The sequence below is a fragment of the Arachis stenosperma genome, chromosome 4, assembly GCF_014773155.1.
Source record: "Arachis stenosperma cultivar V10309 chromosome 4, arast.V10309.gnm1.PFL2, whole genome shotgun sequence".
Lineage (NCBI taxonomy): Eukaryota > Viridiplantae > Streptophyta > Magnoliopsida > Fabales > Fabaceae > Arachis > Arachis stenosperma.
Genome location: NC_080380.1, coordinates 8,744,136 through 8,816,224, shown reverse-complemented (window position 1 = coordinate 8,816,224; position 72,089 = coordinate 8,744,136). Strand labels below are relative to the sequence as shown.

General features: G+C 33.9%; 1 protein-coding gene, 2 long non-coding RNA genes and 1 pseudogene across 3 annotated transcripts; 2 read left to right on the top strand and 2 right to left on the bottom strand.

Moving 5' to 3' along the window:
- Positions 1–1,742: 1,742 nt before the first annotated feature.
- Positions 1,743–2,135, top strand: LOC130974548 (14 kDa proline-rich protein DC2.15-like). Its single transcript, XM_057899422.1, has one exon. The coding sequence runs from the start codon at positions 1,743–1,745 to the stop codon at positions 2,133–2,135; it is 393 nt and encodes a 130-aa protein (XP_057755405.1).
- Positions 2,136–6,319: 4,184 nt separating this feature from the next.
- LOC130976620 (uncharacterized) lies at positions 6,320–8,949 on the bottom strand. The gene is made up of 3 exons (XR_009084720.1): positions 8,289–8,949; positions 8,057–8,186; positions 6,320–6,501 (listed from the first exon to the last, which is right to left on the bottom strand). It is a non-coding gene; the product is annotated as an uncharacterized LOC130976620 (long non-coding RNA).
- A 27,543-nt stretch (positions 8,950–36,492) lies between these two features.
- Positions 36,493–68,811, top strand: LOC130974547 (uncharacterized; annotated as a pseudogene).
- On the bottom strand, positions 39,830–44,126 carry LOC130973706 (uncharacterized). Its single transcript, XR_009084243.1, has 4 exons — positions 43,641–44,126; positions 43,274–43,338; positions 41,166–41,434; positions 39,830–40,215 (listed from the first exon to the last, which is right to left on the bottom strand). It is a non-coding gene; the product is annotated as an uncharacterized LOC130973706 (long non-coding RNA).
- Positions 68,812–72,089: the final 3,278 nt, after the last annotated feature.

Genomic DNA, 72,089 nt, shown 5'->3' with positions numbered 1-72,089 from the left:
GATTCACAAGTGTGGATCGGGTCGAATCGGATATAAGGTATATTCGGATGATTTAAAAAAATATATATTTTAAGGTTTTTTTAACTCTAAAAAAATCTATTTTTTCACTTATTTGCCTATTTATTTATTCTTAAAATATTATCAATAAAAATTTTCTTGAATAATAAAAGAAAAATAATAACACATACAAGATCTAAGTTTAATTATTCTAAGTTAAAGTACAACATAAAAAATTAAAAACAAAGATATCATAAAATTTATAAAACAACACACTAAAATTCATATCACATTAAGGTTTACTTTCTTAAACTATGCTATTTATATGAGACGTGCAGATATGCGAATCTGCATATCGGATCCGCAGATATCACTGTCAAATCCGCAATCCGATCTTATCATAGTGTGGATTGGATTTAATCTGATCCGATGGCTCTGCGGATTGATTAATATCCGTAAAATTCGGATCAGATGCAGTTAACTACTGCGAATATGCGGATATTATCCGATTCATGTGCAACCTTATTAATTATATAGTATGTGTTCAATTCGGGATAAAAATGAGGTTAATATTTTTATGAATGAATTTCATGTAGTCTTATATATACAATTTTGTTTATAAAATCTTTTACATTATTTTTTATTTCCAAGTAAATAATTCAGCATAAAAATGAAATTTAGAAAATGTGAAAAGATAAAAATGAGACGCAGAAACAACTTTTCGCTCTGCTAGTAGCTCTCCTCTTGTACTATATGTTTTGATCATATAGCACTTGTAAATTCTATCATATATGTTTATTAGAATGCTACCTTGCCTATATGTGTATTAGATTACTAGAAATGCTATTTGACAAGTAATATTTATTTTTTTATTAATATTCAGTTAATAAAAATATTTGTATATTAAATTTTAAATTCTAACATATATTATGAAAATAAAATAATAGTTCAAAGTATTGGCTAAAATAAAATTAAATATATTGGTCTCCTAATATTTTTTATGAATTATTAGATTAATTATATTAGATGTATATATATTAAAATCAGTAGTCACTAATATAAAATATATGTCAAAATATAACACAAAATATATAATGACATATTTTGATAAATAATTTTAATATAAATAATATTTTCATTATTAGATATACCATGTGCATAATTAAACTAAAATTTTTTAAATTATTTTATTTATTTTAAATTCTAAATTCTACATAATAATAACCCTTAACTCTAGGTTATAAATTATGAACCCTAAAAAAATTTAGCTAATATTAACTAACTAAAATTTGGTTTCGTCCATTTTCTTTTAAACTTAGTCCATTAAAACAACTTTCAACTATTTCAGAGATGATAAGTAGTGTTTAATAATTTTAAAATATCAGAGTACATATATTATTTAAAATGTTTATTTCATTATATAAAAAGATTTAATTAAAGAGTTAATTTTTTACCCATGTTAACCAATTTTTTTAATTATGTATTTTGGTCTTAATTTTAAATTCTAAATCTTAAATTAAAAAAAAAGTTAAAAAATAATTTTACAATAAAAAATTTAGTTAATATAACTAGTTTGCTATACTTATACTTAAAATTGAAAGCTTAGAGTTAGGGTTTAATTTAAATACATGATTAATTAAGAAAGAAAGGGCGCACACAGCATGCACAAATGGTTGGGCTATAAATAGAGTTGCAATGAGGAATCCATCAGAATAGAAATCAAATAATAATATATAATTAATTAAATGGGTTCCAAGAAGGCTGCTATGGCATCAACCGCCGCTCTTCTCCTCTCCCTCAACCTCCTCTTTTCCACCATGGTTACCTCCCAACAAGAACCACCGCCTCCCATGGCAACTCCTCCTCCACCACCACCCTCTACTTGTACCATCGACACCACCAATTTAGTTGGTTGTGTGACCCAGCTATTGATGAACACCACTACAGTGCTTGGTGAGGCCTCCCCAATCAGCGACGGCTGCTGCAACGGCGTCCGCAACCTCGTCCGCTCTGTTGGCGAAAGGGAGGCAGCTCTTTGCCTTCTCATCGACATTCAACCATTTGTTGCACTCAACCTAACTTTACTTACAGCCGTTGTAGACAACACACTCAGCGTCTGCGGCAATGCCCCTCTCTAGGGATTATTCCAATGCCTAAACTAATTAATTAATTATGAGAAATTGAGCAAAACATGGATATAATATTAATAATGTGCATGCTGAATGTATGCATATGTATTTATATTATGGTGAAAATTCATGTACAGCCAACTTTACGTAAAGTTGATAGTTGACCGTCGTTAAATGAAAATTGAGTTAAATTACTCAAATCATTTAACAGTTCTCATCGACTTCACGTGAATTTAACTGCATCTGAATTTTTATCTTTTCCTATATGTTTTAGCTTAATTCTAGTAATTAATTAATATTATATCATGATGTGTTGTCTTCTGCATATATATATAGTCTTGGACGTAGTAATCTCCTAATATATATGCGCATGCATATATATTTATAACTTATCTATAGTAGTATGCCAAAGGAGACTACATATTACCAATAAACGTCCACATGAATTATGATTTATGAAGAATTATAATAAAATAATACAGCTTTATATCTGTGTGTGTGCGCTTTGAATGTGTATGGAGTTGTGTTTGATGGTGTTCTTTTTTTTTATCCCTATAATAAGTTGTAATCCCTTATATTTTTCTCTCTCTGAAAATTGATTTACAAAGTTTATATTCCTAGACATATAACAACAACCATGCATTTTATTTTATTTTTTTCCATTAACAAAAGGGTAACACTAAATATACATCAACTATTTTAAAGGGACGGTAGTGTGTAAAGGTTGGCTTGAGGTTGTTATTAGTATTACTGCTGTTAGTTATAGCAGTAGAGTAAATAAGTAACTTCTATTATTTTAGGCAAGGTTTGGTTAGTTAGTATGGCAGTATGTAAGTTTAGCTGATAGGGTTAGGTATAAACTTAAATTAGCCACCAAATAAAACTAGTTATTAATAAAAAATATATATTAAAATATAAAATAAACATTAAAAATAAATTAATACTAGTGACTAATTTAATATATAAATAATATTTTTGCTTCAATAATATTCATGCATTCCAAAACTCCTTAGCCTTGTTTTTTCTATTATTCTTTCATATATGATATCGGAATTTATTTGCTCTAATATTCTTGGGCGATTTGGGTCATCTTGTAAATGTTTGCACTCCAAATCATTATTTCAGAGCGTAAAAAAAGTGTATTACAAATTTTACTTTTCTCAAAAATAAGCTCTATAGAGCTAGCTTTTTGGTGCAACAACCTGAGGGTTTTATTGATTATAATGCTGGCCTGGTATGTAAATTGCATAAAACGATAAATGGTTTAAGGCAAGAACCGAGAGCTTGGTTTCAAACTTCGATCACTACCACATTAAAGAGGTTTGGTTTTCAAAATAATATTCATTTTGATGTCTTCCTATTTGCTAGACGTACCAACTCTTCTATTTTATATCTTTTAGCTTATCTAGATGACATTATTCTTGCTGGCAATAGTAGTGCAGAAATTGATTTGTTAATTAAACATCTTAATATAATGTATTTCCTTTGAAAGACTTGCACACTTTCAATTATTTTCTTGGTTTGGCTGAACAATGACAGTGTCATGCCGAATCAATAGAATTATGCGATGAATTGTTAAAGAAATTGGGCATGCTATCCACCAATCCGATGCCTACATACACACTCATCATGCATGAAAAAATTGTTGATATTTTGACAAAACCTATCAATAAAGATGTTGCAAAAATGCAGAGACAAACTTAGGATGTGATTAAATTTTAACTGTACATAGTGATTCAATATTATATAGTCGAAATAAAATACAGCTCACATACAGTTAATTAATTGAATAAATTAAAATTATACTGGTCACTTCTAGAACTAACGTACTCTGACTTTAGAAGGGACCTTGATATAGGTCAGTCACACGTTGTCGTGCATAGACCTGATGATCTCCGTAATTTTCTGCGTGCAAGCATTATTGTTTGGGGTGAATTTATCGATGAAAAAACTTAAATTAGCAAACACATATAATCTTAACAATTTCAAAATAGATTGCGGATTGAAAGTTTTAAAATAGACGAGTATTCACGCTTGTTTGCCATCCTACCAAATCCTTATCCAGATCACGGACAGTGGTGGGAGCATCCTCTTGGGGGGCACTAGAGGAATCAACCACTACGATGTTTGTTGCTGATGGATCTATCTGTAGGGATGTAATAGTAGGAGGCATGCAGTTCAGGTTTAGAACTATGATGAACTGCTAGTTCGCTGAAGTCGCCTGTGACGTCACAGGGATCAAATAAGTAGTTGGGCTAGAGGGCGATAACTGGGCAGTCCTTGGGAATTCGGTGGAACTCCGCCCTCGGCCACGACCACGTGACCTATTCGATCTAATTCTGCTACCTGTCATCATGTCTGCAAAATGAATATATTACTAACACTAATGGAAACACAATTAATTTCACCAACCCTAAACATATATAATTTTAATTTTTCAATTTCACTCAAAATCTTATAAAAATTTCGACAGAATCTCACCTAAAATTCAAATTTTTTCACCCTTCAAGGGGTCCATCTAAACGCAAATATCTATCCATCCACCAAAAAGCTTCAATCATTTACTAAACTTTCAGATCATTCTAACAATTTTTCAAAGCAGTCTAATTTTACAAAGTATTCAAACTTTCAAAACATTCTAACTTTATTCTATTTTATTTTTTGGCCAAAGTATTCTAACTTTGTTAACAATTTTTTAAAATATTCTAACTTTTAAAGCATTCTAAGTTTTTAAACCATTCTAACAATCCAAAAGAATTTGAAATGCAAAATAAAAAAAGCATAAAATAACATGATGAAACATCACTACCAATACATAAGACAAAACACTACAATTAATCAGCATAAACCAACAATACCAACAAAAATATGAATCAGCAAAATAAGCATTAAAATAGTAATTTTCTAACAAAATAATAGTAACCAACAAATCATCAAAACAGTCAAGCATTGCTCAAATAAATTTAGTAACAATTTCTCAGCGAAATAAATAGTAAAACACATAGTGAATAATTTAGACCAATTCAAATAATCCTAGCAACAAGAATCGACAATCCCAGAAAATAATTCCAAACACATTGAATAGATATCAGAACCTATCAATCTAACTAAATTATCCTAACCTAACCACTTAAAATCAACTACAATGAAAATTAATCTACCTAAATTAATTACTAAAAATCAACTGACTAAATAAAATTAAGATTAACTAAGCAGAAATTAAACAGCGTAAAAAGCAGATTCAATCAAAATTCCAAACCACTTAAAATCAACTAAAATAGAAATTAATCTACCTAAACTAATTACTAAAAATCAACTAACTAAATAAAATTAAGATTGACTAAGTAGAAATTAAACAGAATGAAAAACAGATTCAATGAAAACCTGAAAATTTGGAATGCAAAGCAATTAAAAGAGAAAAGAGAGAAGTGGATGGTTCGAGCAGTGGCATCGGCGCTCTAACCAATGGCGGCAGGGCAGCATCGGCGGAAATAAAGAAGAGAGAGTGGGGGCATTTTGCGCAGCTGCGGCGCCCTTTCTAGCGATGGCAGGGCAGGGCAGTGGCAGCGGCAGAGACAGTGGCCTTTGTAGCAGCGGTAGGGGCTGAGGTTTTAGAGAGAGAGAGAGAGAGAGAGAGAGAGAGAGAGAGAGAGAGAGAGAGAGAGAGAGAGAGAGAGAGAGAGAGAGAGAGAATATAAATTCGAAATGAAGGGGAAGAAGGTTCGTGATTCGATTTTAGGGCACGATTACTGCCGGATTTATCAGCGAATTATCTTAGGGTAACATGGTGCGGGTAACCAAAACACAGTGTTCCTTTAATCGTGTCTACCGTTAAAATAATCCGATGGTAACTCCGAGGCTACAATTGGCGTCTATTTGCCTGGTGTTCCCGCCAAATATATACCAACGACTTTATCATCGGAAAAGGTTATCCGCATGTAACTATTTCGTACGACGAATCTCACAATAAAACTATTGCTGAATTTGACGATAAATCTGTCCCTATTTTATGATACTTGTAACATCCTCACTATCAAAAGTCACGCTTCCGGCTGCGCCACTCTGATAGTAAGAAGTATTACGACTACTTTACATACTAAGTACTAAAATAGGAGCCTGTGACTCGCCACTGTATCGCTGATTTCTTATCAAACCGGAAATAAACACTTTATCTTAAAAAAAATGCAAGCAGGCATAGATTCATATACAAGACTCCTTACATATTATCCCATAATATAGTATACATATAGAACATACAATTCCTATCCCTCTTACAAATTTGTAATAACAAAGACGAGGGAAGAAAATAATCTAATTAACACAGCAGCATATAAACCAAACTCAGTATAACTCTTAATGCCTCTTCATCTGGTTCCTGAAAAAAGTAAAACTGTAGGGGGTGAGAACTTAACCACACGGTCTCACCTCGGAGTTTCAAAGTTGTCATATGAAGATATCTAATAAGAAATTTGTTTTCAAGCTCAGTGATTATCATTGCCTTATGAATCTTTTAAAAATCAATAGGTAATCGTTTAAAACCTTTTTAAAGAAACAATATTTAATCTTTCAGAAATCCAAAACCTTTCTTTTCTTATAAGAAAACCTCATTCAGAAACCAACCACGCAATCAAACAACACAATCATTAATTCAACACTAAAGTTCATTCTCAAATATAGCACGCCAGGACAAACACAAGCAAGACAGACAAGGAAAGCACAAGAAGGTAGCAGTTACAGCAAATAGTTCAAGTAGCATTTAAGAATAGTTTAACAATTAGGCAAACCAAAACAAGTTCAAACCCAAGCAAAGCAAATAAATGCATATGATGCATGCCTGTCCTATGGCTAATGAGGCTCATCTGTCGGTTATCCAGCCAACCCGACAAGTCTGAATTGTCCTTAGACTGTCCCCCGACGTGCATCCCCAAGAGTCTATGCATAGCTTTTTCTTAAATAATCAATATTGCTCAATGGGGGTAACATTCCCGGGAATTTATATAGTGCCCGGTCACACTTACGTCGTAGGGTCAACAGAGTATCGAGTTTTCAACCTGGTACACGTGGTGGCAAGCCACGGCACTTAATCCAGGGAACCTCGTATCTCAGATAATTCAATTTCATAAGCCACACGAATAAATCAGAGTTCATAACTCAACATTCTCAATCAATATCTCAACATTCTCAACATTCTCAACTTCACAATCATTCATCAGTCCAAATCTCATTTCCAAATTCATTCAAGAACCATATTTCAAAGAAAATTATCATCATCCTCCTTTCCATTTCATCCATTAACAATCCCAAATCAAAACATAATTCTTTCTCTGATAAATAATTAAATCTTTAAACATATAATGTTTAAAAACAAACCTTTTTAATTAATTACTCTAAATAAAACTTTCAGTTTTATAAAATTTCGGCAACATCTCCTCTAAAACTCGGACACTGCCACCCTTTTCGGGTCCCATCCAAACATTTCTCAAACCTATTCTCAACCATTTCCAAATCTCATTCATTTCCAAAATTCAACCAACTCCAATATCAAATTATTTTCAAAGCGAGTCAATACCAATAATAAATCTCTTTTTAAAATCAAACAAGCTCAAATACTAAATCATCTACAAAGTCAGATTAACTCAAAATTAAACCATTTTCAAAATTAACTCAGTTTCATATTCCAAATCATTTCTAAAGCCGGTTCGTTTACATTGTAAAAAATAGCTTCAAAACCAAGAAGACCATTTTTCATAATAATTAACTAAATAACCTTTCAAACTAATTTCTTTTCGGCAATCACAAACCACACAAGCAATCAGCCCAGCAAACAACCACATTTATAAAACAATCATAATCACAGACATATAATTCTCACATTAATATCTATTTATAACAACTCTGTAAGATAAAATGAATTTTAAGAAAACCCCTACCTCAATTCAAGGCTCAACTACGTGACAAAATTCCGTTTCTATTCTTATTTCGCAGCAATGGCATCAAAATCGACTATCCCCGCGACAGCTACAACTTCTAAACACATCATCCCAGAATTGTAGCTCAATCCTAAAACATTAATGTCGCATGAAACTCAATAATGTATAACAAAACAATGACAAAGAGGGGTAACAATGACAAAGAGGGGTTTTTGGAGCAAAAGCAACTTACTACATAACAAGGAACCAAAATCAGTGCAATCGCAGTCGCAGCTCCGGCGGCCCTCACCGGCAAGAGCAGAACCAACGTGAACTCGGAACCACTTAGGACAGATCTGGCACAAGGGATTCCCACTGAATCAGAACCAATTGGCAGGAGCAGCTTATAGCGGCGCCGGCGGCATCTGCGGCGGAAATGGAGGCAACAACAACGGCATCTCAGTGACGGTGGCACGGGCGTGGCTTGACAGCGACAACCAGGTTGAGACGGAGCGGCAACGGCGAAGGCTTCTCCTTCCTCGTGCATCTTCCCACTGTTCACGGACCTCCATCAACGGCGACGATGAAGATGCTTCCAGCGGCGGCGTGCAGTTCTGACGGCGGTAGAGGCGCAAGTGGCGACGACGGGCTTCATCACCGACAGCGGCAACGACTGGCGCAAGGATGGAGGCGCTACGACGGCGACGTGAACGCGAACCGCAGTGGCGGCGGCTTCTTCCTCTTCTCCCTCTACGCTTCTCTCTCTCTTCACTTCCTTTCCTTTTCTTCCTTTATCAGTTCCCCACTTCTCGAGCTTCCCCATGTCTTCCTTATTTCCCTTTCTTTCCTTATTTCCCCTTCCTTCCCCCTGTTTTCCTTATTTTCCCTTTCTTTCTTTATTTCCCTTTCTTCCGTAGGTTAGATTAAGAGATAAGAAAATGAATGACGGTGGGGTTAAGTTAGGGGGCTTAGGGTTTGATTTAATTAAAATTAGGATTTGGATTTAATTTGGGGATATTTGGCTTTAGTAATTTTAATCAAATTTAGATATGTATTAACTTAAAACTTAATTTAATCTAATCCTTAAAATTATTTTTTAAAAAAATATTATTTAATTATCAATTTACTAATTAATTCTCAATCAAGTATTCTAATTTAAAATATGAGATAATGTAACTAATTTTCTTTATTTATAAAATTAAGGTATTGAATTTCGAACTATCATTTATTTAAATTAAATCATATAAAATTCTTATTATTTCATAACTACCAATTTTATAATTTAAATATAGAAAATAATTCAATAACTAAAATTAGACAAAATTCTAATTTAAATAGTCAATTCTCATTATTTCTCGAATCTCTAGAGCTTTAATCATGAATAGAAAAAATATCCATAAATATAGAGATTGGATAAAAATCTTAATTTAGTTCAAATCCAATGAATTGCCTTTAATTATTTTCAATAAAAAAATCATTTCTGAAATTAAAACCATAAATAAATATATAATTTGAGATTAATTCAAAATAGGACTTTTCAAAGTCTTGGGTCTTACAATACTAAATTCGACGGTATTCGACATTTTTTTTGTAATGTATTTTTACTTATAAAAATTAAATAGAGGATATATTAATGATTAACATGCCATAAAAGTATAGCATATTTTGAAAAATAAAATCATTAATAAAAGAATCACTCAATCTCACAAAATTAAATATTAAAGATTAAAATAAATATTTTTTTTTATCAGAAGTCTTGTAGTCTTTTAAAAAATTATTAGTGGTCGAAATGGATATTCACTCTTAATTTTACCAATTGCTGAATATTGAATGAAATACATCATTTTTTACAATGACCAAGGACGCATCGTTTACAAGTGGGTCATTGCACACTAACGGAAGTAGATTCTTTCAAAAAAAATTTTAATTGTTTAATAAAGTATAATTTTTAACCATTTAATATTTTTTTATATTTTTTTGTCCCATTTAAAAAATATACGGAGAGATATCATATTTTACAAAATAATATAATTAAAAAAAATTTGAGAAAATTCATTTCCCACGCTAATGACTCCAATGTATATACATATGCTGCTATGTTAAAGATGGTATTTTAATTTTTATAATTCTTGCCTTTAATTTCATATTAATAATCTCTTTATCTTAAACGCTTTCTTAAATAAACTCTTTTGAGTATGGTTTTTGATAAAAAAAAAAATTTGTTATATTAATGTTATCTTAGTATAGTAGGTTTAAATTAAAAAAAAAATGAAATTCAATATTACCAGGGATCAGGCAATGGATAAAATTTAAATATTAAATTTGTTTTTCAATTATTACAAACGACTTTGACGTTAATATTATAACAATAAAAATATTTTTTTATTATTTACCAACAACAAGGACGTCACTAATAATTAATAAAAATAAAATCATTTAAGAAATCGTTTTATCGACAATGAGTCGTTGGTAAAAGCGATAAAAAATTACCAATCGGACATAATCGACAAACATTTACCAATGTTTTGGCTGTTGGAAAAATAGAGTACCAATGCATGTGGTTGGTAATTACGAATTTTTTGATGGCATAGAATTTAAATTTTTTAGTCAATATCAACTAATTTTTCTAAAATTATTTGTTTATTTAAATTTTAAATAATAAATTTTAAATTTAAGATTCTAAATTCTAATTTAATTAATTAAATCATAAATCCTTTAAAAAAGAAAATTAAAAATAATTTTATGATAAAAATTTGACTAATGATAATTAATTAAAAGTTTGTTTTTCATATTTAGCGTATTATTTTTTTTTTAAAAGTAAAATATCGTTTTTGTCCCCAACAATTTGGGGTAAGTCTTATTTGTGTCTCTAATATTTAAATCGTCCTATTTGTATTCCTAACGTTTATAAAAGTGATTCAATGTTATCCTACTATCAATTATAATAACAAATCAGATTAAATTTTTCAATTATTCTCACTTGGATGTATTCATTCTCAATTAGGTCTCACTTGGATGTGTTCGATTTTAATATTATACCCACTATTTGTGTTTAGATTCAATTATGTCCCTAAAAAAGTGAATGATGTAAATGTTATAGGAATTAGTTTCAACTTTTAATGAGCTATTTTTCGGAGTGGATCATCGATTATATTCTAGACATTTATATTCTAACTTCAAGAAGAGATTTTTAAAACGCAAATTAAAGCGTTCACGATGTGAAATTAACGACAGGATAACATTAAATCACTTTTACAAACGTTAGAGATACAAATAGGACATTTTAAATATTAGGGACACAAATAAAATTTATCCCAAACATTGGGACAAAAACGATACTTTACTCTTTTCTTTAATTACAAATCTAAGATTTGAGTCTTTTGGGAAGAGAAATTTTTTCATATAGGGATATCCTTACCTTTTTCGTAAAACCTTATTAGTCTAGTCTAATCGTATTTGAGATTAAAAGAAAAAGGTAATTTTAACTTAGATTTTAGGTTTTTTGGTGGGGTTTCCTTAGATTTTAGTTAACAATACTAAATGATGAGTCGGTATTTAATTAATTAGTTAATTAAGTTTGAATATTCAGTTCTACTGCTGTAGATGTACTCATGAATCATGAGGGAGGCTATAGATGGGAATGCCTTTCAAATTTTCTGGCATCAAGTTAATGAAAGCACTAATTAATATTGGCCAATATTAATATAATTGAAAATATATTGGTCTCCTAATATTTTTTAGATTATTAAATAAATTATGTTAGATATATATCAAAATAAATTATTAGTATAAAATAAATATTAAAATATAAAATATATATTAAAAATGAGTTAAAAAATATATGTATTTATATAAAAAATACATAATGACAAATTTTAATACATAATTTTAGTATAGAAATAATATTTTTATTATTACTTTATTAGATATACCATGTGCATAATTAAGCCAACATCAACCAACATTTTTTAAATTATTTTATTTATTTTAAATTTAAATTCTAAATAATAATAATAATAACTCTTAACTCTAGGTCATAAATTATAAAACCTAAAAAAATTAGCTAATATTAACTAACTAAAATAATTTGGTTTCCTCTATTTTCTCTTAAACTTATTCTATTAAAACAACTTTCAATACAGAGATGATAAGTAGTAGTGTTTAGTAATTTCAAAATATCAGAGTATATATGTACATATATTATTTAAAGTGTTTATTTCATTATATTAAAAAATTCAATTTTTTACCCATATTAACCATTTTTTTGAATTATTTCTTTTACTCTAAATTTAAATTTTGAATCTTAAATTAAAAAAATGAGTTAAAAATCAACTTTATAATAAAAAAAATAGTTAATATATATATTGGCCAAAATTAATTAAAAACTAATTTTCTATACTTAAAATTGAAAGCTTAGAGTTAGGTTTAAATACATGAAGAATTAAAAAACAAAGCATGCACTTGGCCTATAAATATAGTTGCAATGCTCTCATAACTTGACCAATCCACCACAAAGCAAAAGATATAAAGAAGAGAGAAGAAATCAAATAATAATATATAATTAATTAAATGGGTTCCAAGAAGGCTGCTATGGCATCAACCGCCGCCCTTCTCCTCTCCCTCAACCTCCTCTTTTCCACCATCGTTACCTCCCAACAAGAACCACCGCCTCCACCACCACCCTCTTGTTCCCCGAACACCATCAGCTCAAGTGGTTGTCTTACTGCATTGAACGACACTATAGGGATTGGTGGTGAAGGATTACAATGTGTTCATAACACGCAGCGGAAGAAAAGAAAGTAATCCTTAAAGATCTATTTTGTGCGTAAACTTTATTCCTATAATATAATATAATAGTAGATCAGATCTAAATACCTGAGTACGCTAGTAAAAATCTTTTTCTCCTTCGATGGTACGAAGGCGCTATGCGTATCCACACCGAGACCAACATTTGCTGTCAACCTCTTGACCAATGGACATCTGATCTAAATTGAGAAAACCTCTTGCAACTCTTTGCACACCATAAAATTCTTCTCTAAGAATTAGGCTCACATACATTTATGTGCGTAGAGGTAAAGGAATAACAACCCTTGTTATTCTCTCTGTCTTTCTCATGTTTTCCTCTACTCTTGGCATACCAATATATAGTATGAGATTTGTTGTTGATTTTAAATTTGAATCTCAATTCAAATTTGAATCATATCTTACTATTTTAATTTGAATCTTTTAAATTTATGAATCATATCATAACTCAATTTGAAACAGAATCAGTTAGGATCTCATCCAACTTTATAATTCAAATTTAGAAATAGAATAACTAATTATTCTCAAATCTCATTTAATATTCTCAATTATCATACTATTATTATATTCTTGGTGCTAGCAAAGAATATAATAATATCCCATTTGAATTAATATAATTATTTATTTGATCAAATCAAAATAATAATTAAATAATTCTATAGTAAATATTAGAACACTCGTTAGTGTGTGACCCCATAGGTTCAATACTAAGCGGGTAGTAAATTAGTCATATTAAATTTACTAATCAAGGTTGGCGTCTAGCAACACTCCTCAACGACCCGATAGTATGAAGTAATATATTTTTACTAAGAACCTCAGAAGAACAAAATATAATTCCTTCCATCTTTCTAGCTCTTGGTTAACCCTTAGAGTATGGTTTAATTGTCAAACTCTAACTTGTTACCATTATTATAATGAACTGTGAATGGCCTAAGAAACTCATTTCTTCATTCATTCAATCCCCTTGGCCAAGGTTTTATTCATCTCATTTATTATAATCATAGAGCTCAAACTCTTTACCGAGAGTTGACGGATTCCTTATTGACTGATCATTAATTCTACAAGTATTTAAATTATACCCAATATCCATTCAACTAGCACCCCAGGGTATTAGTTATCCGGAATCAAAGTATAATAAATACATTGTTAATTACTATGACAGTCGCATGTCAAAGGAAATTCTATTACTATGTTCATCTTGAGAATATCCTATTGACAAATATCCGGTAATTATAACCATTAGGAATTCTCAAAGTGAGTCAGTTCAATGGTCATATCTCTATATGCACCATCTATATATATAATTTAATAAATGAGATCTATTAATCTTCATCCAATGAAGACCATTATATATATATTGGTCTTTCCGGATTATTAATGCCCTTTTTAATAATTCTATGACCAAGAACAATTTAGATTAAATTATAAAAGATTTATTTCTCAATATTATGATCACTATCATAATAATAAATCTCTAAATTTAATATAGGACGTTATTATATTAACATTTTAATATAATAACAATAACAAATTATTTGAAACATGATTGATTGGATTGTGGTCATATTCCTTATTCCCAACAATCTCCCACTTGCACGAGAGCCAATCATGATAGATTGGATCTTGGGCATACTATTATCTCAATAATCTCCCACTTGCACCAGAGCCAATCAATCATGTGTGTAATTTTTCAATGCACATTTGTGTTTATCAAAACTCTTTTGACCTTAAACACCTTAGCTTTTGAGCATGTTTGCTTGACCTTTTGTAAAATACACTTAGTGCATAATAAATATCACGTTTTCTTAAAACATGAAATCTCCCACTACAATAGTGCATAATTTTATTTTAAGGACAATCCTTATTGAACATGATTATAAAAAGTCTAAGTAACCATTAGATCTATCTTTATAAAATTGTATCATTATACAAATAAACTACTTTTTCAAAAAGTTAGTTTGTATTCCCACTCTTTCTTTAAGATGGAATCCATTTTCTAAAAAGGAGTTTTACCTCTTATCATAGACACTTTGTCATAAGAAGAGTGATAAAATAATCTCATTATTTCTTTAGGGTAACCAATAATCTTATTTAATGGACCTAATATCAATTCTATTGTTGTGCAATCTCTTAACACATTTAGACATCTCCAAACTCTAATGTTCTTTGAATTTCACTTATGCCTTTTCCATATCTCATATGGGTAAAAAAATTGATTTAATGAGAAATTTGTTAATTTAGCAACATTTTAAAATATAGTCCAAATATTTAACAAACAGTGATCCTTAATTAAATCAAATTTCATGTTTCTTTAAACATGATAGAGTACATAGAGTACTAGTATTTGTGCGTTGAGAGAATCTCATTCTCTATTCAATAGAATATCAATTAGATGTTAGAGATTTTACTTTAAACTCTTATAATAAAAATACTCAATATCTTTATTAATGGTCAAACCAACCCTTAAGAGCAATTTTGATTGGCATCCTCACTCAATACTCATCTTGAATTTTTCAAAAAAGACCACAAACCTTAATTATATTAGGGCCAATTATAAATTGTATGTAACAAAATAAATCTCCAAAAATGCTTGCAAGAATAATTCTCGCAAAAGCCATTTGCCTAATGGCATTTCAACTTCTAAAGTTGTTTAATTCAAAATATATTGCCCAATACTCCCACTAGTTCAAATAAAATCTTTGATAGTCATACTATCTTACTTTGGACATCATACATCTTCTCAAGATGTTTAATAATAAATAGTAAGTATATGCTTTTGAAATTGGAATTCATGGTTGTCAAAACAACCCAGTAAAGCAATATTTCAAATACTTCACAAGTACTGACTATTCCATCACAAATTTTATTGGACAATATTATTTCAATAGAATTATCATCTCCATGATAACCCTTTCATATATGAGAACAATTCTCATATGTTAGCCATTATATTACTTTCAAGTATGCCACACCAAAGGTAGACATATTTAAAAATTTAAAATATGAAAGTAAATTAAGAAATCTATATTTCTGTTAAAATTATTTAGAATCATGAATGAGTACCTTGGTTGTCAAGTTGTTACTCATACCTATTCCAAATAAACATGATTAAATTGCATTCCATACAATTATAATCTCAAATAATTATCTGATTGTCAGACAATTATTTAACTGAATTATATTTTATACCCCTAGGATGTCTAGGTTCAAGTATAAAATTAATTCTCCTTATGTATCATCATATACATCAATAAATTCTATCCGTGATTACAAGTCTCCTGGTTGTCAGGTCGTTCCTTGTAAACAAGAGATAAATTTATTATTGACAATTCTCCTTATAATGAACTGTGAATGACCTAAGAAACTCATTTCTTCATTCATTCAATCCCCTTGGCCAAGGTTTTATTCATCTCATTTATTTATAATCATAGAGCTCAAACTCTTTACCGAGAGTTGACGGATTCCTTATTGACTGATCATTAATTCTACAAGTATTTAAATTATACCCAATATCCATTCAACTAGCACCCCAGGGTATTAGTTATCCGGAATCAAAGTATAATAAATACATTGTTAATTACTATGACAGTCGCATGTCAAAGGAAATTCTATTACTATGTTCATCTTGAGAATATCCTATTGACAAATATCCGGTAATTATAACCATTAGGAATTCTCAAAGTGAGTCAGTTCAATGGTCATATCTCTATATGCACCATCTATATATATAATTTAATAAAATGAGATCTATTAATCTTCATCCAATGAAGACTATTATATATATATTGGTCTTTCCGGATTATTAATGCCCTTTTTAATAATCCTATGACCAAGAACAATTTAGATTAAATTATAAAAGATTTATTTCTCAATATTATGATCACTATAATAATAATAAATCTCTAAATTTAATCTAGGACGTTATTATATTAACATTTTAATATAATAAAAATAACAAATTATTTGAAATATGATTGATTAGACTGTGGTCATATTCCTTATTCCCAACAGGTGGACCCTCCCCAAGCAGCTCGTGCTGCTCCCTCCTCGGTCTAGTTAATGTAAATGCAGCTGTTTGCGTTTGCTCCACCATTAACACACTAGGAATCAACCTATTACCTAACAATACAGCCGCTGTAGTCGCGGTGGTCAGCGCCTGTGACCTTGCAATTCCCCCGGGATTCCAATGCTAAACTAATTAATTAATTACTAGAAATTAAGCAAAACATGGATATAATAATATGCATGCTGTCTACTATATATGTATGCATATTTCCTATGTTTTACTTTAATTCTAGTAATTAATTAATATTATATCATGATGTGTTGTCTTCTGCATATATATATATAGTCTTGGACGTAGTAATCTCCTAATATATATGCGCATGCATATATATTTATAACTTATCTATAGTATGCCAAAGGAGACTACATATTACCAATAAACGTCCACATCAATTATTATGATTTATGAAGAATTATATATAATAAAATAATACAGCTTTATATATATATGTGCTCTGAATGTGTCTGGAGTTGTGTTTGATGGTGTTCCTTTTTTTTTTATCGCTATAATAAGTTGTAATCTTTTATATTTTTCTCTCTGACGAAATTGATTGACATAGTTTATATACCTATACATATAACAACCACCATGCATTTTTTTTTTATTTTTTATTTTTCATTAACAAAAAGGTAAACGCTAAAAGACACTAATTAAATATACATCAACGATTTTAAAGAGACGGAGTAGTGTGTAAAGCTTGGCTAAGTAACTTCTATTTTAGGCAAGCTTTAGTTAGTTAGTATGGCAGTATATATGTAAGTTTAGCTGATAGGTTCAGTTGGTATATACTGTACTTCAATAACGATAAGGTTATGTATAAAACAAAATTAGCTAAAATTAATTATTAATATAAAATATATATTAAAATATAAATTAAAATACATTGAAGATAAATTAATATATGGTGATTGATTTTGGTATACAAATATTATTTGAGAATCACTCAGATAAAGACGTTTAAAACGTCTTTTTTTAAAGATAGTTTTCAATAATTAAAATTTAACACATATAATCGATTAAATTGTGTTATTTTTGTCAAAATTAGGTTAGACAAACTGATTTGACCGAAAAATGGTGAATTAAATCTTGAACTGGTCTAAATTAATATTATTTTTTATAAAAAATGACTACAATACCCTATTATAGAAAATGACTAATATACTTCTATTATATATATTAATTTTGAGAATACTAAATTTTAGTCTTTTATTTTTCTATTGTAGGGTTAGAATTTAAAATTTTTAAAATTATATATATATATATATATATATATATATATATATAATAAGAGTATTTTAATTATTCTCTATAATAAGAGTATTGTAGTCATTTTTTATAAAAAAATAATATTAATTTAAACCAGTTCAAGATTTGATTCACCATTTTTTTGGTTAAATTAATTTATTTAGCCTAATTTTGACAAAAATAATATGATTTAATTGATTATATATATTAAATTTTAATTATTGAAAAACACCTTTAAAAAAAGACGTTTTAGACGTCTTTATTTGAGTGACTCCTATATTATTTTGCTTCAATAATATTCATGCATTCCAAAAGTCTTTATCCTTGTTCTCTCTTTTTTCCTTCATATATGATATCAGAATTTATCTGCTCTAATATTGTTGGGCCACTTTTCTGTAAATGTTCACATTCCAAATTATTATTACAAGTCTCATATTTTTCAAAAGATAAGTTCTATAGAGCTAGCTTTTTGGTGCATCAACCTAAGGGTTTTATTGAATATAATACTGGCCTGGTATGTGAATTGCATAAAGCAATATATGGTTTAAGGCAGGAACGTTACCGAGAGCTAGGTTTCAAACTTCACTACCACATTAAAGAGGTTTGGTTTTCAAAATATTCATTTCATTTTGATGTCTCCCTATTTGCTAGCGTACTAAAACTCTTCTATTTTATATTTTTTAGCTTATGTAGATGACATTATTCTTAGTGGCAGTAGTAGTAGTGCAAAAATTGATTTGTTAATTAAACATCTTAACAATGTATTTTCTTTGAAAGACTTGGGCACGTTTGTCATGAGCAAATTAAGAAAAATGGAATTAGAGGCTGACCAAGCAATGAGGGGCAAATTTGGCACTGAACACAAGATAAATTCTGTTATGCAAAAGGGACACTTAGCAGAAAATGCGGTTGAGCAGCTAAGGAGAGGCAGCAGAAAGAAATGCTCTAATACTCGGCTGTGTGACTATGTTTGTTAGGCAACTTTTGGTAATTCAAATTCTCTCTCCCTCTGTCATCTCTGTACCTCCTCTGGCACATTCTTTCTTTCTTCCCTTTTCTGCATTTTCTAACCCTATCTTCCTCACTCAGGTACAAATTGCACACGGTTGAAGGCACTGATTCGAGCATCATCACTTCCCTCTTTTATTTTTGCTCCTTACTTATTTATACTTACCTTTCATAGACTTTTATACTTGGTCTGCACTATTTCTTTGGTTTTTATACCTGTTCTATATATATATATATATATATATATATATATATATATATCAAATACAAAGAGGAATTCTACCTCTTGCATTTGGTGCTTTCATTGAGAGGCATGGCAGAAGGCACGAGGTTTAAAAAGGTAGAAGCTAATATTAAAACGTTGTATGAGCTGGTTGAGAAGAATGCAGAAGCTCATCGAGCTGAGGTTGCGAGGAACAATGAGGAAATGCGCTTGAGAATGGAGACGATGCATAACTCCATTATGCAGGCGCTGCAAAAGCAGCCTATTAATACAAGCCAAGAAACTGACCTTCACACGGAGTTTAGCCATGGCTCTCATTTTGGTCACGGGGGTGGTTTTCACAATCATCAACCTCACTTTAGAAAACCAAAATTCGATCTACCCAAATTTGATGGTTCAGATGCGTTGGGATGGATCTTCTCTGTGGACCAGTATTTCGACTTCTATCGGGTGCCTGAGGAAGAACAAGTTGCAATTGCAAGAATGCACATGGTGGGTCCTACCATCCCTTTGTTTCAAATGGCTCAACGTTCATTACCATTCCACTCTTGGAATGAGTTGCGTCAAGCAATCGAACAACAATTTGGCCCGTCTTTGTTCGATTCTCCACGAGAATCATTGTTCAAGCTGATGCAGAAAAGGCTCGGTAGCAGAATACTACGCAGAGTTTGTGTCCCTGGCTAATCGGACCAATCTTGAGCCTCCGGATGCTCTAAGAGACTGTTTCATCGGTGGCTTATGTATGGACATTAAACGTGAGGTAAAATCTCAATGCCCTCCCTCATTGATTAGAGCTGTGAGCTTAGCTAGATTATATGAGGACAAATTTTCATCATCTTTTCGAAATTCACAAGGCCCAAACACTTACCGTAACCAAACAATCCTTTCAAATCAAAACCTTCAAACAAGCCCTGGACAACAAAATAAGCCTGCCCTTCCCCGCCAAACATTACCACCCTTGCTACCCACTCCAGCCACTAAACCTGTCATGAATCCCAACAGAAACCAAGTTAAACGCCTCACGGCAGCTGAGCAACAAATGAAAAGAGAAAAAGGTTTATGCTACTGGTGTGATGAACGTTTTTCCCCAACACATAAGTGCCCCAACAGACACTTTATGTTGTTTCAATTAGAGGAAATAGCCGAGGAAGAGGCTGAAGAACAGCAAATGACTAATACTGAACAACCTACCCCAGAGGATGTGATGCAGCAGTTAGAACAGCAAGTTGCGGATCATCATTTGTCTTATAATGCAATGAATGGAGCTGAAGGGTTGGCTACAATCCGATTGACCGCAAGGATTCTTGGTCATGAAATTCAAGTGTTAATTGACGGTGGAAGTTCTGATAGTTTTATCCAACCAAGGATTGCAAAATTTCTTAACCTTCCAGTGGAGCCAGCACCTGGATTTAATGTCATGGTTGGCAACTTTGAATTGATGAAAGTGGAAGGATGTATTAAGGCTCTTGAGGTTAATATGCAGGGCCACAAAATGATTGTTCCACAAGTATATGTCTTACATGTCGCAGGTGGAGATTTAGTACTTGGTACTACTTGGCTCAAGAGACTAAAAGCTCACATTGTTGATTATGATTCCTCATTTATAAAGTTCTGGCAGAATGGTGAGTTTGTAACCATTTTTGGTGATGCTTACAATGGTCCGAGGCAGGCTCAATACAACCACATCAAGAGGTTGTTTCACACTAATTCAGTTGCTGAAGCTTTTACTCTACAATTACAAGAAAAGAAGGAAGAGACTCCACCGCAGCAGCAAGGAAATACGAAGCAACTGCAATTATCTCAGGAACTAGAATCTGAGTTGGCCTTGCTTTTACAGAATTATGCAGGGGTGTTTGATGCCCCTTCAGGACTGCCACCTGCTAGAAGCCATGACCATGCTATTCCATTGATTCCAGGAGCTCAACCAGTGAAGGCAACACCTTATAGATATCCTCATTCGCAAAAGGAGCATATTGAAGGAATGGTGCAACAGATGCTTGGGGAGGGAATAATTCAGCCAAGTAAGAGTCCTTTTTCATCTCCAATCTTGTTAGTTAAGAAGAAGGATGGTACTTGAGGTTTTGCACTGATATAGAGCACTAAACACATTACAATTAAAGATAACTTTCCTATTCCCACTGTTGATGAGTTGTTAGATGAACTGTTTGGTGCTACAATCTTTTCAAAGCTTGATTTAAGGTCAGGCTACCATCAAATTTTAGTAAAGAAGGAGGATAGAGAGAAGACTGCTTTTAAAACCCATCAAGGACATTATGAATGGCTAGTCATGCCATTTGGTTTAACCAACGCTCCAGCCACTTTCCAAGCATTGATGAATGATGTTTTTAAACCTTATTTGAGAAGGTTTGTGTTGGTATTTTTTGATGACATTTTGGTGTATAGTCCGCATTGGAATGCTCACTTGGGCCATTTGGAAACAGTGCTGAAGCTATTACAGCAAAACACACTCTATGCCAAATTGTCTAAATGCCTCTTTGGGGTCTCAGAAATCGATTATTTGGGCCACACAATCACTAAAGAAGGAGTGCACATGGAGAAGGAGAAGGTTAAAGCTGTGGTAGAGTGGCAAGTACCTAAGAATCTGAAACAATTGCGAGGATTCTTAGGCTTAACAGGTTATTATCGAAGGTTCATCAAAGGTTATGCTTCTTTGGCAGCCCCATTGACCAATCTTTTAAAGAAGGATGCTTTTTTCTGGAATAATGATGCTGAGGAAGCCTTCTTGAAACTAAAGAAAGCTATTACTTCAAAGCCAGTTTTGGCTTTACCAAATTTTGAATTGCCTTTTGAGTATTATCGAAGGTTCATCAAAGGTTATGCTTCTTTGGCAGCCCCATTGACCAATCTTTTAAAGAGGATGCTTTTTTCTGGATAATGATGCTGAGGAAGCCTCTTGAAACTAAAGAAAGCTATTACTTTCAAAGCCAGTTTGGCTTTACCAAATTTTGAATTGCCTTTTGAGGTGGAGACAGATGCCTCAGGGTTGGGGAATAGGGCTGTTTTAAGCCAAGGTAAACACTCTTTGCTTATTTCTCAAAGAAATTGTCCCCAACCATGCAATGTCAATCGGCTTATACCAGGAATATGCAATCACTGAAGCCATGCAAAATTTAGGCATATTTGCTGGGTAAGAGATTTGTCATCAAAAGGACCAACAAAGTTTGAAGGCTCGCTAGAAAAGAGTTGAGCACACCAGAACAGCAGAAAATGGCTGCAAAGTTTGTGGGATTGATTTTGAATCCAATATAAACCGGGAATAGAGAATGTTGCTGCTGATGCTTTATCTAGATGTTACTATGCCGCTTGGTCTTACCCGAATTTGAATTGGCTGCACACACTTAAAAATGACTTAGAGAATGATGGCTCTCTTAAGGAACTCTTGCTGAAGTGTAGAGAGAAAACAACAACTGATGAAAATTATTCTTATAAGAATGGGTTGCTGCTGTGGAAAAATAGGATGGTTATTCCTCGACAAAGCTCTCTTATTCAATTAATCCTCAAGGAATATCATGATAGTGCCATAGGGGGGCATTCCGGTTCTGCTAAAACAATTGACAGAATATGCTCCAATTTCTATTGGCCAAATATGCAACAGCAGATCAAAGAATATGTGCGAAACTGTGTTATTTGTCAATAAGCTAAGGTGGAGAATAAATTTCCAACAGGATTATTACAGCCCTTACCAGTGCCTTCCCAAGTTTGGGAAGAAATTTGTATGGATTTCATTACTTCTCTTCCACCATCTCATGGCTATTCAGGATTATGGTGGTGATGATAGAACCAAGTTTGCTCATTTCATTGCTTTAAAACATGATTCAATAGCAAACAGGTAGCTGAAAACTTGTGCAGCATGTGGTGAAATTGCATGGTTTTCCAAGGAAAATAATTTCGGATCGAGATAGAGTCTTTATCAGTAAGTTCTGGCAGCAATTGTTTAAATTGCAGGGCACGAAATTGGCCATGAGTTCAGCATACCACCCTCAATCGGATGGACAAAGTGAAGTTTTAAACAAAGCTCTTGAGATGTATCTGCGTTGCTATTGCTTTGACAACCCCAAGCGTTGGTTTTCTATGCTGCCTTGGTCACAGTATTGGTATAACACAACTTTTCACAGTTCTATTAAAATGACTCCCTATAAGGCCCTCTATGGCAGAGATATCCCCTCTTTGGTTAAGTATGAAATTACTCCTAATGATGATCATTCATTGCAAGAGATGCTGCTAGAAAGGGATCAGTTGTTAGCTCAACTTAAGGTTAATATGACTCGTGCTCAACAGTCTATGAAGACTTTTGCAGATAGACATCGCAGACAGGGTGAATTAGAAGTAGGTGATTTGGTTTTGGGTAAACAACCTTACCGACAACACTCAGTTGCCTTAAGAAAAAATCAGAAGTTGGGAATGCGATATTTTGGTCCCTTCAAAATTGTCCACAAGGTAAGCCCTGTAGCTTACAAATTACAGTTACCTGATGAGGCTAAAATACATTATGTGTTTCATATTTCACTGCTCAAGAAGTTCAAGGGAGATGGCAAGCTTCCTTATCTTCCAATGCCTTTAAAGACTACTGAAGGAAGACCTGTTGTTTCCCCTACCAGAATTTTGGCTAAGAGGACTATTCTGCAAGGTGGTCGTGAGCTGCAAAAACTCTTAGTTCAATGGGAAAAAGCTGATGATGCTCCTTCTACTTGGGAGTTTGAAGAGGAATTCTAGGAGGCATACCCAACTTTCAACCTTGAGGACAAGGTTGCTGCTAATGGAGGAGGTAATGTCATGAGCAAATTAAGAAAAATGGAATTAGAGGCTGACCAAGCAATGAGGGGCAAACTTGGCACTGAACACCAGATAAATTCTGTTATGCAAAAGGGACACTTGGCAGAAAATGCGGTTGAGCAGCTAAGGAGAGGCAGCAGAAAGAAATGCTCTAATACTCGGCTGCGTGACTATGTTTGTTAGGCAACTTTTGGTAATTCAAATTCTCTCTCCCTCTGTCATCTCTGTACCTCCTCTGGCACATTCTTTCTTTCTTCCCTTTTCTGAATTTTCTAACCCTATCTTCCTCACTCATGTACAAATTGCACACGGTTGAAGGCACTGATTCGAGCATCATCACTTTCCTCTTTTATTTTTGCTCCTTACTTACTTATACTTACCTTTCATAGACTTTTATACTTAGTCTGCACTATTTCTTTGATTTTTATACCTGTTCTGCACTTATATATATATATATATATATATATATATATATATATCAAAATACAAAGAGGAAATTCTACCTCTTGCAACGTTCTTCATTATTTTATTACAAACTATAATATGATATGAGTGTCTATGTTATTAAATCACCCCCGTATAAATGTCACGATTTGGATTATTATTCTTAAGCATGAAAAGAATATATTATAAAATTTTCATCTTTTAAGAATAATGTCTTTAAATTTAATTTGATGTGATTCTGGATCTGACGGCAGCACAATTCAATGGCAAATTGGCAGACCTTTGAACTAGCATTCCTACATCATTGCTGACCAGAGTTTTAACCAATATTATCATTTACCAAATATTGTAGCAAACAATATTTCAAACCGAAAGATTGATTTAGAAGAAGCAATATTTAAATTTAAATATCAATCACACAATAATTTAACAACAACAGGACATAGATTTAAAATTTTAATTCCAGATTTTTCAACCATAGCAGATCCAACACTTCCGAAAGCAAATAATTATAATGCAGTTCCAAAAAATATGAACAAGAATGATGAGGAAGTTACAAATAAACCTAGTGCTATAACACATGGTGGAAGAAAAGAATATAATTTTAAAGATCTATTTTGTGTTTAAATTTTATTCTAGTAACATAGATCAAATTCAAATACCTAAATACGCTAATAAAAATCACTTTCTCCTTTGATGGTACGAAAACGCTATGCGTATCCACACCGAGACCAATCTTTAGTATGTGTGACCCCATAGGTTTAATACTAAGTAGGTAGTAAATTAGTCATACTAAATTTACTAATCAAGGTTAACATTTAGCATCACTTCTTAACGACCCGATAGTATGAAGTAATATATTTTTACCAAGAATTCGAGAAAATCAAAGTATAATTCCTTCTATCTTTCCAGGTTTTGGTTAACCCTCAGAGTATGGTTAATTTGTCAAATTTTAACTTGTTACCATTATTATAAGAAACTATGAATGATCTAAAAAAAATTCATTTTTTCATTCATTCGATCCTCTTGGTCAAGATTTTATTCATTTCAGACATTATAATTGTTCCAAACCCGATCTCCGGGTCTTTCCTCAGAATGGTCATTGAACCCGACAATCCCAAGATTGGGCCATTCTCATGGCTCAAAGATGGATCAATGACTTCCAATATCCTAACCTAACATTCAAATTCAAATACCTCCCTTATCTTAACCAGAAAAGATAAGATGATGACGGCTCAAACTAGCCCTAGAATCTCTAACCAACATTCGAATTCAAATACCTCAATTATCTTAGCCAGATAAGATAAGATAACTACCACTAGTTATATAAAGAGACCCAGTGGCCCCCTCAGGTACTCGCTCATTCCTCACACCTTATACCTCTTAGATTCATTCTGACTTGAGCGTTGGAGTGTCTTTGCAAGTACCCACCCCCATTGCTCCAGTCAGATAATCTGGCGTCCGCCTCGACTCGCAAGTCCCTGATCCACCTCACAACCCGTACCAGAGACTTTTTGTATATTGGTGCCGTCTGTGGAGACTGCAACGTCGTGACGACATGCCGGATAACCCCAAGAAGCAATCTCCAAGCCACCACCACAACTCATACACACGAAGCCTAACTCCCGAATATCAGGAGACCATCCCTCCCACTCCTGGGAAAATAACAAACTTTGTACATCGCCAACCAACCCCGCCCCCAACAACAACCAAAAGAAGACAACTGTCCACCCCCTAGAACCTAGGCCCCTGATGGCTTGAAAGAAAAGGCAATCCAAATAATCTAAGAACTGTGCCTCCGGGTGCAGGACCTTGAAGGTCGGGTTACGACCAAGGAATGATATCATGTAGAACACGGAAGCCATGCGACTTCTAGAACCCGATCTCACCGTGAAACCAGAAACAACAGGTCACCCGAACAGCGACACAGTAAGAGATACGACCGCAACATTTCTGGGACCTGGAACACCAACGTGAAGAAGATAACCGACGGTACCACCGGAAAACCAAGCGAGCAAGAAGCGAACATGTGATCATGGGAGCTACCCCTTTCACCGAAAGAATTATAAGAGCCAAGCTTCCAAAGGGCTTTGACAAGCCCACTGACATGAAATACGACGGGACCAAAGATCTCCAAGAACTCCTAACGGCCTTCGAGGCCAGGATGAACCTAAAAGGAGCTGTCAATGTGGTCTGGTGCAGGATCTTCCCGGTAACCTTAGCCGGCCTCGCAATCAAATAGTTCAATTCCCTCCTGAACGGCTCCAAAGCCAGCTTCCATGATATATCCAGAAAATTCATGGCACGGTTCACTACCAAAATCACTAAAGCTAAAAATCCCATTAGCTTGCTTGGAATCACCCAAAGATAAGACAAATCAACAAGAAAATACCTCAATAGGTTCAACGATGAGTGCTTGACAGTTGACGGACTCACAGTCTTTGTCTGACCAAAGGCCTCATGAATGAGGACTTCTGGAAATACCTTACCACCAAGGCAATCTAGACCATGCACGAAATTCAAAGCGTCGCAAGGGAATACATACATGATGAAGTGGTGAGTCAAGTCGTAGTCGCCAATAAATGACAGCTCGGCAATACAGTACCTCGTACTAACCCGCCACCAAGAGAGTCCCAGAAAGAACACTCCAAACCCAAAAACACCAACCGACCACCCCAAGTGGAAAAGTTCCTGAACTATACCCCCTACTCGCTCCCATCACTGAGATCTACTACCAAATAGCGGAACAAGGCATCCTCCCAAAAGCATGACAACTGAAGAACGAACTGGCGACAAGAGCCTGTACTGCGACTACCATCGAAGATATGGGCATAAAATCCAAGATTGCTTATACCTAAAAGACGCCTTTGAACAAGCCATCTAAGACGGCAAACTCTCCGAGTTCACCAAAATCATGTGAGAACCAAGGAGAAATGAAAGAGAAAGATCACCAGAACACAAAGGACGTAACTCGAGGACTATACGGCAGGCACCCCAAGAAAGTTTGGAAACTGACCCTACCATAATCGTAAACGTCATCACCGGAAAGGATGCATCGAAAAAGTCAAAATCAGCACTAAAAAAGATCTCAAAGTCCTAACCGCAAGAAACCAAGCACTAATCTCCTCGGTTCCAGCAGCGATCATATTTTTTTCCCGATGACTACCAACACGGCATCTCGGCGGAAGACGCCCCATTCGTCATCTCGGAAAAAGCTGGAACTGGACTTATGAAAAGAATACTGGTCGACACCGGAGCTGATTCTAACATCATCTTTATAGGAGCCTTCGATAAACTGAGCCTCCGAAACAAAAATTTGCAAACCCGCCATAATAGGGTGACTGGACTCGGAGACAACTTCCTCAAACCAGACGGTTCCATTGTGTTACCACTTACCACTAGCCATCAGAATCGGAAGCCAAAAGAAGACCATCCTCTCCGAGTTCATGGTCCTCAAGGACTCCACTGCATACAACCTCATCCTTGGAAGAAAGACGATCAACGACCTATCCATTGTTATCTTCACCAAGTTTCTAATCATGAAGTTCTAGGCCAATAACGACACTATCAAAATGATATACGGAAATCGAGAAGTCGCGGTAGAGTGCGACAACACTAGTTTGGCGCTCCACAAGAGATCCTGAGATGCGGCAGGCATCTTTCTCGCCGACCTCGATGCACGCCAAGACCTCAGCCCACGCAGAACCGTGCAAGAAAATGACGAAGAAGTAGAGCAGGACTTTGTAGACGAGGTCAGGAGCATAGCACACCTACGGGAGCTAGCTCTAAAACAAAGAATAAGCCTAAGGTACAATCTAAGGACGGTACGACAAGACTTCGGATCAGGAGACCCCGTCTTATGACGAAACGAAATCGCTTCTCCCATTCCCAGAGAAGGGAAGCTCACACCCGACTGGGAGGGTTCCTACCCAATCAAGACGGTAATCAAAAAAGGAGCCTACAGGCTCGAAAGACTAGACGGGACCGAGCTCCCGAGATCCTAGAATGCCACCAACTTACGGCGCTACTATACGTAGAAACTTCCTTCCAAAGCAACAAGATGGAGTTCATTTAAGGCTATCTCTTTACCCTTTATTTTTTGCTCTTTTCACTTTCATTAATTGCTTAAGTTGTTTAATCGTATATTTTCTTATCGGGCACTCTTTCTCAAATGAAATTCATATTTTCAAAAGCATTGTCCCATCCGACGACACGAACTAAATGCGGCTACCCTCGGAGTTCGATCACCCCGAGGCCAACAAAACGGATATCCAAATAAAAAACAGACATCCAACTGACAAAAAAGGCGACCTGGGGATTGATCATCTCGAGACCATAACAAAAGGATATTCAAATAACAAAACGAATATCCAAATAAGTAAACGGCTATCCAGGAATCGATCACCCTGAGGCCAACAAAACGGATATCAAAATAACAAAATGGACATCCAAATTACAAAAAATGGTGACCCAGAAATCGATCACCCTGAGGCCAACGAGACGGATATCCAAATAACAAAACGGATATCTAAATAAGTCAAAGGCTACCTCCGGGATCGATCACTCTGAGGCCAAGGAAATGGATATCCAAATAACAAAAAAAGGCGACCTGGGGATTGATCACTCCGAAGCCAATAAAACGGATATCCAAATAAGCAAACGGCTACCCGGGAATCGATCACCCCGAGGCCAACAAAACGGATATTCAAATAATAAAACAGATATCCAAATAACAAAAAACAGCGACCCGGAGATCGATCACCCTGAGACCAACGAATCGGATATCCAAATAACAAAACAAAAATTCAAATAAGTAAACGACTACTCAGAAATCGATCACTCTGAGACCAACGAAACAGATATCCATATAACAAAACGGATATCCAAATAACAAAAAATAGCGACCCGGAGATCGATCACCTCGACGCCAATAAAATGGATATCCAAATAACAAAACGGGCATACAAAAAACAAAAAATTGTGACACGGGAATCGATCACCCTGAGACCAATGAAACGGATATCCAAATAATAAAACAGATATTCAAATAAGTAAATTTCTACCAGAGGATCGATCACCCTGAGACTAACAAAACGGATATCCAAATAACAAAATGGATATAAAAAAAGCTAAATAAGCAAAGAATTAAAATCTGTCCACCAAGAAGTCTAAAATAAGTTCACAATAACGGCCCAAAAAGACCACACAAAACAAGCATGAGATGACGGTCTTCCAACTCGCGAAAAGCCAAACTCACCAACATTCCGTCAATCGACGTAGGATGACGTCACGCCCTTTCTAGACCCCTCATGACATTCCGATAATAGAAAACTAAACTTGTCAACAAAAGCGGCGTTAAGGTCTAAGCTAATGACTTTCCAGCTTACGAAAAGCGAAACTCACCAACATCCCGCCAATTGGCGCAGGATGACGTCATGTCCTTTTCATGTCCCTCACAGTTTCCCAAACTACAGAGAACCGAGCTCCCCTTCAACTCACCATTGAGACCAAGCAAGTATGCTCTCATGCTTCGGGGGCAACTGTTACGGACCCAATCTCCGAGTCCTTCTTCGGAATGGTCACCGAACCCAACAATTTCAAGATTGAGCCATCTTCACGGCCCAAAGACGGGTCAATAACTTCCAATATCCTAACCCACCATTCAAATTCAAATACCTCCGTTATCTTAGTCAAAAAAGATAAGATGATGACTGCTCAAACTAGCCCTAGAATCTCTAACCAACTTTTGAATTCAAATACCTCCCTTATCTTAGCCAGATAAGATAAGATGAGATAACTACCACTAGCTATATAAAGGGAGTCAGAGACCCCCTCAGGTACTCACTTATTCCTCACACCTTATACCTCTTAGATCCATTCTGACTTGAGTTGGAGTGTCTTTGCAGGTACCCACCCCATTGTTCCAGTTAGATAATCCGGCGTCTACCTCGACTCGCAAGTCCCTGATCCACCTCACAACTCGTACCAGAGACTTCTTGTATAATAATCATAGAGTTCAGACTCTTTACCGAGATTTGACGGATTCTTTATGACTAATCGTTAATCCTACAAGTATATATTTAAATCATACCCAATATCCATTCAACTAGTACCTTAGGGTATTAGGTGTCCGGAATCAAAGTATAATAAACACATTGTTAGTTAATTACTATGATATTCGCAGGTCAAATGAACTTTAGTACCATGTTCATCTGAGATATCCTATTGACAAATATGCGGTAATCGTAACATTAGAAATTTTCAGAATGAGTCAGTTCAATAGTCATATCTCTATATGTACCATTTATATAAAATTTAATAAATGAGATCTATTAATCTTCATCCAATAAAGATCATTATATATATATATATTGATCTATCGGGATTATTCATGTCCTTTTTAATAATCTCATAACTAAGAACAGTTTAGATTAAAGTATAAAAGATTTATCTTTCATTATTATGATTACTATCATAATGATAAATCTCTTAAATTTAATGAAAGACCATATTATATTAACCTTTTAATATAATAACCATAACAAATTATTTGACATATGGTTGATTGGATTGTGATCATATTACTTATTTTCAACAACTGTATGGACCGAAAAAGATCGATCGTTGTTCAAATATATGATTGCACACAGAAGAGATAGGAGGTTAAATTACGATACGGGAGGGGAGAACGAACGACAATTTCTACTACGGGAGGCGTCGAACCTGTGAACGACAGCGCGAGACGGCACCACATAAAAAAGTCATTTTTAAAATTTTTCAATTTTAGTAGAAATAAAAAAGTCAATTTAAATTTATAAGTTTCAAAATTTTTTACTTTTATTACATAATTATGTCTTAAATTTTTATAAATATAATTCTTTAAATATTATCAAAAGTTGTAAGTGATCAATGAAAGAAGAGTATAATTATATTGTCAACTAACTAAAATTTTTTTCTGATGTTAATATAAAAAATAGTTATTTTTATTAAGATATAACTAAATATTTGTGTAAACCTGTTTATATCAATAGCTTTCAATTTTGTTAGTGGAAATTTTAAATTTAATTTTTCAAAAATAATAAAACAAAATGAAAATAAACAAAAATAGTGGCTGATAAGTATGATATCTACTAATACATAGATACCAAATAATGAATATGCCAAATGTATACCAAACTTGAAACCCTAACTAGCCCACCAAACTATCTAAAACTCAAGTATTCTATCTATATGTACCTGACACCATTGGAAATAAAATTCATTAATGTTAGGTATGTTTACTTTTATGATAGATACTAGATACTGTAAAACACTTATTACTATTGTTGTTAATGTTATCGCTGAATTATTAAAATAAAATCGGTGAAGGTAGTAGGTATTTTTTCTTAACTAAGTGATCTAAGATGTGAGTATGGTGGGAAGTGAAAATTTTTCGTTGGAATATTCTTACCCTTTTCATAAAGTCTTAGTCTAATCTAATTGTGTATTCGAATAAAAAAAATAATTCTTCTAATTTTCCTTAGATTTTAGGTTTTTTATTGGGTTTCCTAAGATTTTAGTTGACAATACATAAATAAAATATTTAAATGATTTATTTTAAAAAATTTTATATATAGATATTTTATTTATGTATATAAATAATTTAAATATAATTTATTATTTTGTGTCCTATGTCCTATTTTATTTATAATATAAACAAAATAATTATAGATATATTTTGTTTACATACACTATAAACGAAATAAGATATAAAAAAATAATAATAATAAATCAAGTGCAAATAAGATATGTGAGGAGAGATTCAACTTATTCATATTCTTTTATACTATACTGTAAATAAAATATGCAAATAATAAACTTATATCATAAGGTACAGTCTAAACAAGATATACGAGTAATTATTTTGTTTTTATGTAAACAAGATATAAAACAACAAATTTTGTTCAACCATATAATCAAGGAGGTGTAAATAATAGTCTTTTTTACAAACATTTCAAATTTTTTATTCTTTCAATAAGTTTTAAAAAAATGTCTAATAATAAATATATCGTTGTGAACGTATATCTTAATTATCACATAAATACCAACAAAAAAAAGAGTTGTATTTAAATATAAATATTTAGAGTTCTATACATAGAGACTAAATTGGATTAAGTAATTCCTGCTACTAAGAGGATCTAAATTAAAGCTAGGGGTTGTATTTGAGATAAAACATTCTAATTATTTTTATTACACTCTAATTAGTCAATAATAAACTCAACTATTTTGAGAAATTGAAAGTTCAAATATTGAAGTTTGAATATCAATTCTATCTTACTCATGAGTGATGCTAGCTATAGGTGGGACACTCTTTTCTGATTTTCTTACACGAAGTCAATGAAAGCATTAATGGTCTTTTTTAAGAATTAATAGAATAGCATAAGTATAGCAAATAATTTTTTAATTAGTAAATACTAATTAACTAATTTTTTATTAGAAAATTATTTTTTATCCACATTTTATGGAAAATTTAAATTTTAGAGTTAAAATTTAGAATTTTAAACTAAAAAATTTTGATTGATATTGACAAAAAAAATTAATTCAAACTCATTATCATATACATATATCAATTATAAAAAATAAAATCATATACATATATCAACGATAAGAAAGTACATGTATCTTAAAGCATTTTGAGAAAACTTAGCTTAGGATTATATTTGGTTTAATTAATTAAGTACATATATAATGAATGAATCATTCTAAAATTTCTAATTAATTAAATATACACTCAGTATATCCAACTTAATTAGTGCAAATTTATTTAATAAGTATCACTTTGGTTACCCTAATTCTAAAGGGCATTTATGTCAAATTCTAAACCAATTCAAGTCTTATAAAATATAATTACAGAATCTATATATGTGCATTTTGATAAAGATAAATCCAACTATCTAGTAAATTTTAATAGTATTGATTATATATACAGTCCAATTTAAGCCTCTGATCTCCATTAAATTATTATATTTATAATTAAGTTAACCGTCGCCAAGTAATTTTTTTTAAATTTCACACAAAAATTTTATCAAATTCAAAATTTTTTTATCATAAAAATTTTGATAGCATGAAATCTCAAAAACTTAAATAATTGATAGAAAAAATACATAAATGATTTAATTTTTAACTCATCTTTTCATGAGAGAGAGAGAGAGAAAGATTGAAATTTGGAGAGGATAACAAGCAATGAACCTTACCTTTAGTATGATGAAAAATATGTGAAAATTAGAGCACATTATTTGAAGTGTTTATTATTATACTCAATAATAAAGATAAAGGCTGAATAATTTAATTATACTTAAAATAAAAAATATTACAGTACACTCATGATGTTATAAAATTAAGAATAATTATCCAAATCAGTCTTAAGAATTTTAAAATTGGATATTTTAGTTTTTAAGAAAAATTAATACACAGATCAATTTCTAATATTTTATTTCAGCAGACAAATCAGTCTCCAATTCATTTTCTGGCAAAATAATTATCCAGATCAGTTCCCAAGAATTTTAAAAACGAACATTTTAGTCCCCAAAAAAGATTAATGTACAAATCAATCTCCAAAGTTTCTCTCCGTTAGACATAACAGTCCTCCATTATGAAATACAAACATATTTTTTAAAATAAAACATCTTTTGATTATATTAAATACAAAAACATCAAATGGTTTTAAACATATATTATTATTATTATTATTGAATGACATATATATATATATATATATATATATATATATATATATATATATTTATAAAGACATACATAAGAATCTAATGAATAAATTTATCATTATTTTTGTCTAAAAAATACAAAAAATTAATACAATATTATTATGCAATTAATAATAATAATAATTATTTTATTTTTTAATGGAGGACTATTATGTCTAACGGAGAAAAACTTAGGGATTGATTTGTACATTAATTTTTTTAGGGACTAAAATGTCCGTTTTTTAAATTCTTGGGAACTGATATGGATAATTACTTTGTCGAAAAATGAACTGGAGACTGATTTGTCTGCCGGAGTAAATCTTTGGGAATTAATCTGTGTATTAATTTTTCTTGGAGACTAAAATGTCCGATTTTAAAATTTTGGAGATTGATTTGGATAATTACTCTAAAATTAATTATCACAAAAATTTAACTTTCATTAAGTAGAAATACTGCCAATAATTATTATAGATGTCTAATTTTTTTTTATCTTATATTTGAATGAACCAATACTAACTAATTCTTTTAATTTATTTTTTACACTAAGTTAAAAATATAATATTAGCCTTTTATTAATATTTTTGTATCTCTAATATATTTTTTACGAAAAAATATTTTCTATTGGAGGCTTAAAGTACGAACTTTGTATAGATATTTTTTATTGAAATTTATTTTAATAAATATTAAATTATGATACATTATACCAAAAACTCAAATATTTAAATAACTAAAGAAAAATATTATATGACTAAAAAAATTTATCACTTTTTATTAACACTTATACTCTAAATATTAAATTCTAAGTCATAAACATTAAATTTTAAATACTAATAACATAAAATTAAAATATAATTAAAAATATTAAATAATATTAATAAAAAATTTTAATTTCTAAAATTTTTCATAAATAAAAGTACGTAAATGTTGATATAGGTTAATGTATTAGATAATTATATTATAGTGTGTAACTTACTAAAACAAGTAAAAATGAATTCATATTTAATTTAAAATATAAAAAAATCATTTTTGAATATTTGAATTCTTTTATAAAAAATAAGTTAAACAAGTAATAGACATTATATATAAAATTCGTCAACGTATTATATACTAACAGAAACCCACGGCCTATAAATTAATTTGCTATTTAAAATTTTAAATAAGAATTTGGTTAATAAGAATATATGATAAATTTATCATTACTAAAAGATTTTAAATTTTTTATTTAATAAATATAAAATAAATACATTAAAAATTTAATTTTTTTATATTTTTAATTAAATTTTTTCAACTTGTAGCCTTAAGATGTGTCCTTTGATAATATTTATTTTTATTTTTTTAGAAACTAAAACTGAAAAATTAGAATTTAATATTATATTTAATAGTCAGATATTGTAACTAAAATTTTAGTTTGGAAATATAAATTTTCAATTACTTCACTATCTCTAAAAGATGAAGATGCAAGAGAGTAAAATTTGATACTAAAAACTAAAATTTTAATAATATTTTTAAAATATATATATTTTTATTTAAATTTTAAAATTTTAAAATTTTAAAATTTTAAATTTATCTCTTAATTTTTGTATTTATCTTAAATTAATCATAATACTTAAACAGATAATTAAACATAATTTAATTTGATATATTTTATCCTAAACACAATATATATACAAACTTAATTTATTGTTAGTCTTTTAATTTTTGTCTCTCTATTTTTATCTCTCAGACTCATTCTTCTTTTCAAACTTAGTCTTAAAGTATAAGATAAATAAATCCTTTTTTTGCTATTATTTTTTCTTTCTTCAAAATAAAAATTGAATTCTACATTCTATTTATATTAAACAACAATTATATTAAATATATATTAAAATTAACTATTACATAAATATAGGGTGAATAATTTTGTTCGCTAATTTTAATAGAATTTCTATATAATCAATGTGGGACGAAAACTTTATTATAAAAATCTTAAATAAAAGCACGTAAATGTTGATATATGATATATGTTAAGTTATTATATCCCTATACCCAAAAAACAATTATTGTATTGTATCTGTACAGAAATGCATGGGCTATAAATTAAGTTGCAATGCTCTCCAACCTCAATCAACACTTTTTCCAGAACGAACGAAATATGGGTTCCAAGAAGGCAGTGGTGTCACCCACCGCCATTCTCTTCTCCCTTAACCTTCTCTTTTCCGCCACCATGGCAGCCCCACCCAAAGCGCCGCCTCCCAACACACCGCCTCCCAATGCACCGCCACCGAACATACCGCCTCCCAACGCATCACCTCTCAACGTGCCACCACCTAACACACCGCCGCCCAATGCACCCCCACCCAACACACCGCCCCCCAATGCGCCACCCCCGAACACAACACCACCGCCCAATGCACCGCCTCCCAACGCACCGCCACCAAACGCAAAACCACCCAACACACCGCCGCCCAACGCACCCCCACCAAACACACCGCCGCCCAACGCACCGCCGGCTAATGCACCACCACCCAACACACGACCACCCAACACACCTCCTCCAAACGCATCCCCACCCAACACACGACCACCCAACACACCGCCTCCCAATACATCGCCGCCTAACCCACCACCACCTAACACACCACCACCCAACACGCCGCCGCCTAACGCAAAACCACCCAGCGCACCGCCGCCCAACGCACCCCAACCAAACGCACCCCCTCCCAACGCACCACCACCTAACACACCCCCTCCCAGCACACCGCCGCCCAATGCACCACCACCCAACACACCGCCGCCCAACACACTGCCTCCCAATGCATCCCCTCCCAACGCACCGCCGCCCAATGCACCACAACCTAACACCCCCCCTCCCAACGCACCACCACCTAACACACCACCACCCAAGGCACCGCCGCCCAACGCACTCCCTCCCAACGCACCACCACCTAACACACCCCCTCCCAACACACCACCACCACCACCAGCACCCAACACACCCCCTCCCAACGCACCACCACCCAAGGCACCACCACCTAACACACCACCACCCAAGGCACCGCCGCCCAACGCACCCCCACCCAACGCACTCCCTCCCAACGCACCACCACCTAACACACCCCCTCCCAACACACCGCCGCCCAATGCACCCCCACCTAACACACCCCCTCCCAACGCGCCACCACCTAGCACACCGCCACCCAATGCACCACCACCTAACACACCCCCTCCCAACACACCGCCACCCAAAGCACCACCACCCAACACACCCCCTCCCAACGCACCCCCTCCCAACACACCGCCGCCCAATGCACCACCACCTAACACACCACCACCCAACACACCGCCGCCCAACACAGTGCCTCCCAAAGCACCACCACCTCCTCCACCTCCTCCTGCGTCACGGCCACCACCACCGCCTGTTGTTGCAAGCCCTCCACCACCCTCTTGTCCCTTAAATGCCTCGGAGATACTTGCTTGCGTGAATGTATTGCAGGGTTTCTTAAAGGTGGTTTTTCCTGGGCTGGGACCCAGTCCGGATCAATGCTGCACCCACTTGGATCGTCTTGTTGAAATGGAGATGCAAGTTTGCCTTTGCATCAACATTAAGGCTAGCTTATTGGAACGACTCCACTTAGACATTACAATTAACTTCAACCAATTGCTCATCACCTGTGGCAAAACCTCTCTCCGAAACTTCCAGTGCCCAGCCACCACGTAATAATTACAAATTGCATGCATCTATGCATATTTGATTTCTCTTTTACTTTAATTCTTATAATAATAAATATATGTATGTGTCTTTGCTTCTGCATATAGAAGCTACTCGGTCTTGTACGTAGTAATAACCTCGCATCTCCAATCATCAAATACCACATTTCTTGCTCTCTTCAATAAATTAATCTTCCTTTATTCCAAAAGTAGTGTTCACTGTTTTTTCTTTCTTTTTTTTAAATTAAGATAAAAATTTACATACAATTATTTTTGTATAAAAATAATAGTTATAATTGTTAAATAATTTAATATATATGATAACTAATTTGATATATTTAAATAAATTTTTTTTATTAATTACTATTAATTACATGTGAAATTAATTAAGTATGAATTTGAATTTAAAATTAACGGTGTATTATTTTTTTAGTATTCTATCTACAAAGAGTTTTGCTTGAATGAACAAGTAGCAAGTATAATAAATAAAATTAAAATGAATAGATAAAGTAAAAAATAAAAATTCAAGGTTTATGAAGAAAAATAAAAATAATTTATCTGCAAACTAATTTAATTTAATTAAATTTTAAAAATTATAGGAATTAAAGACTGGAGCATATATTTTCATAAATAAATTTGACTCTATATAAATTGATGGCGTATTACGTATTACATAATATGCTACATAATCATTTGACTAAACTTTTGATATTTTGAAAAATCAAATTAACACACGCTTAATCTTTAATAACCGTTAATTCATACCGACAAAATATATCAAAATAATCTACCACCAGCAGTATTTGAGGTCGATCACTACTTCAAAAGATGACAAATTAAGGGATCAAGTGTTCCCCAGATTAAAGAGAGAATTTGATTTTTATGTACTGAAAATGAGAAATGTATTTAATTATATTCGTTATTTTAAATTATCTTATTTTAGTTAATATGGTATAAAATTATTTTATATTGAGGGTATTAAAATTAAACTTTCAAAAAAAATAGATAGTAATGACACTGTAATAATTAAACATATACAGACAACAAAGAAAATAGATAGCGTTATTTATAGCAATTGATAAATAGTTTTAACTTTCTAGTTGATTCGTAAATCAATATAATCAGGATATTTGCATCTTCATTATCACCTTTCCTGATGTAAATACTACTGTATTTATATGTAATTTCTTCATTCACGAAAAAACAAAAACAACAAAAGTCACTACAAGAAAAACACCCATTCAGGTACACTTGAAAAGTGTAGCCAAAAGTGAAAAAAAATGATGCCTTAGGCTACGGCTACGCTTTTTGGGCTACGGCTACGCTTTTTAGGGTGATTCCTATTCGGCCGTTGCCTATTCTCAAAGGCTACGTTTTTCTACACCAAGGGCTACGCTTTTGGCGTTTGGGAATAGGCTACGCTTTTCAAGTGATGCTGTCTAGGACCAAAGGCTACGCTTTTCAGCTTTCATTTTTCCAGAATAGACTACGCTTTTCAACGCTACTGCATCACTTGTAAAGCGTACCCACATTGTATATCATAGCTACTTTTTATAAGCGTAGCCTTAGGTCCCTTTTTTTTTGTATACTATAGCTACTGTATATAAGTGTAGCCTTAGGTCCCTCATTGTTTTTTTTTTTATTTTTTGTATATATATATATATATAATTTTTTTCTAAAACCTAATATTTAATAATATAATTATATATAATCCTATCATTTTAATTAAATTAGTAAAATATTATAAAATAAAAATAATACATAATAATACAATCCAATATTCTTTAAATAATAAAAATTATCCTAAAACAAAATTTCGGTTGCCATAATAAATTAACAGCCATAAGATTTTCTATTTGGGAATAATACAAATTATTTCTCTAAAAATAAAATTTATTTCTCTAAAAATAAATTTCTTCAAAATCAATTGCACATGTACAGGACGAAGTGGTTGTCTTTCTTTTTGTAGATCAGATGTTGGTATTGCCTGCTCCGATTGAGGCCTAGCTGACTGACTTCTGCGTATTTCCTTGTTTGAGAGTGTGCTTCTAATAATCCTTGCACTACCTTCATGCTTCTGATTCTGCTTCAGAGGTGTTGAGCCAACAATTATTTTGGCTGAAGATGTTACATTATTCTACTCTAATAAACTATCTAAATCAGACCCCTGCACAATAAGAAACCCATCAAAATATGAAGTGATAGCATAATCATACATGATAAGTCCATAAATCACAATAAAAGGAACCAAAAAACAATCCACGCCAGAACTTATAGTGCATTCCTGATTCATCATATTCCATGTCATGAGCAATAAGACAACATATTAGAGGAAAATAATCCTCAAAGTCACTTTAGTATGAACCATTATGCCAACAAAATGATATGCATTATAATAGCATCTATAAGTAGTGCTTTCTCTACAGTACATTGACCTTTTTATCATTAACTGACAAGTAATAAACAAGTGCCATCCTTAAATCTTAATAAAATTAGTTAATCTCTTTCCTTGTCATTTCATGAGCCACTAAGGTTACATTGAAACCAACATTTATCAACAACTCCAACTAGTAAAAGGATGATTTAAGGATACTATCATCCACGAGAACATTCAAATAGAATGAATCAATCTAATTAATTAAAATTTAGGCAATAATTGCAGAAAACCAGATCAAGATGCATCTGATTGATACAAACTAGACATGACCAGTGGCAACTTATTGACATTGACGTCACAACATAAAGAAGCAGAATTTCAAAGTTACTTTCCATCAGAGTAAGAGCAGTAAATAAAACAACTTTCAAAGCAATTCAGGTAAGGTTTGTCCACACTGCATAAAATTGTCAGCACTTAGATCTTTTATGATTAAAAATGATCATTTATTCTAAATAGGAAAAGGGTAAATTGCGATGGCTTCTAGTGAATTTCTAGTGCAATTTAAAGTTATATAATACTTAATATTTCTATAGATTGTAAGCTGTGGTATTAATTTCTTTTATAAACACAACACTAACAAAGTCAATGCAAACATTAAAAAAATAGTGTTGTATATAACTTTAACCTCAGGAAAGTGTCAGTGCAATTTATACAAAGAAAAAGGAATTGAAGTTACTAACCGTTTTCTCGTACCACTCTTTGGTAAAGAAAAGTTTGATTCCATGAACAATCAACAAGGCATAGACAATGACAAAGAGATGATGTGAGTACCAAAATGCATTGAAGCTAGTTAGACTGTTGAGTGGTTTAGGAAGCTTAATCCTGTTTCTACTGAACCAAGGTGTGGCTTGTACTTTTGAGGGCTTGCACGAAGGAGGCGAAGGAAGTCGCAAGAAAGATGAAAAATTGCATGTATTTCAACACCAATTGCTACTGCTACGGCTATCACCTGCAAGAACAACAACATATATACCCTCACTTTGTTTGTACTACTAACTTTATTTAAATGGTGACACATTTATTCAGCAAGGGAATCTTTGAGAAACAAATATGTTCCTTGGGAAGCAAATTTGCCACTTCTAATTCATGAAACACTCTAAATATTCCTCAAGGAAACTCCTACGCTCATGGGAACAAAATGCAAAGCTAGAAATAGTTCAAGGAAACTCCTAACTTAAATAATGCCACCTGAGACATGACCACACTTAATCATTAGAAATAGTTCAAGTTAAGAGCACCAGCAGCACCTTCCTTCAATTAAAAACAGCAACACTTGCTTTGATACCATATTAGAATGCAAATTAATCATTGGAGTTTGAAATGATGATGATTCTTGAAGCAAAAGAGCATCCGAATACCTCATTTTCAGAAGCGCCAAGACTATGCAAATGCAAGCAAGATGAATCTGAGATTTGATATTATAAATACTCCTATTATTACTAATTAAGAAGGCCCCAAAGTTTGGAATCGGTAGCAGCAAGTCTTATTAATGAATCTGAGATTTGATATTATAATTTTTAATTGTAGTTGATAAGAAGAAAGATGATTAAAAGTGCCGAAGAAAGCATAAAGCAGAAAGACAGCAAATCAGAAATCTATGGGAATCTGCAGGCTGTGTTTATAGAAATGGATAGCGCTCAAGATATAAGCATAAGCCTTCAAACCTTGTCCCAATTACTACATAAACAAAAACCAGATTACAATTTTTTAAAAACTGTAAACAGATTATCTTCCAAAGTTGTTAATCACATGTCACCTTATCAATTACCACATAATTTTGATTTCAAGGCATGTTTTGTTTGATGAAACTGAATTTCCTTATCATGAATTATTCAAAGCAGATTCTCCATCTCCAACTTACAATCAATTTCCTCATACTGTTTTAACTTTTCCTAATTTTACTACTATATCATCTCATAATACAAGTCAAAATTCTACACCTACTGCTACCTCAACAAATGAGATAAGGGATGCTAGAAGAGCAGAGAATTTCAAAAAATAGTGAAGCATCAACTCAAGTGAGAAGCATTACTAACAAAATGAGTATTTATAGCATGAAGACAGAAATATATTACAATTAAGAGAATAGATGAGACAAGGAATCATTGTAGATGTGAAATAATTGAGTACAAGGTTTATATGCTAGTATGAAACAATGATTACTTATACAACTATGAAGCTAAAACGAACTTAACAAGCAAGATGCAAAATCAGAAAGCAAATTCTAATGAAGCAAGCAACATAAACTCAAAAAATTAGAAAGACAATACCACAGCAAAATAACTTTAACTCCTATCATGTACTATTCATACAGTAAAATAAAAATGTTCACTCAAACAGAATTCAGAGTAGATTCATAAGATAATACGCATTCAGAAGCTAAAACCTATAACCCTAAAAATTAGAAACAATACGCATTCAGAAGCTAAAACCCCCAAATTAAAAATCATTAAATCAGAACCCTAAACCGCAGTACACCTTCTCACAAAACCAAAGTCAATTCATCACAAATTGAATAAAGAACAAAATTAGAATTCAACACTAATAATAACAAGCAATGATCAACTGCGATTCTGCACGGAAAAGCTTCTAACACAGACAGCACGGCAGAAATTGAACCAGACATAGAAAAACCTTAATTAAATATGAAATTGTGATATAGAATCCTAATTAAATTTAACCCTAATTGCAGAGTATAGAACAAATTTTCTTCAATTGGCAATTTTACTATGGTGGTACAGGGTGATCAGCAGAGCATATAAAAGTGCCGTTAAACATCTCACCTTACCTTATCATGTGAAAGAAGTTCAAATAATTAGGGTCAAAATAGCGCTCACAGAGATCTTCCATTACCTGCACAGTAAAATGGACTTCAAGTGTCAACTAATTAATCAAAACAGATGTACGTAAAAGAGAATAAAAGAAAGATTATAACTGAGGGCTGAAAATATTATGAAGCAGGCAATGAAATTAAACAGCCTTCCCCACAGAAATTGGACCTGAGTGGCTAACCTAACACTGGGGGCCTTCTTCAAAAGGAATATTGAGCCCAGCTGCATCAACTTGAGCCGTGTGTTTTGTTCTTGACAATGAGGATTAAGAACCCTAATTGCCTAAATCAGAGAAAGAGAGGATACAGAACAGAGAATGCTTACCTGGTGACAGAGGATACGACCATGGTGATGAGCGGCGACGGTGAAGAAGAGATGAGCGGCGACGCAACGGCTTGGAGACGGTGCAGCAACTCAGCGACGAGCTCCAGTCGATGGCAGCGCGGCGACAGAGCACAACGGCGGTGAGACATCCCATTCGAGATCCTCGGCGGCGGTACATCAGCCTGGCGGTGGCAGAACGGCGATGGCAACAAGCCCTAGCAGCGGCGGTGGAGCTTCAGCTGCGACGGAGCACCCCTTTCTTCTCTCCTCCATTGCGTTTTCTCTTCCTCGAGCTCTCTCTCTCTCACTGGCATTCGACGACGACGACGGCAGATCCCTAGCCAGTTAGCCGCCGTCGTTCTCTCCTTCCTTCCCTCTCCTCTCTTCTTCTTCCCGTTCTCCCCCTTAGCTTTCTGATTTCTTCGTGTGTGTTGAGTGAGGGAGTGAAGGTGATACAGGGCAAACAAAATTTCACTTAAGTGTTTATTTGGTATTTTAATATTAGGAGACACTTTTGAAGCACACCCAAAACTTAACAAATGGGTTACTTTTTAAAAGCGCTCCCTTTGATCTAAAAAATGTACCCATAGCTTTTTAGATTTGGCTACGCTTTATAAGTGATATTTAAACTATCTAAGGAGACGCTTTTGAAGTGATGCCTTAATAGTGTTTCCTTTTCTCTTATAAAAAGGCATCATGCGAAAAAGCGTAGCCTATTCTAAGAATAGGCTACGCTTTTTAAATGTAGCTTAAAAAAAGTGTGGCTGAATGGGTATTTTTCTTGTAGTGAGTGGAAACTCAGGTGCGGTCGACTTCACCTAAAGTTGATAGTTGAGAGCCGTTATATGATTTGACTAAATTTTTATCTAACGACTCTCAACTATTAACCTCACGTGAAATCGACTGCACCTGAGTTTTTACCAAACAACAATTGCAGAATTATTTCCAAATCTCATGGCAGTTACATTAGTGGCAGTTACATGTATACAATTATTAACAGTTGGTGGTATTGACAACAAAAAATATTTCATTGTGAAAAAAATTATAAAATGATAAAATAATGAGTTAATTATTATTAGATTTGTAATTTCTATTAGGTGTGAATTTGGCTGTTTTAATTTGAGGGTGATTAGACTTTCATTTCCTCACTTTAAAGGAGATTGATCCCAAAAAAGAAAAAATTGATGGTATCTATGGTTTAATGAGTTGCAACAATTCATGGAAAATTTTCTTGCAAAATTAGAATTATTGATATAAATGCTTTAAGACGCATGCCTATAATTATCAAAATCAGACTTTTAATGTGATAAAATTTGTAAAGTAACTAGTGAAAAACTAATCACTTTTTGTCCGAATATTAGAGTTCGTGTATAAATAAATTTCTCAAACCTAATATGATTATTAGGCCAAATAATATTCGGATCCGATAACATCTTAATAATCTGAACCAACCTTGACATATATAATTAGATTGGTATCAAACCTAACAGCCCATGCATTCATAAGTTTATGTATCATTCCTATGTTTGCGGGTCATGGATCGGATCCGATGACCCATGAACAATCCTAGACATGGCGGAAACTCAACAAAGTAATCAAATCACTAGTTCAGAGGTTTTGTTTCCACAAGTATTAATGATCTTTTAATTTTTAATTAATTATTAAGCCTTAATTAAAAATTGCAAGGTATTATAGACTAGTGCATGAGAGTGTGTGAAAACTAAGAGAGGGACCCCAGAAACATAACTATCCCTCTATTTAGTTGTGTTATAAGTGTACAATTTTTGTTATAATTAGTTAAAGGTGTTTAAAATTTATCCTTGATCTTTCTTGAGTTTTTCTTGTTTATTCATTATCTATAAATGTTGTTCTTTCTTTAGTTGTAAATGACACTTACTTTACAGTTTTAGTTTTGTATTTTCTTTCTTCGGTTACTGTCTTTTTCTCCAAAAAAATTTGTTTATTTTTGTGGATTTACGGATATACGAATACCTAAATAGAATTCATAATCCGATCTTATTAATCCATATTTGCAATTTTTTGATCGAATTCCAATAAACATTGCAGGTATGTAAATCGGATCTGATTCTGAACACCCCTAACTATAGGTGATTAGGTAGAACCGTTTTTTCGATTTTTTATAGAAAGTTAATGGAAGTATTAATGGTGCTTTTTTAAGAATAATTATAATAGAATAAATACAACATTATTTTTTAATTAATCAATATTAGTTATTTTTTATTATAAATTTTTTTTTTGAAAAATTTAAAATTTAAAAGTTAAAATTTAGAATTTAAATTTTGAAAAATAATTTATTAAAAAAATTAATTCTCTAATTTATCTCTAATAACTAATAAGTATGACTTTATTTGGTTACCTAAAATTCAAATTAAAGGGCATCTATCTCAAATTCTAAACTAATTAAAGTTTTGTAAAATATTATTACCTCATGCATCTATGTGCATTTTGATTCCTAACATATATGTACATACAAATAGGAATAGGTGCATATTATGGTGATGAAAAAAATTGGTGAAGAGATGAAGATTATTCTTTATAGTTAGTTAGCTGAGAGAATATATTATTTTATTTTTGTTAGTTTTTTAAAATATATTATACACATTTTCATTTTCTTCACACAAACACTTTTTCATCACATACAGAATTATCCATATAGGAATATAAGATTCTTGATTTTTTTTTTTAATAAAAAGTACTACCTACATTATTATTAAAAAAAATTATTTTTAGCAGCTATTCATTTTATTGTTAATAGTATAAAAATAATTGTTAATATATTTACTAGTAATTAGACATTAATTATTTTAGATATACTTTGTCATTAAAAAATTTAATAATAATTACATAAATACGGGTAAAAAGTTTTTAAATGGGAATAAAAGTGTATATATATAATTACTATAATTACTATAAAAATAAAAATTAAACAAGACATATAATGATCATTATGCTATTATTACTACTAAAATATTTGTTGTTGTAGTATTGATTTCGAAACAGCTACCCATAAATCACAATCTTTCTTTGATATAAAAAAAAAAATACCAAAACAAGTATATTTTTAAACTAAATCAGATATACAGCCTCTAGCTAGTTCATATATAAACTCAATATACAATTAAACTACAATAATCTAGAACATGCATGCATAAAAATCACTTATTACAAATAGTTAACAACTAGGACTGGGATTGAAATTTCGAGAGGGAATATAACAAGCAATTAAGAAATCTGACATTAGTATCTTATTTTATCATTGCATGAATATTGAACTTTATATATATCTTTTTACATAATGTTATTTTTAAATTTAAAGTATGAATTTTGTATAACTATTTTTTATGTCACTAAAATTATTTTTTTTCTTTAAAATAAAAATTTGACTCTTAGTCGTATTTATATCCGTAAATGTTGATAGTATATATGTTAACCCGTATTATATCCGTACATAAACCCATGGCCTATAAATTAAGTTGCAAATTGCAAGGCTCTGCAAGTTCACGAAGCCACCACAAAAGTAATTAATAGTGAAATTAAATATGGGTTCCAAGAAGGCTACGGTGGCACCCACCGCCATTTTCTTCTCCCTTAACCTTCTCTTTTCCGCCACAATGGCAAGTCTTTTCCCCTTGCAACCCCCTCCTCCCGAAACGCCGCCTCCTAACACACCGCCACCCAACGCGCCACCACCTAACACACCACCCTCTTGTCCCTTAAATACCTTATAGTTAGGTGCTTGCGTGGATGTATTGAGGGGTGTCTTAAACGTGCTTCTTGGGCCGCAGCCCACAGCGGCCCAATGCTGCACCCTCTTGGATGGTCGTGTTGACCTTGACGCAGCCCTTTGCTTTTGCGCTGTAATTAGGGTTGACTTGGCAATAATCCACGTAGACGTTCCTGTTGCATTGTCCCCCTTTGCTCAACACCTGTGGCAGAAACGCTCCCGAAAACTTCCAGTGCCCACCACTTAGAAATTAAACAAAATACACATATATATGTTAATTGATGTGCTAGTATATATATATTTTGATGCAAACTCAGCTGCTATTGTCTTTATCGTTGATTTGACTAAATTATCATCTAGTCATTTTTAATTATCAACTTTAGACGAAGACAACTATCCGATGAGTTTTCACCATATTTATATGCATACACATTTAATTTTCTATATGTGTTTTTGTTTAATGCTTGTAATATTTAATATATGTATGTATGTGTCTTAGCTTCTGCATGTAGAAGCTATCAGTCTTGGACGTATTAATAACCCTCCTAAGTCCTCATCAAAACATAATTAAGTATGCATACGTATACATATGGTATGTCCATCCAAGGAGACTATATATTATTACAATAAACGTTCACGTGAGGATCTAACTGGACTATTAGATCTTCATGAGTTAGCATCTTTGTTGGTCTGTTGAATAAACTTCCTTTATTCCAAAAGTAGTGTTCACTGTTTTTTCTTCCCTTTAATTTTTGTATACAAATTTGAATGAAAAATATAAATTAAGTTTAAAACTCACAATTATTTTCATTTAAAGTTAATAGTTAAAATTTATTAAATAATTTAATATATTTAATAGATAATTTGATATAATTGACTAAATTATCATATAATGATCAACTATTAATTAACTTAATGTAAAAGTAAATGTACATAAATTGTTATTTAAAATTAACGATATATTATTTTTCCATTTTTCTATTAAAAAAGAATTTTGCTCGGATGAACAAGGTTTAATAAATAAGATTAAATTGAGTAGATAGAGTAAAGAAAAATAAAAAAATTTAAGGCTTATGAAAAAAAATAAAAATAATTTGTGTAAAAATTAATTTAATCCGATTAAATTTTTAAAATTCTAAGAATCAAATGACTGACGCGTATATTTTCATAAATAAATTTGACTATAAATTGTTGACCTGTCATTAAGTCATATTAAGTATTTCATTTTTTTAAAATTAAATTAAGACACATACACCCTTAATCTTTAACATACAGCCGTTAATTCAAGAATGCCGGCAAAATATACCAAAAACAATTATACAAATGTATATTCAGCACCACCAGGCCTTGTATTTGGGAATAAATTCTCTCAATTATTTAAAAAAATTAAAAATATAAAATATGATTTCTAATCCTTTATTTGCTCTCTCTTGTATTTAAAGCCAATCACTGTACTACTTCAAAAGGTGACTACAAATTAAGGGATTAAGTACTTTCCAAACTAAAAGAAAGAATTTAATTTTAATATAATAATAACATAAAATATTTTATATTTATTTATTAATAACATTATTTGATTATATATATGTTATTTTAGATAATTATTTATGTAATTAATATAAAAAATAATTATTTTATTTAATGTAATTTTATATAATTGAAGGTATGTAATAATATTATGTAATAATTATATGAATTCAATTTTAATGCATGTTGTTACGGTGGGTAACCGGAGATTGATGGGTTGGATGGCGTTGGTTGGCCCAAATGTGTGAAGGAGGAGGATCCCGAATGAGTGTGCAACTCGGGGGGCTCCGTCCGACTTGTTTGTGCGAGGAGAGGAGGGTGGTACCTGCAAAGACACTCCGATGCCTAAGTTAGCAAGAGTGTGAGCAAGTCTAGAGAGTATTGGGCTTAGAGATACCTGAGGGGTGTCAGTGTATTTATAGTGGTGAGCCAATAACCACCGTTGGAGTAGTGCCATATCTTTAGGGTGTTAACCGTCCCATTATCTTAGGGAGGTTAAGATATGGCTTGATGAAGCGGTTAGAGAGATTTTAGGGGCGGTTACTCATTTGAATGAGTGTTTATCTGCCAGCTAATCTCGTGCCCGACTTCTTTAGGACAAATCGTAGTCAACACCGACTTCTTGACACTAGGTCGGTGCGTAGTAAGGCTCAATCCTCTGGACTAAGCCTTTCTTTTGGACCTGGGCCTTTATTATTGGGCCAGGGTATGAACAGGGCCCCTACTTGAGCCCAAGATCTCTTTAGGGCTTGGGTTCAAGTATTTAACTCGGGTTCGTAGCCGACTTTCTTGGAGGAAACACGGGTTTTTAAACCGACGTGATTTTCGCGACCTTTTGTTTCTGACAGTTACGTCTATTCAAGCGTCGTGTCCGTTAGGGATGCACTTAGGGATTGATGGCTTTGGTAACGGTGCACTCTCATTAATGACTGCTCTGTTTTTACCATTATGCCCCTTAGCATGTTTATAAATACTTTCCCTCTCTTTCATTTTTTCGTTTCTGCAATCTTTCATATTTCTTCTTTCTTCGTTCGTGCTGCATTCTTGCGTTTGGAGACTTCTACTTCTTCCAACCTTCACTTTTGGATAAAGGTTAGCTTTTCTTCTTTCATGACATGCTTTGTGTTTGCATGCTTTTATTTTGTGGGTAGATAGGTTGGTTTGTAAATTTTGGCTCCGTATCTCCTCCCTTTAGAGACTGTGTTTTTTGATTTTTCTTTTCTTTTTCTTTTGTAGGTTTTTGTCACCTTTTATAAGAAAAAAGAAATGGCTTCCGTAGATGTTCTTTCTCAGTGGGTTGATGTCACGGTCCTAGGGGAGGAACCCTTGGTCGACGCTGAGTTTATTACTCATCTTCGTACTCACCATAGGATTTGTACTTCGGAGGAGGACGAGCCAAAATATGAGTTGGTAATCCCGGGTCCGGAAGACCGGGTTTGTTTTGGGAGGGCCAATGAGGTGGCCCCTCATTTTTTCTTTATGTATGAATGTATGATCACCCGTCTGGGTGTTTTTCTTCCTTTTTCGGATTTTGAAATATCTGTTTTGCACCACTGTCGAGTTGCCCCTACCCAACTTCACCCCAATTCCTGGGGTTTTCTGAAAATTTATCAATTTGTTAGTCACGCTTTGGACTTTCCGACCTCTTTGAGGATTTTTTTTTCTTTTTCACATGACTAAGCCCTTTAGTGGGCTAAATAATAAGCAGCAATGGGTGTCTTTCCGAGCCATTCAAGGTCGGAGAATTTTCACCCTTTTTGACGAATCCTTCCATGACTTCAAAAATTATTTTTTCAAAGTGCAAGCTGTAGAGGGTCACCACTCATTTTTCCTGGATGAGAATTCTTCCCCTCGCTTCCCCCTTTATTGGTTGGAGGCCTCCCCTTGTGAGAAGTATGGTCTGGATGACCTGGACGAGGTGGAGGCGGCCATTGTGGGGTTTTTCCGAGAAGTGTGGGGGAGGGCCCCATACTTGGACACTAGGAAATTCCTCCAGGGATCGCCGACCTTTGTTCGGTCGCAACTAGGTAGTATATGCATTTCTTATTTCCGACTTGTATCTACCGACTTTCAGTTTTTCGACTTGTAATTTTTGCTAATTGTTTCTTTTGCAGACATGGCAAGGAAAAATGCTCAGGAATCTTACCAGAGAGTTCAGGAGGCTAAAGCAAAGTCCTGGGCCAGGGCTGGTGGTGTCAGGACGATCATCTCTCCTCCTCCTCCTCCTCCTCCTCCTCCTCCTCAGAACGTGGGGACTCCCTCTCAGCCCATTGTGATTTCTTCTTCAACCTTATCTCGGCCACTCCCCTCCGCCCGACTTCTTCCTGAGCCAGAGAAGAAGAAGCGCAAGACTTTAGAGTCTGGCTCTTCTTTTGATGGGGGGGGGGGTTAAGGCGGATGCTCTTGCATTCGTCCGAAAGAACATTTATCCTCATATAAGTATGGATGATGTTTCTGTTCGAAACCACCTTACCATTCTGGCTGAGGAGAGTTTTAGGGCGGCGGGTGTTTGTGGCAAGCTTTTGGATATTTTTGAGAAGACTCCTCTCAGCTCTTTGGGGGTAACCTCGAAGGTTGAGGAGCTGGAGGGGAGGCTTCTTTCTTACCAGGAGCATGAGAGGGAGTTGAAGGAGGAGGTCGCCAAGCTGAGGGCGGAGAGAGATAACCTTCGGGAGAAGGAGAGCAAGTTGCGGGCCCAATGCAACACGGAGGCAAGTTTGAGGAAGACAGCACAGGAGAGCTATCAGAGTTTATTTCAAGATCTTGTGTCTGTGAAGAAGGATTTGCTGAATTCTCGGAATGCGTATGCCGAGTTGGAGGACTCTATCGCTGATGGTGCCGAGGAGTCTTGGAGGATTTTCCTGGAGCAAGTCAGAGTTATTGCTCCCGACTTGGATCTTTCTCCTTTGCATCCTGAGAAAATTGTTATTGATGGTGCTATCGTGGATCCTCCTGCCCCCGTAATCGTTTCCGAGTCAGAATTGAAGACTCGAGGGCAGAGGATCATTGAGTCTCCTCCTCGTTCTAAGGACGCTCCGAGTTCTTCAGTTGTTCCTCCGACTTCCTCTTCGTCTCCTGTGGATGCCTCTCTTCCCGGTCCTGGTGGCGCTCCTCCTGATTCTGGTAGTGGTGATCCGTCTACTCCTCTGCAGAAATAATTTTTTATGGCTATATGGGGGCTCGGCCTGTGAGTCCCCCCTTTTTTAAACTCTTTATATGTTGTTGGGTGGTGTTTGAACAATTTCTTTTGGCCTTTTAGGGCCGTAAACAAAATATTTAGCAAGTGCCCTTTTTGAATAAGGGTTTTTAAATTAACAAAATAAATACCCTTTTTTGGATAAGGGTTTAAGTTACCTTATGCGTGTATGCTTTTCTGATTTGACTTTTTAAAGCCCCCCTTGATCTTTTCCGAAAACCTTTCCTATTGACTCGTCTGTTTTTCCGAGCCTTTCTGTTTAAGGACTTTTAGACAGCCCTTAAACTTTTTCCTAGGTTTTTCAATCTCTTTTTTGTTATTCCTTACACCCAACCATGTTTTATTGAGTTTTTATGACTTAGGTTATTTTTGCGATGCGTTTTTCTTCTGCTCAGCTCTTCACTCCGACTTTTGAGTTGAAGTGTTTTCGAGCTTTTCTACTCGGAGATTTGTTTCGACTTGCGAGTCGAGTTGTTTCCGAGTTGTTTACGATCGGCTTATATAACCTCTTTACACCGACTTGTACCTCGTCATTTTATCCTGACGACCATCTAGGTCGGTTCATGGGATTTTCATGTTTTATCGAGCTTAAGTCGACGCGTTTCGTAGAAAGACTTAGAAAAATAGAAAGGAGTTTATAAGAGATATTATAGATGAGGAAAAAGATCTTTATTAATTGGGGAGGTACCTTCTTGCTACTAAGGGTTTTAATAGCCTATTTTCCCTTAGCCTCTACTATGATGCCTCGTTAAAAATCCTTCTCCAGAAAAAACCCTTTAATTTTGGGAAAAAATCATGAAGTTGGGAAAAGAGTACATCATGGAGTAGAGTTCGCTTTTAACTGTAGTACCTTTTCATATTACAAGCATGCCACGACCTTGGGAGCTCAGTGCCGTTCAGGTCGGTTACTTTATAATAACCTTTTCCTAAAACTTCATTGACTTTGTATGGTCCCTTCCAATTTGCGGCGAGCTTTCCTTCTCCTGATTTGTTGACTCCAATGTCGTTTCTGATTAAGACCAAGTCATCCGGGGCAAATGTTCTTCGAATGACTTTTTTGTTGTACCTTGTAGTCATCCTTTGTTTCAATGCTGCTTCTCTTATCTGGGCATCTTCTCGGACTTCGGGGAGCAAGTCGAGCTCCTCTTTGTGTCCCCGTATGTTTCCGACATCATCATGGAGAATTACCCTTGGGCTTTGCTCATTGATTTCTATTGGTATCATGGCTTCTACGCCATAAACTAGTCGAAAAGGTGTTTCTCCCGTGGCGGATTGGGGGGTTGTCCTGTAAGCCCATAGCACTTGAGGGAGCTCATCAGCCCAAGCTCCTTTTGCTTCCTGCAATCTCTTCTTTAGCCCTGCCAGTATGACTTTGTTGGCTGCCTCGGCTTGCCCATTGGCTTGTGGGTGCTCCACCGAGGTGAACTGATGTTTGATTTTCATACTGGCTACTAAGCTTCTGAAAGTAGCGTCGGTGAATTGTGTTCCATTATCTGTAGTAATGGAGTAAGGTATCCCATATCTTGTGATGATATTTTTGTAGAGGAACCTGCGGCTTCTTTGAGCGGTGATGGTGGCCAATGGTTCTGCTTCTATCCACTTTGTGAAGTAATCTATTCCCACGATCAGGTATTTGACTTGTCCTGGCGCTTGGGGAAAAGGACCTAACAAATCCATTCCCCATTTTGCAAAAGGCCATGGAGAAGTGATATTGATGAGCTCTTCTGGTGGAGCCACGTGGAAATTTGCATGCATCTGGCATGGTTGACACTTTTTCACAAATTCTGTGGCATCTTTCTGCAAGGTCGGCCAGTAGAATCCAGCTCGGATTATTTTTCTGGCTAGTGACCTTGCTACGAGATGGTTTCCGCAGATCCCACTAAGTACTTCCTCCAATACCTCGGGGGTTCTTGAGGTCGGTACGCACTTTAACAATGGTGTCGATATCCCCCTTCTGTAGAGGACATTTCTCACCAAGGTGTAGTGTTGTGCTTCCATCCGGATCTTTTTAGCTTCTTTCTCCTCCTTAGGGAGGATGTCGAATTTCATGTATTCGACTAAGGGTTCATCCATCCGAGGTTTAGACCGGCTACCTCAAGTACTTCTTGTTTGTCTTCTATTTTTGCTACTGAGGGTTCCTGGAGGGTTTCTTGAATCAGGCTTCTGTTGTTCCCTCCCGGTTTGGTACTTGCTAACTTGGACAGGGCGTCTGCTCTGCTGTTTAAATCCCGAGTTATGTGTTTAATCTCGGTTTCTGCAAAGTGCCCAAGGTGCTCCAGAGTTTTATCCAAGTACCTCTTCATGTTTGGGTCCTTTGCCTGATACTCTCCACTTATCTGGGAGGTCACCACCTGTGAGTCGCTGTATATCATCACCTTTGTAGCACCGACTTCTTCTGCCAATTTCAATCCGGCAATTAAGGCTTCATATTCTGCCTGATTATTTGAAGCTGGAAATTCAAATTTTAGGGAAACCTCTATCTGGGTTCCTCTCTCATCTACCAATATTATGCCTGCGCCGCTTCCTGTTTTATTGGAGGATCCGTCTACATAGAGTTTCCATGTAGTCGGTTTTTCCTCCTGATCCCCTGCATATTCTGCAACGAAGTCGGCGAGGCACTGGGCTTTAATTGCTGTCCAAGTTTCATATCTTAAGTCAAACTCGGAGAGCTCTATTGCCCATTGAACCATTCTTCCTGCAACATCCGTCTTTTGGAGGATTTGCTTCATGGGTTGGTTCGTACGGACTCTTATTGTGTGAGCCTGAAAGTAAGGTCGTAGCCTTCGTGAGGCTATTACTAAAGAGTATGTAGGGGTGGGCATGGTTTGGATTTTTTTAAATCCAAACCGGATCCATTTTAGAACCAGATTTATGGTTCATAAAACCAAACCAGAACTGGATTAAAAAGAGAAACCGGTTTTAAACCGGTTTGAAAAAACAAAAACCGGTTTTAAACCGGTTTTAGAATTTAAATCCGGTTTTTACTTATAAACCGGTTTTAAATCCGGTTTTTACTTATAAACCGGTTTTAAATCCAGTTTTACATATAAAACCGGTTTTTTTTAATCCAAATCTAAAATCCAGTTTTTTTTTTTAAAAAATCCAAATCTAAAATCCAGTTTTAAATCCGGTTTTTTTAAAATCCAAATCTAAAATTCGGTTTTTTTTATCCAAATCTAAAATCCGGTTTTTTTTATAAAATCCACTTTTAAAACAAGTTTTTAGAAATTTAATTTTCAAACCATAATTTTTTTAAAAGTAAAAATTAATACTAAAGTCATTTTAAAGTGTATAGATTCATTACAACTAGAATTTAGTTCTTTATAAATCTAATGACAATAGCTAATCTATATAACATTTAATCATTCTCAAGACATCAAAAGAATACCACCAAAAAATCTCTCTAAAACAACAACCACAAAGTTCCAACGTAGTATGTTGTGTCATAAGGTCAATGGAAAACACACACCAGAGCCACTTTGCTTGAGGGGCAGAATATGAGAAGGTGGTACTTCAATGCAAAACTAACAGCAAAACACTTCTTCAAATATGTGAACTTGAATATGAATGCTCAAGCAAGTTGGGAATCTTGATAGAACCGAAAACTACTTTCTTCAAGTGTGATTGCATGGACTCATGCCTACGCAGCAACCTCAGCTTCAACGAAAAAAAAAATGAAGAGATTTCTCAGTATGATTGAACATAGAATTTTCAGGTTGTAGAATAAGCCAAACAGTATCATGCTACAAATGGATGCAAGTTTTAAATACAGTGCTCAAAGATCAAAGTTACAATATAGCATTCAATTGTTCAAAAACTACAAATGAATAATGTCAAAACTCAAAAAGCTACAAGGGATTTCTCATAAAAAACTCACAATAATATTAATGTGCCCAAATTTCAAAGTCTATGCAGGAGGTGAAATTGTAAATTATCCAGAATGCAGGAACCTCTATTTATTATGTCAAATTTCTCAATTGCAAGAACTTAATAGTAATGAGTGCAGTTCTCTTCTAAAATTCAAGAACATGCATAATTTAACTATTTATGGTTGTTAGCTATATATATACCAATATGGACACCCTGCTACTTTACAAAGATGGTTAGTTTCACTTCTGTCAAGTAATTCAGCAGTTTGATTTCTTCAAATTATTAGATGATCCTTGCTTCTTCTAATTATTGTTTCGGATTATGTAGGGAACCGGTAAAGCAATAACTATTGGCGCCAAATGAACCTATTGTGCCTTTCAATCATCCAGCAATTTTGGCTGGCAGAACTCTGAAGGGTTCTATTTTTGGAGGTCTAAAAACCATGTCAGACCTCTCAATTGTAGCTGACAAATGCCAAAAGGAGGTACTTTAAACTTTAAAGACACTTAAGTCAATAGATACACTACATTATCGTTTCTGGAATATGCTTAATTCATTGATGAAAAAGTCTCACAATTATTTAATGTATTCGGACTATTTATTTACATTTTCACAGGAGTTCCCTCTTCAGGAGCTATTCACCCATGAGGTCCCATTGACAGATATAAGCAAAGCATTTGATCTCCTCAGAGCCAAATTGTGTCAAAGTTGTCATCAAGATATGATTTTCTGACAATTGATGGATGTAAAATTCAAATTATGCAGCTTCAGATAGTTTTATAGGAGAATATTCTGCTTTAAAAATCACAGAAGTTGCAGTCCAACAATTGTTCTGTGTGAATATGAATAAAGAATTGTTTGATGCATGTGTGTATAAGTTGGCAGTTATTTTACTTCACCATTGTAATGCAAAATCAAACAACTTTGTGATATGCAATGTAACTTTTTCTTCAAGTGCAAATGTTTTAATAAAAAGTAAGGTGTTCAGCTCCTACTTTGAAATTTATTCAAACAGGAAATAATCAAGTTTCAGTGAGTAACTTTGCTTATGTAAGCTCCTAATTGCAGGAACAAGTGAACAATGCTATATGATAAACACAAAATTGAGTAACTGAATTCATTGTCAATTTGTCACTATACAACAAAAATAGACATACTCTTTGGGGTTTATTTAAAGATAAACAAAAATAGACATTACTTAATGGTAAACCTATCTAACCTTGAGGGTACCCAGAGAACGGAGAAGAACAGAGCTGGGTCACGGCGAGAAAAGGTGGACGGTGCCTTGAGGGTACCCAGAGAACGGAGAAGAACAGATCTGGGTCACGGCGAGAAAAGGTGGACGGCGCCTTGAGGGTACCCAGAGAACGAAGAACAGAGCTGGGTCACGGCGAGAAAAGGCGGACAGCGAAACCGCGGATGGCGGAACAGAGCAGTGGCGCGACGCGCTTCTGGTGGTGGTGGCAGCTACGAAACTGCAGTGCCAGTTGCCTGCTCCGGTGCGGCGGTGCCGGCTGCGGGCGAAGGAGAAAAGGATTCGTGACGGTGCTCTGGATCTGGATTTTTTGAGAATCAAAAGTTAAGAATTAGGGTTTTGTGAGATTTGGATTTTAATCTGGATCTGGATCCGGATCCGGATTAAAACCGTTTAAATGGATTGGACTTAAAACCAAATTATAAAATAAATTTGGTTTGGTTTGGATTTTTTTTGTTTAAAACTGGTTTTTTTTAAGGGTTTGGTTTGGATTTGGTTTAAAATCCAAATTTTGGATTTTTTGCCCACCCCTAAGAGTATGCAACCTTCTCTAGTTTGTGGTACCTTAGTTCAGGGCCCTGTAGGACTTTACTGATGAAATAAACTGGATGTTGTCCGACCTCATCTTCTTTGATTAGAGCTGATGAAACAGCTTTGTCCGCTACGGATAAGTACAGGACGAGGTCTTTTCCAGATACTGGTCGAGTCAGAATAGGAGGTTGGCTTAAAAACTTTTTGAACTCTTGGAATGCTTCCTCGCATTCCGGAGTCCATTCAAACTGGCATCCCTTTCTCAATAGGGAGAACAGAGGAAGGGACTTTAGTGCCGATCCTGCCAAAAATCTGGAGAGGGCTGCAAGTCGGCCATTGAGCTGCTGGACTTCTCTCACACAAGTCGGACATTTCATTTCTAGGATGGCTCTACACTTATCAGGATTGGCTTCAATCCCTCTTTGTGTTAGCATAAACCCTAGAAATTTCCCTGCCTCTACCGCGAAGGCACACTTTGCGGGATTTAGTCTCATCCCGTGCAGCCTTATGGTGTCAAAGACTTGTGAGAGGTCTGTCAAGAGGTCGACTTCCTTCTTGGTTTTTACTAGCATGTCGTCGACGTATACTTCCATTAGGGTCCCCAGGTGAGGGGAAAACACTTTATTCATCAACCTTTGGTATGTGGCTCCTGCATTCTTCAATCCGAATGGCATGACCACATAGCAGAAATTAGCTCTGGGTGAGATGAATGATGTTTTATCCTGGTCTGGCTCGTGCATCGGGATTTGATTATATCCCGAGTAGGCGTCCATGAATGATAAGTATTGGTACCCCGAGCTGGAATCCACTAGGGTATCAATACTTGGTAGGGGATAAGGGTCCTTGGGACATGCCTTATTTAAGTCGGTATAGTCGACACACATTCTCCATTTGCCATTCTGTTTTTTGACTAGCACTACATTGGCTAGCCATGTTGGGTACTTGACTTCTCTGATGAAGCCGGCTTCCAGGAGCGCCTGTACTTGCTCTTCTACTATTAGGGCTCGTTCTGGACCGAGCTTGCGTTTTCTTTGTTGTACAGGTCGGGATCCTGGGTAAACCGAGAGCTTGTGGGACATGAGCTCCGGGTCTATCCCAGGCATGTCAAAGGCCTTCCAGGAGAAGACGTCGGAATTATCTCTTAGGAGCTTGGTCAATTCTTGTTTTAGGGTTTCCCCTAGGTTGGCTCCTATATGAGTATTTTTCCTTCCTCTTTGCCGACCTGTACCTCCTCGGTTTTTCCTCCCGGTTGTGGTCGCAGCTCTTCTCTGGCCCTTGCGCCACCGAGCTCTATTGTGTGAACTTCTCTGCCCTTTCCTCTCAGATTTAGGCTTTCATTGTAGCATTTTCTTGCCAATTTTTGGTCTCCCCTTACCGTTGCTATCCCCACTGAGGTCGGGAATTTCATGCAGAGGTGGGGAGTGGATACCACTGCTCCGAGCCGATTAAGGATAGCTCTGCCGATTAAAGCATTATACGCTGACCCCACATCAATGACTATGAAGTCTATACTCAGAGTCTTTGATTTTTTCCCTTTTCCAAAAGTGGTGTGAAGGGGCAAAAATCCTAGTGGTTTTATTGGCGTGTCCCCTAATCCGTATAGGGTGTCGGGGTAGGCTCTTAATTCTTTCTCATCTAACCCTAGCTTGTCGAAAGCGGGCTTAAAAAGAATGTCTGCCGAGCTTCCTTGGTCTACTAGGGTTCTGTGGAGATGGGCATTTGCTAGGATCATAGTTATTACCACTGGATCATCGTGTCCATCTTCTTTTGTGAATGAAATAGTAGGGAGGTCGGGTGACTCTTCCCCGACCTGGTAGACTCTTTTGAGATGTCTTTTGCGAGAGGATTTGGTAAGTCCCCCTCCCGCGAATCCTCCTGAGATCATATGGATATGTCTCTCTGGTGTCTACGGTGGTGGGTCTCTTCTATCCATTTCGTCTCGCTTTCTCTTTCCATGACCGTCCGACCTTTCTATGAGATATCTATCAAGCCGACCTTCTCTAGCCAGCTTTTCTATCACATTTTTAAGATCGTAACAGTCGTTTGTGGAGTGACCATGTATTTTATGGTACTCGCAGTAATCGCTGCGGCTCCCCCCTTTTTTATTTTTAATGGGTCTAGGGGGTGGCAATCTCTCAGTGTTACAAATCTCTCTGTATACGTCCACTATAGAAACTTTCAGAGGAGTATAAGAGTGATATTTTCTTGGCCTTTCGAGACCGAGTTCTTCCTTTTTCTTGGTTTCCCGCTCCCTCTCTTTTGTTGAGGGAGGGGGCCCAGGTCGCCAACTCAGGTCTCTCAACTTGGCGTTTTCCTCCATATTGATGTACTTTTCAGCTCTTTCCTGTACATCACTTAAAGAAACGGGGTGTCTTTTAGATATGGACTGCGAGAATGGACCTTCTCTAAGTCCATTGACTAACCCCATTATGACTGCCTCTGTGGGCAGGTCTTGAATCTCCAAACATGCTTTGTTGAACCTTTCCATATAGGCTCGTAAAGATTCTCTGACCTCCTGTTTTATTCCCAGGAGGCTCGGTGCATGTTTCACTTTGTCTTTTTGGATTGAGAACCTCATCAAAAACTTCCTTGAGAGGTCTTCAAAACTAGTAACCGACCTCGGGGGGAGGCTATCGAACCATTTCATCGCTGCTTTCGATAGAGTGGTCGGGAAGGCTTTGCATCGCGTAGCGTCGGAAGCATCAGCTAGGTACATCCGACTTTTGAAGTTGCTCAGATGATGCTTTGGATCCGTGGTTCCATCGTAGAGGTCCATATCAGGGCTTTTGAAGTTCCTTGGAACTTTTGCCCTCATTATGTCCTCGCTGAAAGGATCTTCCCCACCCAAGGGCGGCTCTTCTTGTTCGTCACGGGAGTTGCGACCTTTGAGGGAGGATTCCAACTTTAAGAGTTTTCTTTCTAACTCTTTTCGTCGTTCCATCTCCTCTTTTAGGCTCTTTTTAGTTTCCTTTTGCCGCTCTCGCTCTTGCTCTAACTGTTCCAGGCGGCTGTGGACTAATCCCATGAGTTCAGTTACATGGGATGGTCCTTCTTTTTCTGACTCGCGCCATTCTGAGGAGTTTTCCTTCGGGTTCTTTACTCCAGAGGTGCCTTCTCTATGCTGATTGTCAACTTCCTGGTGGAGGGTGAGATCCACATCGTTATTGCCTGTGTCCAGATTCTCTTGCTCGGAATCTGTCTCCACATGACCTTCTTCATGGGATCTGTCCGCCATGGTGGATGATCTCTTGGGTCCCTGGCAACGGCGCCAATGTTACGGTGGGTAACCGGATATTGATGGGTTGGATGGCGTTGGTTGGCCCAAATGTGTGAAGGAGGAGGATCCCGAATGAGTGTGCAACTCGGGGGGCTCCGTCCGACTTGTTTGTGCGAGGAGAGGGGGGTGGTACCTGCAAAGACACTCCGATGCCTAAGTTAGCAAGAGTGTGAGCAAGTCTAGAGAGTATTGGGCTTAGAGATACCTGAGGGGTGTCAGTGTATTTATAGTGGTGAGCCAATAACCACCGTTGGAGTAGTGCCATATCTTTAGGGTGTTAACCGTCCCATTATCTTAGGGAGGTTAAGATATGGCTTGATGAAGCGGTTAGAGAGATTTTAGGGGCGGTTACTCATTTGAATGAGTGTTTATCTGCCAGCTAATCTCGTGCCCGACTTCTTTAGGACAAATCGTAGTCAACACCGACTTCTTGACACTAGGTCGGTGCGTAGTAAGGCTCAATCCTCTGGACTAAGCCTTTCTTTTGGACCTGGGCCTTTATTATTGGGCCAGGGTATGAACACATGCCAACAAAAAAAATAAATAGTATTACAGCAGCAATTCATAAATAATTTTAACATTTCTAGTTGATTCGTAAATCAAATTAAAATAATCTGGATATTTGCATCTCTATTGGTCCATTGTTTTTTCTGATGTAAATACTACTATATTTATAGGTTTAATTATTCTGCAGGTTTTTATAGTTTTATCAAATTTTTAATTATATTTTTATAATTTTTTTCTTTTTAATTGAGTCTTTATACCATATTTTTTTTTTTAATTTAGTCCTTACCATAACAAAAACATTTAAAATAACAGAATATTCTATTATCACTGCACCGTGCCATTCACTTGCGTTTGTCGTCGCCGTCCCTTTTCCTGGCATCCCGTTGCTGCGCCGTCCCCTTTGCTTGCATTCGTCGTTGTCAATGATTGTCCTTCTTTCTCCTCCATTGAATTTGATATGAGTTTGTTTGATTCTTTTGTTTCTACTTCTATTTATGTTCATGTTTGATTCTCTCTATTTCTGTTTCTTTTTCTGTTTGGATGTGAGTTTGTTAATTTTTTTTGGATAAACATTTGTCAAATTTATTTAATTGTTCCTGTTTAATACCTTATGTTTGATTCTCTTCTTGTTCCTATTTGTTGAATTTATTTAATTTGTTTAATTGTTCATGTTTTCTAATTAATTAATTACTATATATTAAATTTAATTTTTCTAATAAAAAATTTGATAAAATTATAGAACGTTCAGAGTAATTAAACCATGTTTATATATAATTTCCTCATTCACGACAAAACAAAAACAACAATAGATCCTACTGGAGAATTATTTCCATTTTGTTTTTTGAAAGTCTAATGGTAGTTCGAGTGCGTTACGATAGTAGCGTTACATGTATACAGTTATTAACACTTGGTGGTATTGACAAAAGAAAAAAAATTAGTTACAGTCTAACTAGTTAACCATAAGCTCAATCATTTTGAGAAATTGAAAGTTTAAATATTGAAGTGTGAATATTCAACTCTATCGTACTTTCGAGGGATGCTCTAGGTGGGGCTGCTTTTCCGATTTTCTTACACGAAGTTAATGAAAGCATTATTAATGATTATTTTCTAAGAATAATTAGAATAGAATAAATGCAAAATTATTTTTTAATTAATTAACATTAGTTATTTTGTATATATTATAAAATTATATTTTAATTATTTTTTAAAAATTTAAAATTTAAAATTTAGAATTTAGAATTAAAATTTAGAATTTAAAATTTAATATTTAAAATAAAAAAAAGATTGTAGTTAATTAAAAAAATTGATTCTCTAATTTATCTATAACTAGTGTATGTTCGTGTATTTTGTACGGGATAATACATAAAATTATATTAAAAATTTTATTAAAAAATTAAATATAATATATAGTAATTAATTAATTATTATTATAAATATTTTATAAAGTTATAATTAAAATCAAACTCTCAAAATTTTTAATATTAAAATATTAAAAATAATTAATATTTATTTTAATCAATTTGATTTTGTTAAGTGATCATCTCACTCGTCGCTTAAACAACTATTAGAAGTTAGAATCTCGCCGTATGTATATAGCAATCCATTGGCTAGCGATAAACCCTTAATAAAAGGAGTATCAATACGTGGTTAGACTTGGCAGGAGTTTTCAAATACGCAGGTATCCAACCTGTCCATACCCGGATGAAAAGGTTAATAACTTGACCCGAGTTTGGGCAGATTTTGCTCAAGACAAGTATCGTCGGGTTTCGGTTGTACCCGCCCCGAATATATACATATAAACACTTTTTAGGAATTAGGATTTGCCTCACATCACACATGATTCGTAGCTTCAGTATATACTCTATAGCAATGCAAGATAAACTCAATCATCCTCACATAAAATCTTCTTCTTCTCGACTTCTTCACAAAAAAATCGCATAGCTCCTGTTATGTTGTTGCTGAGTCCATCGCCGCTTACCTATTCACAACTCCCAGTGACGGATCCAGAAAATTTTGATAGTGGGGGCAAAATTTATATAACATCATAATAATTTTTATAATAAAAATATTATGTGTATATAAAAAATTAAATATTAGATTATCTATTAACCATTATATATATGTGTATAAATATATATATTATTTAACTTATTTTTAATATGTATTTTATATTTTAATATATATTTTATACAAATAATTATTTTTTATGTACATATAACATGATTATTAATATGATTATATTTTATTATTGTAAAATATGATTAGCCTTCAAAATATCTAATATATAAATTACAATACTAAAATAGTAATTTAAATAATAATATATAATTTAAAATTCTATTGTTTTAGGTTTTATATTTTAAAAAATTAAATATAATTCTTCTCTTAACACTACCATTAAAATTTTTCTCTTTTTATATATATTACAAAATAATTATTTAGAAATTCACTTCCCAACGCAATTAGAAGTTGACTCTTATTGATATTTATAGTTTAAAAAGTTCTTTCAATTAATACAGTTGCTATGCAAAAATTAAAACTAATTTAAAAAAAAGATAAATAATATGCTTTTGAGTTGATTTTTAAAAAAGAACATTAATTTCGTTTAAATTTGAGAATTAATCATTCTAACGAATTTTTAATATAAAGTTTTTAAATTAACGATTAAATACCAAAAGTTGAGTAAAAAGTTATTGTGGGGTCAAATTTAATAATCTAATGGGGGCAAATAAATATTATTATCATATAGTACTCAAAAAAATTTCAAATCGTAGTGGGGGCGCTTGCCCCCACTCCATTGTACATAGAACCGTCCCTGACAACTCCCATCTTCCTTCACAGCCAGAGACGGACCCACGTTTAATATAGAGGGAGCATTTGCCCCCACAAATTTTTTAAAAGAAAATTAATACTTATATACATATATACCAACTTATTATATTATATTTGTCTCAAAATAAAATATAAATAGTTCTTTTGTATTTTATGTTAAAAAATATTTTGTTAAACTTAACACATAATAATAATTATATTGTTAAATTTGATTTAGTATGAAAAATAAATAAATACACTAAAAAATTAGTGATAATTAATTATATTATATTAGTTAATTAATTAATAATTAAATTAAAACTTAGTTTTCTAATTAAATACAACTTAAATTATTAGTGAATTTTTAAAAATTATTTAAGATAAAAAAATATATTATCTATGTATTAATATACTGTAATTATTTTGGTTAAAAAATTTATTTATACTATAAAAATTATAATAAGTAGATTTGACAATTAAGTAAAATAATTATTTAAAAAAATATATAAAAAATAATATTTAATCATGTTAAAAATAAAAAAATCCTTATAAATATCTTGTTATTTTAAATATTATATTATGCGTATGAAATTTAGAAATTATATTTTTATTATTTTAAATATTATAATAATGATTGTGTGTATATTTCTAGTTCTTATCAATATGTATTAGATAGTTCTAATTTTAAATTTTGAATATATCTAAACCAATTTAGATTGATCAAGTGATCGACTTAGTCGTCTGCTTAAATAAATATTGAGGGTTCGAATTCTGTCTCGTATGTATAGCAACTCGTTGCCGGCCAATTGTAGATTCTTAAATGGAATTCAAATTCATGATGCATTAGTCCTTAACTTGTTGAATATCGTGGGAAGCAAAAAAAATATCTATACCTAAATTTTATTATATTTTTCTCCCCATTACTAAATTTTTCTGGGTTCGTCACTGTTCACAGCTTATGTCATCATCGCTGCTCATCCCGTTACCGTCGTTGTTGAGCCCGTCGCTACCATTTTCATGCGAGTTTCTTTTCTCTAGGTAAATTTTCCTCTCTCTCTCTCATTGTGAGTCTGTTAAGTTCTTCTATTCAAATATTGATATTTAAATTATAAAAAAATTAATTTTTATATTTTATAAAATATCATACTGGCGGTAATTGTAAATATGATGCTACTTAAAATTAAATAAAGTAACACAGATAAAATAAATAAAAAAATAAAAAATAACTTAATCTTGTATAAAATTTATCTATAAAAATTCTGTACCAAAAAATAAATTTAATTTTAGTATATTAATAATATAAAATATTTTATTATATAATCATTCAATTCAATTAGATTTATCTATTTAGGTCATTATTGAAAAATAAATTTAATATACTAACATACAATTACTTTAAATTAAGCAACAATTATCAATACTATATAAGAGACATACTATTCCACTAAGAATGATTGCCATAAGAAATAATTTTCCAATTTTCTATTCTAGTATTAGAAAGTTTATATAATACTATATAATAATATTATCATTATCAATACTATATGATATCAAAACAAAAAAATCACCGTGCTAATATAATATTATTAATATTATATAAATCATCTTTGTATTTATTTTTCTGTGCGTATCTAATATTTAATTAACACATTAAGATATATATAATACTTTGTTAATACATATATAATATAAAGTGATTTACAAATTATTATTAATTTGTGTATAATGTATAATTAAATTTAATAAATTCAATTAGAATAAACAATAAATTATTTATTTTATTTCAAACTTTATAAATGAATAAATTAATTAACTAATATAACAAATTACAATTAATGTAGTAAAATTAATTAAGTAATATATATTATAATAAATTATATTAATATTTAAATATCTAATCAAATTAATTAGCTGATATAATTAAGTCATAATAATAAATTGTATTAAATGAGTTAAAATAATTAAATCGAAAAATACTCTTCAGAGCATGTCACGTCAACTCCATCATTAAATGCAGACATCTGATTTTTATATAATTAGATAGGTATAACTTTATTTGGTTACAAAAACCCAAGGCATGGATGTCAAACTCTAAATTAATTAAAGTCTTATAGAATTATAGAATATTATTACCTCATTCATCTATGTCCATTTTGATACCAACACATGTACAAATAGGAATATTGGATTCTTCCTCTTTTTTCCCTATAAAAAGTACTGTCTAGTGTCTAGTCTATCATTCCGAAACAAAAATTATTTCACTATATTTTTTAACTAAATCAAATTTACAACTTCTAGTCATATATAAACTCAATATACAAACTACAATAACTTAGAACATGCATGCATAAAAATCACTTATTACAAATAGTTGACAACTACTTCGGGAGGGTATATAATAAGCATGGAAATAAACCTTACCTATAAAAATGATGTAAAAATTAGAGTACATTATTTAAAGTGTTTATTGTATTGAATAAAACTAAAAGGCTAAGTAATTTATTTATAACGAAAATGAAAAATAAACCAAAAACCAAATCACACTATACACATGATATAATGAAAATCACTAATTACAAAAGTTTGTTTTTTATTAATTTTTTGTACACATATTGAATTAAATAATATTACAGGAGTTAAAATAATTATTTTTTATATTAAAAATTTGAATAATCATTTAAAAAATTAATATAATTGAACGATTATGTAAAATAATTTATATTATGATTGTATTAAATTTAAACTATATATACACATATCTTTAAGTAATTTCATTTTTAAATTTAAAGTATGAATTTTGTATATATATATTTTTAAATTGGAATCTAAATCCTATTTATATAAATTATGCTACAATACTATGTCAAGAAACATTTTATATAGAAAAAACCAAAAAGGCTTAAATAAAAGCACGTAAATTTGATATATATATGTTAACATTATTATATCCTCCGTACAGAAATCTATGGCCTATAAATTAAGTTGCAAATTGCAAGGCTCTGCAAGTTCACGAAGCCACCACAAAACAAAGTAATTAAGAGTGAAATTAAATATGGGTTCCAAGAAGGCAATGGTGGCACCCACCGCCATTCTCTTCTCCCTTAACCTTCTCTTTTCCGCCACCATGGCAGGTTACTACTATCCACCCCCTCCCCATTCCCCGCCTCCCAAAGCACCACCCGTGTATCCATATCGCTGGCCACCGCCACCACCACCACCACCTATAAGACGACCACCACCACCACCACCACCTATAAAACGACCACCACCACCACCGCCACCGCCACCACCACCGCCACCGCCACCTCCACCGCCGCCACCCCCTCCACCTCCACCTCCGCCACCTCCTCCACCCCCGCCACCGCCCCCACCGCCTCCACCGCCTCCACCGCCACCTCCCCCACCGCCCCCGCCACGCCCTCCACCCCCACCCCCTCCACCTCCCCCACCCCCACCGCCGCCGCCACCTCCCCCACCGCCACCACCCCCCTCCACCTCCCCTCCACCTCCCCCACCGCCACCGCCGCCACCTCCCCCTCCACCTCCCCCACCCCCACCGCCACCGCCTCCGCCGCCGCCACCTCCCCACCACCCCCCCCCCCCTCCCCTCCACCCCCCCCCCACCCCCGCCACCCCCTCCACCCCCACCCCCCCACCACCTCCCCCTCCGCCGCCGCCACCTCCCCACCACCCCACCACCCCCCCCCACCCCCACCCCCCCCCACCGCCCGCCGCCACCCCCTCCACCACCCCCACCTCCCCCACCCCCACCGCCACCACCCCTCCCCCACCCCCACCCCCCACCACCTCACCCCCCCACCCCACCACCGCCGCCACCCCCTCCACCCCCCACCCCCACCACCTCCACCTCCACCTCCACCTCCCCCACCCCCACCACCGCCGCCACCCCCTCCACCTCCCCCACCGCCACCGCCGCCACCACCCCCTCCCACCTCCCCCCCCACCCCACCTCCACCCACCCCGCCACCTCCCCCCCCCCCCCTCCCCCACCTCCTCCGCCTCCACCGCCCCTCCGCCACCCCCACCACGCCCCACACCGCCTCCGCCACCCCCTCCACCCCACCTCCACCACCTCCCCCACCACCACCACCACCCCACCTCCCCCACCTCCACCGCCCCCTCCCCCACCGCCGCCCCACACCACCACCTCCACCACCACCACCCCCTTGTCCCATATCTAACCCATTGTTAGAAGTTTGCAGGAGTGCAGCGAGGGATATAAACCCGACTAATCCTCGGGTGCCACCCCAAACGCGTGAATGCTGCAACCGCTTGGATAGGGCTCCTAGCTACGCAGCCTATTGCCTTTGCGGTGCACTAAGGCCTGACGCAAGACAAATCCCCGCAGGCGTTGCTGTTGCAACCGTCAAAATTCTCGGCTTCTGTAACATAACGAGCACTCCCACCAACTTCCAGTGCCTAGCAAAGTAATTAGAAATTAAACAAAACGCATATATATATGTTAATTGAAGTGCGTGTATATATGCATGCATATTTAATTTTCTATATAATTTGTGCTACTTTTCTTACCTTCCTCCTTCCCGCCCCCCCCCCCCCCCTTTTTTTTTACAAATTTAAATGAAAAATCCCTACAAATTTAAATGAAAAATATAAATTAAAATAGGTTATATTATGTATACACTAAAATTAGCTATCAAAGTCAGTCATCAGTATAAAATACATGTTGGTATATAAATGCACTATGAAAATAAATTAAATCATACATATATTTATACACAAATACATTAGCGGCTGATTTTGGTATATAAGCAGCATTTCTCAATTAAAATTAAAACTAATGTGCAATTATTTTCATGTAGAGCTGATGATTAAGATTTGTTAGATAATTTAACATATTTAATAAATAATTTAACATATTTAACTAAATCATTATGTAATGATTTTTAAATATTAACTTTATGTAAAAATAAACTGTACATAATTTTAAAATACATTATTTTTTTAAGTAAAAATTCACATGTAATTGTCTTATGTAAAATTGATATTTTAGAATTGTAAGATAATTAGACAAATTTAATTAAATCATCATCTAATAATTTTTAATTACTAACTTCTCATAAAATCAGCTGTGCATGAATTTTTATCATATTCAAGGTTTTTGAAGATAACAATAAATTTAATCTGATTAACTTTTTTAAATTAAAAGAATCAAATAACTTACTTATATATTTTCATAAACAAATTTCACTCTAAATTGTTTGACCTGTCATTATGTCATATTAAGTGTTTGATTTTTTGAAAATTAAATTCAGACACACTTAATCTTTAATAGCCGTTAATTAAAGAATGCCGGCAAAATATATCTAAACAATCTATAAATGTGTATTCAACACCAGGCTATGTATTTGAAGCCGATCACTACTCCAAATTAAAAGATGACAATGCAAATTAAGGGATTAAGTACTTCCCAAATAAAAGGAAAGGATTTAATAATTTTGAGGTAATGATAATATAAAATATTTTATATTTGTTTATTAATGATATTATTTAATTATATTTATTTTTTGGTCAACTATTCATATGATTAATGTTACGTAGTTAAATATATGTTATTCTTTCTAATATAATGTTACGTAGTTAAATATATGTAATAATACTATATAATACTTATATGAATTTAATTTTAATGTAAGTACAGATATAAAAAAAAATGATAGCATTGCAGCAGCAATTGATAAATAATTTTAACTTTTTTAGTTGATTCGTAAATAAAAATAATTAGGACATTTGCATCTCTATTGGTCCATTGCCTTTCCTGGTGTAAATACTACTATATTTATATATAATTTCCTCATTCACGACAAAATAAAAACAAAAATAGATCATATTGGGAAATTATTTCCAAAATTAAATAAAAAAAAGTCTAATGGTAGTTCGAGGCAGTTACGTTAGTGGCGTTACATTTATACAGTTATTAACACTTGGTGGTATTGACAATAAAAAAGTTGATAATCATGGAAAATTATTTCCCTGCAAAATTATAATTATTCATACGAAAATATTAATTTATTTTTAAGGAGCATGCCTATAATTATCAAAATCAAACTTCAAATGTGATAACATTCAATGATGATAAACTAAATAACTAACTCGTTAAACATTAACTAGTAGTATGTAGTTCTTTGTTTATTTTGAGCAGCCCTAATAACATTTGTAAAGTGTGAAAAATTAATCGCTTAGACTCTGATAAAATTTCTGAAACTTTATCATACGGATCCAATAACATGGCGGGAAACTCATTATTAACCCAATACAAGATATAAAAACAAATTTTATTTAAATTCGTGTCATATATAGGAAGGAGACAAATATCTAAAATTATTTTTCACAATTTTATATATCTAACACTTGTAATTATATATTTATTTATCTAAAATTATATAATAATTTTAATAATAATTAATGAATATCAAATTAAATAAGATAATTTTATTTAAATTATTTAATTTATTTTTTATTATTTCTTAAATATTATTATTGTTTGTGTTAAAAGTTCTCTTTCTTTCTACCAAATAATTAATGATAATAATAATAATAATGAAAAAATTAGTCACAAAGGTTTTTTCCTTCTTCTGCAGAGTGAGTCTCTTATTCTGTATTTTACATAAAATAGATTTCCAAAAAGGCAATATATATATATATATATATATATATATATATATATATTATATATATATATATATATATATATATATATATATAAAAAGAAGCAGAAAAAATTGCGGCAAATTGAATCACCAAATAATAAATTCATCAGAAGAACGATTTCATTATATTTACACTTAAAAAATAAATTGCTGCACAAAGGACTTAATTAATTAAAAATAACAAAATAAAAAAGACAGATGCATGGCCTAATATAAATGACTATACATAATTACAAAAGTTCAATAGAACATTAAACCCAAAAACATAGTTTACACCGTATATATACACAACAAATTAAAATAAAAGCTAGTTTCGGCCATGGATGAATCTATATATAAAGTTGAATTACAAATTGGAAAGGCATTGAATTGAAGTAGTAACAATCAAGTGGAGAATATTATAAGGAATATGAGTATGGCAGCAAGAACAAGAGGGTATAGCGAAAGCAATGGAATTTGCGGCGGAGAAACCGTACCCATAAAGAATGGACCCAACAAAAGTATCCCAGCGATGGTACAAAATATTACAACGGAGGCTTGACCCCATACTTCTGGCTGCCTCATGATTTTGCGGCACTTCAAAATTGATGGATAGATACAATAGAATACAGATATTTTGTTCCAAAGATTATTGAAGTGAGGAAGATATTTGATAGGAAAGAAATACAGATAGTTATTACTCATGATGCCGTGGCCCTTTAAATAGAGTTTGAAAGGTTGCAATTGGTGGTGGTTGGAGATAACCGTCACAACGGTTTATTCCCGTTTAGGGTTTCTAAAGTGTAGTTTAAAATTTTAAATAGAATAATGCTAGGAGGCTATTCAAATTAAAGTTATTGTATTTACTATTTAATCGTTAATTAATTATCAATATTTAAAAGTTTAGGCTAAAATATATTATTGAATTACTAAATTAAAGAAATTAGGTTGAATTTTTTATGATATTTTAATATTGATTTTAATAAAATATTATTTATATATTAAAATTAATTCCGCCTATGTTATACTTGCGGTACATAGCCGGTCCCAAAACCCGGATAA

Bases quoted from the DNA above. Each gene is read 5' to 3' on its own strand.
- LOC130974548 (XM_057899422.1), top strand. From the start codon at position 1,743: ATGGGTTCCAAGAAGGCTGCTATGGCATCAACCGCCGCTCTTCTCCTC.